The following is a 59,397-nucleotide window of genomic DNA, read 5'->3' as shown; positions in this document are numbered from 1 at the left end:
TCTCTTCTAATCTTGCCTCTAAATCTGCTGCTTGATCTAATCGGGTCAGAAACTCTTTTTCTTTCGACCTCAATCGTTCTATCTCAAGTGCAGGTTCCTCTAGCCTCTTAGTCTTGTCGTCATTTGATCTAGTAGTGTCTTTAAGAGATATCATCTTGTCCTACAAAAAGAAAAACATTAAAATTAGTATAGGTAACAAAAATATATTTAGATAATGGAATTAATAAACTTAAACTTACAAAATTATATTTATCCATTTTTCTTACTTTCTCTATGCAAACACCCATCGTAATGTCTCTAACTCGGCGCTGGTTTACAACAACTATATATACAAAAATTAAAACATATATTTTAATTAAATTATTTTATTTAAAAGATATACAGTGATAAAATACCTTATTCTGATTCTGGTGATGTTAGCCCACCATTGTTGGCAGGTAAATAACACGATGAGTTAATAAGCGGTGGGATGGCTCACATATTCTTTTGTGTTTAGAAGGCATATATGTTTGAAATTATAATAAATGTATAAAATGAAGTATTAATCTATTTAATTAGAATACTTAAATATTTTTAATTATACATTATAATTCTTTAATTAAATATTGTATAAGTATATTCCATCATGTTAACCATCTTAATTAGAATACTTAAATATTTTCAAATATTTAATTATAATATTTAATTAATTCTTTTATAATTATATTTTAACTAATTAATATATTTAATTAGAGTACATAAATATTTTCAATAATTCATTATAATCATTTAGTTAAATATTTTATAAGAGTATTTAGACTATTAATCTATTTAATTAGAGCACTTAAATATTTTAAATATATTTAATTATAATTTTTTAATTATTTATTTTATAATTATATTTTAACTAATTAATATATTTAATTAGAGTACTTAAATATTTTCAATAATTAATTATAATTACTTAATTAAATATTTTATAAGAATATTTAGAGTATTAATCTATTTAATTAGAGTAGTTAAATATTTTCACTAATACATTATAATTCTTTAATTAAATAATGTATAATTAGATTTTAAGTATTAATCTATTTAATTACAGTACTTAAATATTTACAATTATATATTATAATTGCATTTTATAATTACATTATAAATATCTATTTAATTGGTACTGTTCGAACAAACACTCAAACTGTTCGAACGGAATTCTGGTCGAGTCAGATTCCATTTGAACGGAGAAAATTCAATTCGAACGGTATTCAGAGTGTTTGAATGGGACCAAGTCAGAAACCAGTCACGAAACAGAGTAAAAAACTGAACCACAAAATACAATTTTCACATACACTGCAGCATATTTCAATACAATATATTGAAAACTATATGATTATCCCTAAATATGATTATTAAATAACTTAGAAAACTATAAAAACTTACCTCTAATTTTTGCAATCCAATAAAAATATCAATCCACAATACCTATATATGCATAAAACATATTAAACTGTTGTTCTATCCCAACAAATAAATGCAACAAATATCAAGATACTTGTAAACGAAAATCGGAATGAAAAATAACAAAAAAACCATATTACCTCTTCTCCTTGTCTTTTCTCTCTCAAGAATCTCTTATCTCTCACTTCTTTCAAGCTCTCTCTCTCCACAACACTCTCTCAAAGCCTCTGTCATGCTCTCTCTCCCTTTCTCAAACTTCAATCCGAGTGAAAATGAAGTGAAAGAATCGGCTTAATAATATGTGAATTTACGTTCGAATTGATTTTTTAGCAGTTTGAACGCGAAAATTTAAAAAATCGCTAATTTTTCCCACAATATTTTCCCATTCAAACTAATAAAATAAGCGTTCGAACAAAAAAAATGGAATATTCTCCAGCATATACCGATAATTTAGCGAGAATTTTCCCTCCAAACAAAAAAAATTCATTCGAACATACTTTATCTCTATTCGAACTATTTTATATTCGTTCAAACAGATAATTCTAGAAATATATAAATATACACATAATATTTTCAATATTATTATTAGTATATGTAAAAATTATATACACTATATAATACTAAGTGTCCCTAATAGCATAATACTAAGTTTCTTACCAATATATAATATTAAGTATTACTAATAGTCTAATATTTTACTTAGTATCACTAATAGTGTTATACTTATAATTAGTATCACTATAAGTATAATACTAAGTATCACTAATAGTGTAATACTAAGTGATATTATAGTATAGATAGCATAAATATATGAAAACTAATAGTACTATAATACTTTATAATATATTCTAAGTACTTGGTTTATTCTAATATACAAACTAAATATATTAGGTATATGTATTTTATACTTATATTTAATGCAATGTTTTACTATATACTTAGTATATTACTTTATAATGCGATGCTGTACACAATACTATTTTATACTCATCTAATGCATAATATATATAGTAGTTACTTACAATATATATAAGTAACTAATTAAATACTCTATACTATATAATATAGATATCTAATATATTATATATATACTATATTATATATACAAGTCCATAAATTTTTTATTAGTATTAATATTAGTATTATATACTAGTATTAGTAATATAAAACGTATTGTTCTACCTCTTGTACTTATATATATATATATTTTATGAATTATTATATAAATCATTCGAACTTATACTTTTTCCGTTCGAACTTATACCATTTCTGTTTGAATGAAATTATGTTATATATGTCGTGATACAATTTCTTCTCCGACCCCATGAAATTATGTTATATATGTCGTGATATATTTTGGGGCCAAATGACACAAAAGTAATCGATAGAAATGATTAAGCTTTACTCCTAAATCATTTCTACCGATTAAAATCTTGGATTATGGTGAAAAACTAGTTTGTAGATTCAGAACTGAGTCGACTCAGCCATGTCTATTTGGCTCAGTTCCGTTCGAAGGAACCTAAATTCCATTCGAATGGAATTTATTGTCATTTGAATGGAATAGAAGTACATTCGAATGACTTTAAATTCCATTAGAGTGGACTTTAACGTCATTCGAATGAAATTTTCGGCCATTCGAATTGAATTTTAATCATTCGAACTAAAGATGATATTTGACAGCCCTTATTGTTATTTATATTGAGGGACTTCATTCAAAAAATTATGGAGAAGTTTAAGGACTTGGAAGCACGCTTACATACCTTACGAGAATATTTTGATTTACTTAATAAATAGATATTGTTAGTTATTACTTTACTTTTTTTATGTTGTATAGAACGTCTAACTCTTTTTGAGATGTAATTAATATATGGTTTTTATTTTTAGTGTTTGCTAGCCTTTTTATTGTTAATTATATTTTATTCTTATTATACTTAATGTTCACGATAATTGAAAAAATGACACTATCTTTAAAGTAATATTTATTTAACTAAAATATTTTTAAATTAATTACATAAGATTAATTTATGAATTCGTAAATATTTTAATTCATTGTAAATCATAATATATAATATATAGATATTTTTATTTACTTTGAAAATGATAAAAAATTAATAAAAAAAATATGTATTATTACAATTTTAACAATATATCTTTTCAATTAAATAATATCATTCGAACAAGGTATTAAATAATATCATTCGAACAAGGTAATACCCGTTCGAACTAATTATTTTGCATTGAAATATATTAATTATATGTTCGAATTAAATTTTATTAGTTCGAACGGTTTAGATTTTTGAAGATGATCTAATTCGTCTCAGAATCTCCGGTTCGAACTAATATGTATTAGTTCGAACGGATTTATAAGGTTCTCCATGTTTTGAAATGAAATTTAAATTTCGTCTCTAAAAAGTCTTTTTAGGGACGAAAATTATTTCATCCCTAACAAATTTTGTCCCTAAAAATTATATTTCTTGTAGTGGAACGCACAGATTGTATTTTCCAATACGTTCGAATGGGTTTTTTTTGTTTAAATGGATATGTTTTTGTTCGAATGCATACATAAATAATAATTTACCATTCGAACAGGTTATTTGAAGTTCGAACAGTATTGATCAAACAAAATGAAATTTAATTAAAAAAAAACATATTAATACAAATTATAATCTATATACATCAATTGTTCAAATGTTTACAAACATCATAAATAAAGACAATTAAAAAAATTAAATGAATTATGATTGTGGTGGTAGTGGTGGCATAGGGTTTTGGGACATTATTAACTGGAATTGTTCAAACATTTTTTGGTTATTTAATTGTAGCATATCTTATAATCTTGTCTCTAAATTTGCTGTTTGATCTAATCGGGTCAGCAACTCTTTTTCCTTAGACCTCAATCGTTCTATTTTAAGTGTAGCTTCCTCTAACCTCTTAGTCTTGTCATCATTCGATCTGGCTTTAAAAAAGGATGACGATGTTGAGGATGACTTCACGCAACTTCTTAATCTCCTCAAATATTCAGAACGTGATCCAAAAATTTGAGAAAAGATTTGAGCATCGTTGACAGATGATTCATAAGATGGATCCGCAGCAGTGTCTTTAAGAGATATCATCATGTTCTACAAAAAGAAAAACATTAAAATTAGTATAGGTAACAAAAATATATTTAGACAATAGAATTAATAAACTTAAACTTAAAAAAATATATTTACGCACTTTCCTTACTTTCTCTATGCAGACACCTCTTGTAATGCCTCTAACTCGGTGCTGGTTTATAACAGCTATATATACAAAAATTAAAATATATATTTTAATTTAATTATTTTATTTAAAAGATATACATTGATAAAATACCTTATTCTAGTTCTGGTGATGTTGGCCCACCATTGTTGGCAGGTGAATCACATAGGGAGTTAGTAAGTGGTGGGGATGACTCGCGTGTTCTTTTACGTTTAGGAGGCATATATGTTTGAAATTATAATAAATGTATAAAATGGAGTATTAATCTATTTAATTAGAATACTTAAATATTTTTAATTATACATTATAATTCTTTAATTAAATATTGTATAAGTATATTCCATCATGTTAATCATCTTAATTAGAGTACTTAAATATTTTTAAATATTTAATTATAATTTTTTAATTAATTATTTTATAATTATATTTTAACTAATTAATATATTTAATTAGAGTACATAAATATTTTCAATAATTCATTATAATTATTTAATTAAATATTTTATAAGAGTATTTAGACTATTAATCTATTTAATTAGAGCACTTAAATATTTTCAAATATTTAATTATAATTTTTTAATTAATAATTTTTTAATTATATTTTAACTAATTAATATATTTAATTAGAGTACTTAAATATTTTCAATAATTCATTATAATTACTTAATTAAATATTTTATAAGAATATTTAGAGTATTAATCTATTTAATTAGAGTACTTAAATATTTTCACTAATACATTATAATTCTTTAATTAAATAATGTATAATTAGATTTTAAGTATTAATCTATTTAATTACAGTACTTAAATATTTACAATTATACATTATAATTGCATTTTATATTTACAATTATACATTATAATTACATTTTATAATTACATTATAAATATTTACGTAATTGGTACTGTTCGAAGAAACATTTAAACTGTTTGAACGGAATTCTGGTCAAGTTAGATTCCGTTCGAACGGATAAAATTCAATTCGAATGGTATTCAGAGTGTTCCAATGGGACCAAGCCAAAAACCATTCACGAAACAGAGCAAAAAACTGAACCACAAAATACAACTTTCACATACACTACAATATATTTCAATATAATACATTTAAATCTATATGATTATCCCTAAATATGATTATTAAATAATTTAGAAAACTATAAAAACTTACCTCTAATTTTTGCAATCCAATAAAAATATCAATCCACAATACCTATATATGCATAAAACACATTAAACCATTTTTCTATCTCAACAAATAAATGCAACAAATATCAAGATATTTGTAAACAAAAATCGGAATGAAAAATAACAAAAAAAAACATATTACCTCTTGTTCTTGTCTTTTCTCTCTCAAGAATCTCTTCTCTCTCACTTCTTTCAAGCTCTCTCTCTCTCTCTCTCTCTCTCTCTCTCTCTCTCTCTCTCTCTCTCTCTCTCTCTCTCTCTCTCTCTCTCTCTCTCTCTCCATAACACTCTCTCAAAAGCCTCTGTCACGCTCTCTCTCCCTCTCTCAAACTTCAATCCAAGTGAAAATGAAGTGAAATGATCGGGTTAATAATATGTGAATTTACGTTCGAACGGATTTTTTAGCAATTCGAACGCGAAAATTCAAAAAATCGCCAATTTTTCCCACAATATTTTCCCGTTCGAACTAATAATATAAGCGTTCAAACAAAAAAATAGAATATTCTCCAACATATACCGATAATTTGGTGCGAATTTTCCCTCTAAACAAAAACAATTCGTTCGAACATACTTTATCTCTATTCAAACTCTTTTATATTCGTTCGAACAGATAATTTTAGAAATATATAAATATACACATAATATTTTCAATATTATTATTAGTATATGTAAAAATTATATACACTATATAATACTAAGTGTCACTAATAACATAATACTAAGTTTCTTACCAATCTATAATATTAAGTATTACTAATAGTATAATATTTTATTTAGTATCACTAATAGTATAATACTAAGTGATATTATAGTATAGATAGCATAAATATATGAAAACTAATAGTACTATAATACTTTATAGTATATTCTGAGTACTTGGTTTATTACTAATATACAAACTAAATATATTAGATATATGTATTTTATACTTATATTTAATACAATGTTTTACTATATACATAGTATATTACTTTATAAAGCAATGCTTTACATAATACTATTTTATACTCGTCTAATGCATAATATATATACTATTATATATATACTAGTTACTTACAATATATACAAGGAACTAATTAAATACTCTATACTATATAATATAGATATCTAATATATATTATATATATACTAGTCCAGAAATATTTTATTAGTACTAATATTAGTATTATATACTAGTATTAGTAATATAAAACGTATTGTTTTACCTCTTGTACTTATATATATATATATATATATTTTTATGAATTATTATATAATTCATTCGAACTTATACCATATTCGTTCGAACTTATACCATTTTCGTTCATACGAAATTATGTTATATATGTCGCGATACAGTTTCTTCTCCGACCCCATTTTGTTGTTTTATGACCAAATGACACAAAAGTAATCGGTAGAAATGATGGGGCTTTACTCCTAAATCATTTCTACCGATTAAAATCTTGGATTATGGTGAAAAATTAGTTTGTAGATTCGGGACTGAGTTGACTCAGCCATGTCTGTTTGGCTCAGTTCCGTTTGAATGAGCCTAAATTCCATTCGAATGAAATTCAAGGCCATTTAAATGGAATTTATTGTCATTTGAATGGAATAAAAGTTTATTCGAATGACTTTAAATTCCATTCGAATGGACTTTAACGTCATTCGAATTAAATTTTCGGCCATTCGAATTAAAGATGATATTTGGTAGCCCTTATTGTTATTTATATTGAGACTTCATTCAGCCCATCATAAAAAAATTTAAGGACCTGGAAGGACGCTTACATACCTTACAGGAGGATTTTGCTTTACTTAATAAATAGATATTGTTAGTTATTATTTTACTTTTTTTTATGTTGTATAGAACATTTAACTCTTTTTAAGATGTAATTAATGTATAGTTTTTATTTTTAGTATTTGCGAGCCTCTTTATTGTTAATTATATTTTCTTCTCATTATACTTAATGTTCACGATAATTGAAAAAATGATACTATCTTTAAAGTAATATTTATTTAACTAAAATATTTTTAAATTAATTACATAAAATTAATTTATGAATTTGTAAATATTTTAATTCATTGTAAATCATAATATATAATATATAAACATTTTTATTTACTTTGAAAATGATAAAAAATTAATATAAAAAATATGTATTATTACAATTTTAATAATATATCTTTTCAATTAAATAATACCATTCGAACAAGGTAATATTCATCCGAACCAATTATTTTGCATTCGAATAGATTAATTACATATTCGAATTAAATTTTATTAGTTCGAACGATTTAGATTTTTAGAGACGATCTAATTTGTCCCAAAATTTTCGGTTCGAACTAATATGTATTAGTTTGAATGGATTTATAAGGTTCTCCATGTTTTGAGATGAAATTTAAATTTCGTCTCTAAAAAGTATTTTTAGGGACAAAATTTATTTCGTCCCTAACAAATTTCGTCTCTAAAAATTAAATTTCTTGTAGTGATTGCTAGTTATCTCGAAAACAAGACTGTGTGTTTTTCTAAAATGGGCTCCGTTAATTAGCCTTTTTTAAAAAATTAAATAAAAATACCAAAACAAAAACAAAAATAAAAAATTCTTGGAGCTCTTTCAAGTGAATCATTCTATATCAAATATTTCCTCTATATTGCATTCCTGATTGATTCATCCAATAATTAATAATTAGGAGATGTTATATTTTATAGTGGAAGAATATAACTATTAGAGAAATATAGCTGTTAAAAAAATATATCTATTGAAGAAATATAGCCGTTGGAAAGATATGACTGTTGGAAAAATATATCAATTGATATGACCATTGCAAAAAAATACCGTTAGAAAATTATATCCGTTGGAATAATATGATCATTAAAAAATTAATGCGTATTTTTTTAATAACGAATAAATATTCAAATTACAATTATAAGTAAAATAAATGAAATTGTCAAAATCAATATTTTAATAGAATAGTAATAGATTTGGAGAATTTATTATTTAACGTTGCTGAAAGGTGACTAGCTAAATTTATAAAAATAAATTTTTTAGTCAAATTTTAACCAAACTTTAGCTAGGCCACTATTAATGCTCTTAATCACCTTTGACATGAAAATTCATAATAGAAGAAGTTCATTTCTATCTTGAAAAATAATTTGTATATCTTTTGCAAACAATGTATTACCGTAAATTTTTATGAATAAGATAATATTATTATATATTAAAGAAAAATAAATAGATAAAAGGGTACGAAGATCCAACAAAAATCTCAATACATTAGATCAAAGCATAATATGAAAATAATCAGCATAAAACAATCAGTTGGGTCCCATATGAATGCGCATTTGTTGTGGGCGTGACTGGATTTGCTCATATCTAAGGGGCCTAGCGGTCCCATCCTAGGATGATGCTACAGCCAGGCTAAAATTTTTTATTTTTCATATTTTTTTAAATTATTTTTTAATACTTTTATATATTTTAAAAAAATATAAAAAATTTATAATAATATTAAACCATTTTTTCTTAATTATTAAAAAAAATAAAAAGCCAGGAGTGGCTCCAGCGATGGCAAAGCATTTCCCCATCCAAACTAAGGGTCTGTTTGGAATTGTGGTGAGATATCTAAAAAATACGATAAAACGGTCTAAAGTAGTTAAATAATAAAATTTATCCGTTTGGTAATTTTATATTAAAATACTTCTAAACCATAAAAATGCAGAAAATTACGTTTCAACAAAAATATCAAAGTGATACTTTTTGTCAAAAGTACTTCAAAAAAAATAATTCATATTTTATTGTACTATATACATTCCAAAATGACCCTCATCATTTTAATATAATGACAACTTTTTCTATCTATATTTTTCATTATTCTTGTTTAATCTATTTAAGACTTTGCCTATTAATATTTTTTATTTTTCTTCTATCATTTATCTATCGTTGAAGAGATTTTCTTTTTCATTATAATTATTGAAAAATATATTATATTATTTTTGTTATTATTTTATCATAATATTTAATTTTTATCAAGTATATGTTCTTTTATGTCATTTCTATCTCAAAAAGTGATTTTTTAATTTATTTTTAAACAAATCTAATATATTTGAAAGTACTTTAAACATACAGATCTCAAATAATAAATAACTTTTTAATAATATAGCTTAACATATTAAGTTTTAAGTTATAAAGCTTAAGTTAAAAATATTTTTTACTATAATCTCAAATATACGCTAATACCATGACGTCACGTCGCGTTTTGGGAAAAAAACCTAAGGTCCTAAACGGTGCGCTGAAGCGTGTCAATTGGTGATAAGTTGGTTCCCTGAGAGGGGGTGGATGGGCGATAGGTCTAGGGTTCGAAACACAAACCAGCTTCCATTGCCCCAAAAAACAGTTCCCGAGAAGTAGAAAGCAGAAGAAACGCAAGAAAAATAAATGGACCAACCAAACGAGGACCAAGAGGAGCCTCCAATTGCGGAGCTATTGGGCGTGAAGAAGAAGAAGACGAATAAAAAGGTGGTTTCTTCGCCGACGACAAGAACGACAACCGGAGTAAAAGCGAAGAAGAAGAAGGGTGGTCCAGCTGCTGTGGACTCCGCAGCACAGTATCCTACGGGCTCCGCGGAGGATTGCTGCAATGCCCCTAAGGTTACGGTTTTGAAGTTCGATAATTCGGTTGAGAATCACTTCAGGGCCATCGACACGATTTCTCAGCTCTGTGGAGAGCCTGAAGAGGGTGCTCTTGAAGAACGAGAAATTCAGCAACTGTCCTCCTCAATCACTTTCTTAAGGTAAAAAACTTGTAGTCATGGCTACATGATACATCTTTATCCATATACAAGTGCCTATAGATGTTCACATGTCAATTAGAATTGCATCTCTGCAGAGAATGGAAGTATTTTAGTTACGAACCAAAAATCGTCAGGTTCGCTTCTGCAGTAGGAAGCATTAGCGGAATAGAGTTACCTCAACTATCTTCTGCAGCTGTTCCTAAGGTGCAGTAAAACAAGTTCCTTTTTCTTTTCTTGTAATACAAATTTCTACTAATATTCGTGAATTTAGTCGGAATTGGAATTGTAGGAGTTGTTAATAATATTGAACATTGGCAATTCATATGATCTTTCGACTTGCATACTTTGTAGAATGAAGAACCTTCTGGGGGTGCGGCTACACATGCGGAATCATCCGGGTACTTTCATGGGACTTGGCTCGGGACAATATCGATTTTACAACTATAAGCACATGAATATCCCCCCGTTTTAATCATTTTAATACACACGTGTGACTAATTTACTACGTATTCCATAGATTTTGTATGATGGTCCTTGATATGATGTTGCTCTTGCTTGATGCTTGTTTCTTTCCTTCATCATGCATTAGTGTTTCACGCAGTTACGGGGCTTTCTCAACTGTAGTTGTAGTTGGATTGGTTCCTTTTCTTATATACATAAAACTTCGGGTTTTGATTTCCTGTAGTAAGTTGAAAGAGTTTCTTTTGTTACAATACCTCGTTTTTTCATCTGTGTTAAGAGCTAATTGCTATTGAATACGGTAATCTAAGGACATTTTAGTTCACAAAATCTAACTAAGTAGAATGATGAGACTTCTAGCTTTTCTTATGTTTTAACTGATAATATTATTGTTGGTTTTCTGGCCATACTGCTATCTACAGTGACATATAATCAAGCATTGATATGTCTATTTGCAAAATTTCTCTCGTCAGATCTGGCTGCAGCAAAGACTTTGTTATTCATGTTGGAGGGCATGTTTGGGCTTTGGATTGGTGTCCTAGAGTTCATGAAAGGCACGAGTGTCCTATCAAATGTGAGGTACTTGTATTATTTTCTTCTTTTCCTTTTGTGTTTGTGTAAATGTTTAATCTATGTTGATTTTTGGGGGTTACTTATATATATACACATGTATGTATATATGAAGAATTCTTTGGTGGTTGCACTTCTGTGCTTGTGTGTAGAAAATTTGTGACAATTTAATTGGTTATTGACATTAAATCAGTTTTATATGACTGCTTTTTCTTTTTTCTTGCTTTCCAGTTTATAGCTGTTGCTGCTCATCCTCCTGGATCTTCATATCACAAGATAGGCGCCCCTCTTACTGGTAGAGGTGTAGTTCAGATATGGGGTCTCCTAAATGTCAGCATGAATGAGGATGAGGTGCCACCTCCAGCAGAAAAGCCAAAACAGGGGCCTAAAAGTAGTAGGGACATGAAGGACAAATCGACTGTATCAAAGAGGCCCAGAGGAAGACCTAGAAAGAAGCCAGTAGAAGACAATGTGGCGATAACAACTCAAAAGAGGCCCAGAGGAAGACCTAGAAAGAATCTGATAGAAAAATCTCCTGATAATTTGGATTGCAGTGAGCAGTATGTTCAAGCCCTTGCTGTTCAATTCCCAGAAGATTCATCAGATTTGGTTGCCATAGATAGTGTTCCTGGGGACACTCAAGAACATGCTATACAAGAAGACAGCGGAAAAAAACAAAAAATTTACAAGCAAGCTGCATCTAAGTGTAACCCAGCACTTGAAACTCCTCTGCAGTGCAGAAGATTGAAAAATAAGAAAAGGACACGGAGTTGCAGTGATAATACAAGTCCACTGTTGTTGGAACTAATTGAAGACATCGGATCTTCTGTTGTGAATCAAATACAAGCAGAACCTGCAGCAAGTATTAATTTCTCACACAATGGTTCCTTGGAAATTAGCTCTGCTGGTTGCTTGATTCCAAATGATGTTGGTTTGCCAAGAGTGGTATTTTGCCTAGCTCACAATGGGAAGGTTGCATGGGATGTCAAATGGCAGCCTTCCAATGCATGCGATTCTATTAAGATGGGTTATCTTGCTGTCTTGTTGGGGAATGGATCTCTGGAAGTGTAAGACATCTACTTCAGTAGTCTTGTCTTGCTGTTCTCTTAAATATTCTTTCTCCACATGTTTTTCTTTTGGATAAGGTAGCTAAGCTTTGCTTAACAGTGAGAAATAAGGGTAAGAATCTGAGTACTGGGGAGTCGCGGGGGGGTGCCGCCGGGGGGGGGGGGGGGGGGGGGGTTGGGGATGCATTGAAGACACCTAGATAGAGAAAGAGAAGAAATCAAGAAACTCCTGATAACTAAAGCTCGAGAGACTTCTTTCTCCACTTCTCTTGTCTATATATATCAAGCCTCTTCATACAGGGTGAAGGATGCATATATTAGCATTGACCATCTTATTTACATTTTAAAAATTTGTATGCAACCATGCTCACATACATATACATACCAAGTTCTCAAGCAGAAGATGTCAACTGGTAAAAGAGACAAGTTGGGGATTAAACTACATTACATGATAAAATTGGTGTATTAGAACACTTTTAACTCATAAATTTCATATTGAGCAGTATCCATTATCTGATTCCTGTCCACACATCACGTCATTTTTCCTGCATTAATTGCGTTGGTTTTGTTTTTTCAAATGTAACTGGAATCTTGTTATGCCAACATCATATGTATTGATCCAGGTGGGAGGTCCCTCTTCCTCGTACCATGAAAGTTGTATATTCTTCGGACCATCCAGAGGGCACCGATCCTCGTTTCGTGAAATTGGAACCTGTATTCAGATGCTCAATGTTGAAAGGTGGCGGCATTCAAAGGTAATGCTGTTTCTCCTTTGTTCATAAATAATTTGGAAGTTCACTGGAACAAACAAAGTGTTCTCTTTGCAATAAAGATCAGGCTTTACTAGTGGATATATTTGTGGTTACAAAACAGTTCGTTGTATTGTGATAATAGGTCCATAGCTTGTTGCAGTTGCTGGTTATGATTTTCAAAAACATGGTAAAGGCTGTCCAAAAGAATTTAAAAATATACTTACTCCCATAGTCTCCACTGCTAGTCATGTTCTTAAGTAAAAGGTTTAAAAATTTGATTATCTATTCTAGTGAATTGAAAAGGTAGCCTTTTCTCTCTACTTATGTGTTTGTCAGAAACTTAATACCAGATTGCTTAGAACTCAGTTTCTATCAACCATGCATAAGTATGAATATGTGATTGCTTGAAGTTCAACTTTTATGTATGAGAGACACAGCTGTTTGCAGTATCTCTGCCTCTATATAAATAATGTTTCACCTTTTAGTGTTCTGCTTGGCATGGTATAACACCGGTATTGGTACAAGAAACATCTTCAGCATTGCAGCTGTAGGACATGTCCCCTACAGCTGCAGCCATTTGGGTGAAAGGAAGAAAGAAGAATAAAGGAGTTGAAGAACATGCACACACTTGTCTAATTGATAGATTTCAGATCTTCCCAAGCATAAGATCTTCTGTATAGTATTCAATGCAGACTGAGATGCTTGACTTTCAACAGGCTTTTCTCAAAAGATTTTGCTAGGGATCATCTTCTCCACCTGTAATTATGGATGGCTTAGAATTTAGCTGGAAATATTTAACTAATGTGGATTTTGATGAGTCCCTATAACTATTCGCTACAGAATGCTCTTTGCTGACCTCATTATATGGTTTATTTTGTCTTATTGAAGGCTAACATGTACTCCATCCTTATCTGTTATGTAGCATCCCTCTGACAGTGGAGTGGTCGGCTTCACCCCCTCATGATCTCATTCTTGCTGGATGCCATGATGGAACAGTAATATTTTCCTTTCTTTTTTATTTTTTTGCCTTTTATTGTTAATGTGCTGTATTTTTTTCTGCTTTGCCTCAAATTACCTCCTCCATAAAATGGGGAAATACTTATTATCATGTTCTTGCTTAGTAAGGCTTTCTATGTATGGGTGTGTGTGTGTCCACGCCTGTTAGGATTTGTACTTTAGACATTTTTAGTTTAGCATGGTTGTCATTTATCACTGTTGACTAAATTAATGCTAGGTTTTTCAGCTTCATTTCATACATTGTCTAGTTTGCAAGATCCTGCTACTTTTTGACATTGAATTCATTTGTGGTATCAGAACTAAAGAAGTTTAACATATGTTCAGGTTGCTTTATGGAAGTTTTCTGTAAGCAGTTCATCTAAAGGTAATGGGAAATGCCTAAACGCAATATACATCACTTCAGTAAACTCCATTCACCCCTTGTTGCTCTGCAGATACGAGGCCATTGCTTTGCTTCAGTGCAGACACAGTTCCTATAAGAGCACTCGCCTGGGCTCCAGTTGAAAGGTAAGTGGTACCAGAAGATTGGTATTCATAAATTGTTGTTATTTTAAAATAATCAACCTTACTATTCTCTTACTTGTAAATATAAATTTTAAATTCATAATGTTGAGTCAAACCCGCTGCAAAACCATCAACCATGTAAAAAAAAAAAAAACCTTGTTATTCTCTTTTGTGCAATGTTCAATGTTGATGGTGGTGCTATTTTGGAGCGAAAGGAATAACTATACATTCATTGATTTGATGTTAGTCTAAATGTGTCTCTTGTTTTGCTTGATGAAGAAAATGCATCTTACTGTTATGATTATCAGTGATCCAGAGAGTGCAAATGTCATACTTACTGCTGGACATGGAGGCCTAAAGTTTTGGGACTTACGGTAAGTGTGATAGCATCTTTTGTTTGCAGTATTTTTGTTTAGATTCTCATCAAGATGCTTTCACTGATTTAAAATTTGATGGTTTTCTTACGCACTCAGTTCCTTTCTTCTGAAATAAAAGATGTTTGGGATTTGATTTATGTCAACGATTGCTCATATACTTGTCTGGTCACTGTCCAGTCTGTAAAAAGCCCCATTGCAGCATACTGAGAAATGAAACTTGACTTATCTCTCTCACAGACACAGAGATGATAGTTCACTAATTCTCTAACTGACAAAAGTTGAGGTTTTACCTAAACATAACACAGGACAGTATAGTTTAGACAAACTGTATGGAATTCAAGATCTATTCAAATTTTGGTTATATTTTATTTTAGAATTGATGCTTTTGGTTCTGTACCTTGATGGTTTGCCAAATGTTACCTCAACTTTCACTTCAAGGTTCAAAGTTCTAATCAGTTACAAAGCTTGGCTCTTTGAGTTAATTTTGCTCATTCTAGCCTCCTTACTGGAGATTGTGATTATTCTAAAGATGAGTTTTTCCGATCTTTAAAATCTATTTTTTGGTATTAGCACCTCATTTCAACTTAAAAACTGGATGTTCAAATTTTTTTTCTCAACTTCCATTTAGTTCTGGCTGTGTAAATTTTCATTTATGGTATATTTTCTCATGTATTTTGTGTGAGATGACTTTAAGAAGAGAGTGCTAAGATTGTGAGTTTGTTCACTAGAAGCATCAAAGGATGGGTATCTCAACATGTTGTGCAGCATGGAGAAATGAATAATCATAATCAATATTATTGGTATAATTGCGTGCCATACTGAAATTTTCTGCAGTGATCCATTCCGGCCTTTGTGGGACCTCCATCCTGTGCCAAGGATCATATATAGTCTGGATTGGCTGCCAGATCCAAGGTAGTGTATGGTTAAGGCAATAGGAATAAGGTTACTCCCCGCCTGTTACTTTTCACATTCATTCTTCCTTTTTTAGATGTGTTATTCTATCCTTCGATGACGGAACAATGAGAACCCTCAGCTTGCTTAAGGCAGCATATGATGTTCCTGTCACTGGAAAGCCCTTTGGTGGGACGAAGCAACAAGGATTGCACAGTTATTACTGTTCATCGTTTGCTATCTGGAGTGTTCAAGTGTCAAGACTAACAGGTATCTCATACACTTTCATGTGTTTTTTATATTTGGTGACCACGTTTCAGTTCACAGGAAAGGTGCACTTCGTTGCTTTTATCACTGTCTAAAATACAGTTATGGGAATAGATTGGAAACCAAGTTTTCATGCTCAAAACAAAACTAAATCAGCCTTTCCTTTCCAATATTCCAAATGATATCTGGATCTGTTTTCATTTTCCAGGGTTGCTAATTTTTTGTGGCATCTTTAATTTATGCATGCATTCGGTATTAAAAAAAAATGTTGTCAAATATTTAAAAGTAGAGTAATGCTTGATCTAAACAGAAGTTTACAGGAGCAAGTTTACAAATTGACATAATTTGATGTGATATGTCAAATTTACTTTACTATAAAAAGTACTTTATAATCTGACAGATCACATTAAGCCATATTAGTTTGTAAATTTCTTTAAGTAAGGTATTTGTATAGACCTAGTACTTCACTTAAAGGTAATGTAGTATGATCGGAGTCTACAAACAATATAAATATTAGATTTTAGATTTTAGATCCAAGAAGTCATTTATAGTATTTCTTGGGTTCTACACCGTATTGAGTGTGTCTGTTGGGGTCCTCGGTCTAGACCCAAAACACCAAGTCCTCCACGCCAATGGTGGCCTTGTGATGACCGAACCTTGGTTCCTCTCTTGCTTGGCTCACGTGCAAAGGTGGTCAATATGACCACTTGGGGATGGTGGGGTTAAGTGTTTAGGCTAAGATGGGTGTATGGAGTGATGGAAGATGAAGAGTGATGATGTGGTTCAAGGGTGATGGGCGCACGGCACTAGTGAGTGCTATGGTGTAGGCGCCACTTGGAAGATAGGTTTAGGGTTTGGATGATGTGTTTAGGGTTTGGAAAAGGTAAGATGAGTGGCTAAGATTAAAGATGAGTGATGTGGAGGGAATGGCTAGGGTTGGCCGAAATTTGATGGAGGAGAGATTTTAGGAAGTTTTCTAAAATCTTGGAAGATGATTTCCCTCAAATCTTGGAGATGACTCTCCTAAAATCTTGGGATATGATGGATGATGTGTATGGCCGGCTATGGAGTATGGAATGGGTCAACTAGGGTTCCTAAATTATAGGAACCTTGATTGGCAATTGGGGTGGGCGGCTAAGGCATGAAAGATGGAGCAAACCAATATGGAAAGTTGACAAACACTATGATGGGTGATTTTGAGGGGTTGGACGGATTGGATGAGCAAATTATGATATGAACACCTCAAGAACAATGATGAACACGCATGAACACAATGAAGAACATGCATGAACAATGAAGATCACTCAAGAACAAAATGAAGAACACTAAAGAACAATAGCAAAATACTAATGAACTTGAATGAACAAACGGTGGTCAGGTTGGTCCATGGTCAGGTGGTGCAGTCATGGCTTGCTGGGTGGTGAGCCATGGTGGTGCGCGGCATGGCTGGCTGACGGTGAGCCAGGGTGGTGCGGCATGGCTAGCTGATGGTGAGCCATGGTGGTGCACGACATGGTGGGTATGGCTTGCTGAAGGTGAGCCATGGTGGTGCACGGCATGATGAGCATGGCTTGCTGATGGTAAGCCATGATGGTGCACGGCATGGCCCAGGCTGGTGGCCTGGGCGCTGAGTCTGCAAGGCATGGGCTGGAGCCATGCGCTGGATGGCATGCCTGGTGGGCATGCCACTGACCTGCTCCGCAAGGCATGGGCTGGAGCCATGCGCTGGATGGCACGCTGCGAGGCATGCCACTAATCTGCTCTGCAAGGCACGGGCTGGAGCCGTGCGCTGGATGGCGTGCCTGTGGGGGCACGCCACTGGCCTCGCTAGGTGGTGTGGGGGCATGCATGCATGCGCGCAGATGCACGCTCAAGGGCACGCGCAAGCCTGCACGCATGGTCTGCGCCCAGTCAGTAGCCTCCATGCTCGCCCGCTGCGTGTCATGGTTTGAGCCAAGGCATGCAAGTAGACTAGCTATGTGACTATCTTGACCCTCCATGGGTCGTGCCGAGATGTGGTCCCGGGCAAATCTCCTCGGGGTTGTGACAGTGTCCCTTTTGGCAAAGTTATTCAGGTTAGGGAATAATAATGGATCATTCGCACAAAACTGCAAACTCCTTTGATCAGTGGTAAAGTTATTCTGGTACTAATAGGGCTGCAAACCAACCAAATCGAGTCGAATTTGAACAAGAGGTCAAGAGCTCATCTAGCATATATATCATCTCGAACTCGACTCGAGCTCGAAAAATATTGAAAATTTTTGATTGAGCTCAACTCGTCTAACATAAATGATGATCGAACTCGACTTGAACTCGAGTATAAAAAATATACAAGTTGATACAAGCTCGAATAGCTCGACTCGAGCTCGGTTTAAATCTGATCCACAATTTTTTTTTTTTTTGTTGGCTGAAGCACAAATGAGATTATTTCTCTTAATCAATTTTAACTTGATATGAGCCATATACACATACTAAAATATAGGCTTGTAAAATATCAATATAACATTGATTCATTGTCACTTTCCAATACATATGACATCAAGAATGCCTAATACATTAAAGTCATTTGAAAAATTACATAATAAAGTTATTAATTTAATATTAAAGTATTCAATTATCCTTGATATAATATTAAATATGGCCAAATAATCAAAATAGGATTAGTTAAGAAAGTGTCGCAATCAATTAGAGTTGTTTATTTTTATAAACATTTTATATTTGACTCAATAATTCTTTTATGAACTTAATATATTATTATTGTAAAATAATAAAACATGTCACTTATACATAAATTTATTTCATATATTACTTATACAAAGTATCAAAAATAATATATATAGCATATAAAATATATATAATAAAAGAATATATGTAAGTATATATGTAAATATATATATAAATATTACGAGTATTGTGACGAGCTCAAAACGAGTCGAATCAAGTTTATACGAATATTGTTCATGAGCCTAAACCGAATCGAGTCGAGATTATACGAGTTTTGCTCGTTTAATATTCGAACCAATATTAGTGTTCACGAATAACTCATTCATTAAATGAACCGAATCCGAGTTGAGTTTATACGAGTCGATTTCGAATTGTTCACGAGCGGCTCTGTTCATTTGCAGCCCTAGGTACTAAGGTCTTAGCCATGCCTTAGTGTATTAATGTAAAAATTAAAATTTCTTTGATCAGTGGGATAGGATTTTACAATATAATCTAGTTATGCATACAACTTTGGACTAGTTCAATTGAAATCAAGGCTCGAAAAATCGGAATCAGGTTCGGAATTGGTTAGGACTGATTCTATAGATAGGGCGATTCAACAAATTGAATCGGATTCATAACAATTTTGAATCGGATATTTCAATGTTGATAAAAAGTATTAAAAATCATATATAATGCAATTCAAGCACTTAGTATCGTGTATAAAAGAGTATAAAGTATAAATTCATTGACTAATTTGAATAAAAATATTATATGAATCCAAATAGTTTTAATAAACATGTAATTTATGTATTTAATCTCAATTGTCAACATTTTTTGTCTCATATGCAAAGAATATAAAACCATTAAGATATAAGTAAGTGGCAAATGTAGTATTTTATGCACAACCACAAATTTAATACAAAATATAATTCATCTCTTAATTTTTTTCTGTTCAACTAAAGAAAATAAAAAACACATGTTTTATCTTTCAATTTTTCTGCGATTCTTGTTGAATACATTGATGAAGAAGTTAATATATGTTTAGTTCTACATATTTTTATACAAGAAATTTATTTTAAAAAAAAAATCTCAGCTGTTAGACAACATAAAAATAAATACAGTTTTGAATCGATTGAAATCAGCTCAAATTAGTCTAAAATCAGTTAGAATCAGCCTAAATCAGTTGATTGAAGCGGTTTAGTTAATGATTCAAAAAGTTCACTAGAATTGGTTCGGTTTCTGATTTGAGCCTTGGTTGAAATTAATTTCTGGTCTCAAGTTTCCACCAATGGTTAAATTTCTATTTTAATCTTAGGTATGGTTGCATATTGCAGTGCAGATGGTACTGTTCTCCGTTTTCAGGTGAGTTTAGTTCCATTACAGACCTCACTTGCTAATATTTTTCATCCCAGCTTTTTCTTTTTCTTTTTTATTCGTGTTCCCTTTCGTATGCTTAATTGTATTCCATTTTTTAAAGATCTTTTCACTTTTAAGTACCATCTTTTTATGAGATTTGGTTTGGACATTGTAGGATAGGTGGGCAACAAATAATTTTTCGTTCCCAGTGATTAGCATGATGTTACGTTTGTTTTATATTTTAGGCCAACTGATTTTTCTTAGTTATCATTCGTAATGAAGTGTTGAGACATCCATGGAATGTATTGGCAAAATCAAGTTAGAAGGTCCAACAATTTCTGATCAATCTGATCATTCAGATCAACATTTGTTTTTGGTTGGAGTAATGTGATATATAATAGTTGGATGCAGTTCTAAGCTGCTGATGAGCTTTCTCTAAACGTGAGTGCTATGTTTATAATCAGCTTACAACCAAAGCAGTGGACAAAGATCATTCACGAAATCGGACACCGCATTTTCTCTGTGGGTCACTGACAGAAGAGGAATCGGCTATAACAATCAATACTCCAGTACCAAATTCCCCGTTCCCATTGAAGAAGTCGCTTAACAAAAGTGGGGACACTCCAGTATCCATGCGGGAGTTTTCATTGGAGCCACGAGTGAAAACAGCAAGTGATAAGGTGGCAAATGGTCCTAGTACAGATGCTCAGACTTTAGGTAAGTTTTGGCAATTACAGTTCCACGTGCATTTTGTAATTCTCTGTCTGCTAAGATTTACCACCAAATTGTCAATCTGGTTGCAGCCCTTTGTTATGGCGATGACCCAAGTACAGAATCTGGACCCGTGGAAGCCTTGAGGCATCCCAAGAGCAAAAAGAGACCAAAGAAGAGTAGCAGTGGGAAAATTCCAGAAGATGGCCAAGCCTTGGTATGCAGAGATGAAGAGCCACCAAAAGCGCAGGGTAAAGAACATGTAAAAGTGGAAGCTCGGGCAATTGATGCTTTCCCTCCAAAAATTGTAGCAATGCATAGGGTGAGATGGAACATGAACAAGGGTAGTGAGAGATGGCTGTGCTATGGTGGAGCGGCTGGAGTCGTACGTTGTCAGGAGATTGTTTTGTCAGATGTAGATAAGAAATTGGCCATGAAGAGATGAGATTTGTCCCTTACCTGTCCGTAACCGGCTCTGTAATGTAATTCCCATACTCTATACCATGTTGGTGAATGGCATGCATGCGATTCTTTAGTTGCTTCCATGCTCTTTCTAGTGGCATGGACGCGCGATAAGTGTGCATCTAAAGGTATTAGTTACTGTAATTAGTAGGAAGTATTGTCACAAGCATGGTGGAGAAAGTTGTGTTCCTCCACCATTATTGTTGTCGTTAATGGTATTATTAAGGTAGACAAATAAAATAATAATTTAGAAAGAGCCCTTCCCTGCATCAATTGAAGATGAGGAAACAGGCTGTTCGATTTTTATGTTATTTGAATTTTTTTTCTCTTTCATAAATTACTATCATGATTCAGCTGATAGACAAGAACGGAAAAATAGGGTCAGGCCAGAAAATTTATAATGAGCGTTCGTGCTTGCCATGATCTACGGATGTTGCAGTGGAGTTGTAAGCATCTTCCAAAGTTGATTGTTTTCCCTGTAGAATTAATGCAAATTTCAAGTTTTTTTTTTTTTTTTTTTTAAATATAATGTCAAAACTATTGAAACAGTGTGGCATAAAACAAAAAGGCTCCCATGGAAAAACTCTTCTTGCTACAAAAGGATTACCAATCATTACTATGGTTACAACACGTCAGCACCATGTTATTTTCTTTGGATGCCCGTCTCTAACTTCAGGATCCCAGCAAATGGCAGCATTGCTCCAATAAATTGTACTCATTTTCTCGCACAATTTCTCTGGATAAACCACTCGGAAAATGCCTAGTCCTCGAAGAATCACTCCTCTCTTGAAGACTTGACATCTTGACCTAAATATATTATAAGGGGCTACCGGAATTTCTGCTTACATCACATTTTAGCCCAAAGAAACCTAGATGATTTGAGATAAATTCCTGACCCTCGAGCAGTCTCAGAGGACATCAGACTACATGCCGGCGACTGTTTCTTCAAAGGCCCTTTATTGTGTTCTGGATAAGCGTTCTAGGCTTGGCAAAATCTCCAAGGATTTCTTTAGGACTAGGCACAAAGCCCGTGGAAAAACTAGTAGATAAACAGCTCTTCTTCAGTGTTCTTTACCGAACTAGTGGCCTTTATACTCAGCAATGCATCCGACATTGACGGCCATGCAGATTCTTCAGCTTTGTCAGTTCCTTCCTCCTCTTCCTTGCTCCTGCCGCAGCAACCACGTCAATTAGCTTCCTATTTGGGTAAACGGTTGATTTTTGCTTCTTTTCAGGCAAAGCACTTGCAATACAACAAGCAGTTGAAGGTGTTTCGATATCTGGAGTGTATTCCAATTGGGGCCTGTTTTTGTGCTTGATGGAAGATGCACGTTGAAAACAATCTAATAGTGCAGGTGTAAAGGAAATTTCCTCAGAGTGAGCTCCAGTATTCTGATCACCTCCATCCTGGGGTAGCCCAACTGGGGTTTCATTCGAGTCATTGGCAGGTCTGGCTTCTGTTGAGCCTGAAGCTTCTGTCTTTACTTCATCGGGCAAAGAGCAATGGTGGTTTTCTACATGTGCAACAAATTTTGAGGATGAACACACACCATAATGGTTGTCATGAGAAGTTTCATCTTGTTCATCTTTCATGCCAGTAGAGGGCTCAGGTTGGCGTTCGTTCCCATGACCAGGAAGGGGAAAGAACCAAGGACATGGCAATACATAAAACGAAGTTCTTGGCCCATTAACATCTTTGCGGTTTTCTTGTTCTTGAGAAGTATCAAGGCTACAAGTTGCTGGCATGGGAATGTTTGATTGAATGACGATGTCACTTCGTCGTCCATGGAGCGACTGAACATGATTTGAAGATTGAATGATAGAAGGCCAGAAAGGAGGCATAAATGGATGATGATCATACAAGAGCCGTGGGCAATTTGTAGATGAAGAGATAGAGGCTCCCACGTCAGCTGAACCACGTTCACCTGGAGTTTCCTCAACCTCGGCCTTTACTACCTTTGCCATCTGCAAAATCATACAGCATGTCGGAAATTTGGAAATTCATTTAATATTAAACATTTCCAAAATTTCAACTGTAGCTTACCTGTGCCTTTAGGTGTTTATTAGTGGTCTCCAAGGACTGATACACTTTCAAAGCCAACTCCTTTTCCTTTCATTAGAGATGTCATGAAATGTGAAGAAATGAATTGGATGATGTTTAGACAAGTTCAAGGGGTAAAATCATAAGAGAACTACTATAAATACTACAAGTTATACAACTTCCATGCCATGCACCATTGTCCATGGGAGGCAGGGAGGGAGAGAGAGGAGGGAGAGGGGTAAAACGAAGCTATATACAAAGATATTAGGGGTACTATTCCCTACCCTCTTCAAATTTTCATTCTCCCATGATAGATCAGCAGCTTTTCTGGTTAACTCCTCACACAAAGCCTGGCCACCAGGGGAGGGGAAAAAGTCAGAAGAAGAAGATTCTCACATTATGGTGATGACACATGTTGTACATTACGCCTGCCATATTTGACTTGACTAGCACAGATAACCATTTTTTATTCACCTACTTTCAGGAATCAAGAACACATCAAAATTATGTACTTAGCTCTATAGCCATTAAAATCAAAGAGGTCATAGGTTTTTATGAGGGCGTCAATTTGTATAAACAACTTTTGATATCACATCAGCGGAAATTCCAAATTATGAAATTCAAGTCGCTACAAACCAAAGGTTAAGAAAGCCCATTTCATGCTAGCTTAGGTGAGCCACCCAGGTACAGGTGCATATCAAGGTATCAGATTTGTCCAATTCCAAGAATTCAGGATGCAGAGGGGCTAAACCATTAAAGCTTTAGTTATCTGTCAGACCTCATTGACTTTAGATCTTCATTAAACAACAGAATCTATCCAAACTGAGGACCACTTTAGGAAGAGCTTTCAAGGATCGTTAACATCAGAAGTGATGTTTTATAATTAGTATGAAATCCATCACTCATGTTATCTAATGTTCAACAAAGTCATGCAATTTTAATAGCCCATGAAAAATAATTGAAACGTAGACTTGCACAAAGATCAATCTCTATGTTACTAACAAAGTATATTGAGAACCTTTAAAATAACAACAGCAATTCAGTACTAATGATGGATTTGTTTAATAACGTGTGGTAAATGCCCTGTAAGAGGTGCAGCTTGGTGTATAAAAATATCGCTTTTGAGTTAATTTGTTAGTTGCGCACCTGCCTACGACGAATTGTCTGCCTAGCTGACTCTCTGTTTGCCAATACCCTGCATATTCTCCGTTCTTCCTTTTCAGCCTAAACAGGGAATGCTCATTTAGACAAGCAATAATGGAACAGCACTGTAGAGAAAAACGTCAAAAAAATTTAGCACCTCAGTCAAATTTCGTCTTGATTTACGAATACCAAGTGGAGTGTAACTTCTGGCGCTTGTAGTTGGTTTAGCCAATTCAGAATCCTGCTCAGCCTTCACTTTCATCTTTCCGGGATCCTGATTAGCATTTGCTGGTTCTAGCAATTCAATTGTGTTTATCTTTTCGCATTGCTGCTGACTTAGAACTGCTCGATCCTGCTATAAACAAAAATATTCTCAAGTCCTGCACAAAATAGTGCGACTTGGTGACAGTGCCACAGATATTTCAATCCAAATGTCACTTAGTTGGCTAACCAAATATGGACATATGAGTCTAAGAACCTAAATGATAAACAAAAGTAACGTGTCCTGGTTGATGCAAACAAAAAGGGGACTGTATCCAAATTTTATATCCGACGTGTCAAGGTCAATATTCTAAAACTTTTACACGAAATTGTCAACTACCAAGTCTGAATGCCTTTTCAGCCCCAGTTTGATTTCAATGTTTTATAGCTATTGGCCCAAATGTAATGCTCCTCAATACGTTAAAACGACGTGTGGGGCTCGTTCAAGGTATGATGTATCTCCACCTGCATTGTTATGAAATCCGAACACATACAAAATGGGCACATTTCCAGTGTTTTATTTTTTTTTATTTTATTTTTACTGATAAAAAAAAAGTTGCATTACATAAAGCGTTCGTTCCAACTAAAGAAGACGGTAAGAGTATGTATCATGGTCCACTAAATTGGGGTACTATCTATAGAATCCTCGAATTAGCAGACCCATATAAGAAACCAAATAAATTATAGTTACAGTATAGCCAATATTAAGCTATCGCAATCCTCGAATCATGAACTTGTTGGCTTTTTATTATTGAATATTTTTAAATTTCCCCATTTAGTAAATTGCTTGAATTTAGTTACAAAGGACAAAACAAATAAAGAACGAAGAGAAGGTAGAGTTCGTAGTAACTCATACAAACAAACCTCAGCGAGATCCGAACAGCTAGGGACCAAGTCCACCGGGCTCAACTGGAACACCGAGTCAGCCGGCGGCGACTCGCTCTTGACTCGCTTCCTGGCCCGTTTCCCTTTGCTCCCCCATTTCCCGCCCGAGCCACCGCCACCACTCTCTCGAACTGCCAAATGAGCCAAATCCGCCAGAGCCTCCGCCGCCTCCAGCTCTATCTTAACCATCAGATCCGCCGCCGACATCGAAGACGACGTGGTAGAAGCAGATGAAGATGACACCGAGCTCCAAACATAACATCTCTCCGAACCCATGGCTCAGGAGCAGAGCGAGTGGGAGACACAGGACTGCAGTTCCTTCAAAGAACAGAAAGGTATTAGAGAGAGGGAGAGAGAGAGCCTGTGTGTCCGTGTGTTCCAAGAGTAGTTAGCTTAGCCCACAGATTGTGTTGCGTGCCACGTGTCATGCCAGCTCAAGGCCAAACAACTTAGCAGACTACCCCCAGTATTGCCGATCGCCACGTTTCGGTCCTCGCTCACGTAGGCGATCTTGCACGTGTGACCTCGTACGTGTCTTACACGTACGGAAACGACATGTTTGTGTGGTTTTACAGTGGAAAGTGAATCGGTTTGAGACTTGAGTCTAAGTTTGGGTACTGTATCTTTGATTTTCTTAAAATATTTTATAACTATTTTTTATTTTATTATTAATTTTTAATTATTTTTTTATTATTCATTATTTTTCATTACTATTTAATATTTTATTTTATTAATATTCATATCACTTCTCATTACTCAAATCCAACTATTAATATTCATATCATTTCTCACTGCTCAAATCCAACTTAAGAGGACGTGGTTGGTTTCGGTGATGCCCACGTGTGTTTTGTTGATTCACTGGTTCAGTTCATTGCCGGGTTCTTTCTGATAGCTGGGAGGACCATAAAGAACAGTTTACAGTTTTTTCCTTTTTTCAAAGTAAGAACAGTTTTTAGTCATATACATATATAAACAAGTTTCTCCATTTTAAAGCAGTCAACACTTGAGGCTTGATCACAGCTTCCCGCCTATTTCCGTAAGAAATTCACCCAAACCTCCGCATGCTTTTACATACCGACTCTCAAGTAACAAAATTCTTTAATGAAATGATGACTGGAGTTGGTGTCTAATGCTCCGTTTCCCGTCTGTGACGGGGACCTGTCAACTTACGCAGCAGCAAGAATGGTGAACCATTACATTTACCCCTATATTCCTACCCTATTCTCCATCCTTCGGGCCCATACACAAGAAAAAGTGATCATAACAATCTCCCAAGGCATATTTTATAACCCACAGTTGAAAACCTTTACTTCATTTGGAGGTTAGTGGTACTTATAACGTATGGTTTTTTCCTGAATTATTGGAGGCACACACTTTTCTCAGCTGAATCCGATAACCATTGACACCAACAGTTGAGAGATTCGAATGGTAGCCGTAGCAAGGCGGCCACGAGGCGCATTTGCATGATGCTTTTTGGAAGTAAATAAGATTTAGTACATTGAAAAGACTAACTTAAAAATTCATGAAACAGCGAGAGATTTCACCATAAGATTAAAACAAGAGTGTGCGATCATCTATACAATTGCTATCTATACACTATACAGGAATTTACAATGTAGGAGCTATCAACAAGCCCATTTCAACAAACATACACGAGCTTGCAACAGATAGCAAAAAGACCTCATAAGGGCCCTCCGCAACCCTAAACTATATGGAAGTTATTTACACCAAAAACAAAGGAGTGATTTTACAATGACTACACCATTTTTTAGAAGCTCCACAAAAATTAAGAGTTAAAACTCCATCTTTCTAATAATTGGACGATTATCCCACGAACCTAGTGCCACATATTCGGTACTCCCCAGAATTCAGACTTATGCAACATTGTATCCATGGAGGATTCCTTACAGAACAACTATCTTCCCCGTCGAGCATCCCGAGTAATTTATTCACCTTAGATTTTAGAACTTCAATGGAGAAGGAATCCCCAAAAAACTTTACCTGCATTGGGTTACGAGCACATTAACTGAAGAGCTTAATCAAAAGGGTAAATTTTGCAATCACCTATTATGTGACTTCGCTGAAAGAGTATCAATCTATTTCACCATTACCCAATTATCCCCACTTAGTGTGGCATGTATTCTTGCAGTTGGGTCCTCCAATGTCAATCTCATTCTGTATTGACCTGACTCACTAGGCATGCAGAAGTCCTTTGCCTGTGGGGGGGAAACTGCCAGCACACGAACAATACATTTGACCGTCACATCAACCTGTATTACAATGAAAAAAAATGTTTGACTGAATATTTCAAGACATCTCCATAGAATACGTCAAAAAGTTAGGAACTCTCGCTCTTTATTTTTTCCATTTGTTCATATCCTGAAAGCTTATGAAGTTGATAATATATATGCATAATATTTTTACTAACTCATTATTGATCAATTGCAACCAAGCAACATAAAAGTTCTGACAGCAAGAAATGCACAAGAGACCTCTGGTTTAGTGAGAACATCCATCAATGTTGCAAATGGAACATTTTCGTAATCTACCACTGAGAAGAAACAGGGGCAAACTAAGTTAAGGAAAAATAAAATATTACTTTGACATCCATCTCACTAATGTTTACATGCTTGAGATTGAAGAAAAATAACAGCAGAACATGTCCAAAACAAAAACATTAAACATCTAAAATAACTATAAATAGATTACCAGTTAAATAAGGAGGACTACTCCATAAGGGAAGACGACCCTCTTCCTCAGCTACTCGGAAATTAAACTTTCTGGTTATTTAACACAAGTAATTAATACAGAACATATAAAAATCGATCAATTCGTGTGATTTCCATAATAAAATCATTCTTACCTAATACAGTCCAAGACAGTGTTATCATTGTCGGGAAGAAACCGAAATCTAGAAGAAGAAAGTAGAAGACCCTTCCACAATCCAAAGTGCACTTCACAAGTCATGTTTCGTATCCTCACCCATTGGCCAATACCTTTAAAGTTTAAGCCAAACTTTTCATGAGCTTCATTAGTCATCACTCGTAGGACAGTCCCAACACAAGGAAATGAGCAGGTGATATCCATCGGTAGAGGAAACTGTTCAACATGTAATGGAAGCCGGTTCTGTTCATCATCCTGGAGACTATGGCATGCAAATTGAAGTTGTTTGCAATTGCCATTAGGAAAAATAACTAGAAGTAGGATACATTGAATCTGAGAAAACCAGTTTTGCAAGGGGATGATATCCAAGTCATGGTAGTAAAGTTATCATCTTTCTAGGAGCATAACATTAGCAGATATCTTTAATACAGCAATAGTGCAAGAACATAATACATCTCCAATATCACCAGCAATCTCTATGAGTAATGATACTCACACAACACATTTCACAACATATTTCACAATACATGTTTTAAAATGAGGGTGTTTTTGTAAAGTGATGTTACTTTTATAAGGTATTTTATAAAAATATCCCTCATTTTAAAACATAGTTACTTATCAAAAAAAATTTAAAACATAGTTGTGTAAAGTGTTGTAAAAAGTGACGTGTGTTTATCATTTTCAAACTGACTTTTTACACTCTGACAGCAAGCAAAACTTTCCCCAAGAAAAGAAGGGATGTCTTACTATAAAGTTAGACTTTTTTCAGGTAGCTAATTATAAGTAGCAAAAGTTATATTTGAAATGAACAACTAGAATGGAAAGAAAAGAGATAACTGAGTTTTTCATCCCACCAATTACAGTCCAAATAGTCACCAACCCAACAATCATCGCCATCTGTTAAATTCAATAGAAGGTAACTGAGAAATAACATAGTTTTATCTAGCTTGTCCACCCAATCTATGAACCCTAAACTGGAGCTAGTAAGACTAGGCTTACAGCTGAAAGATAAAAATCAATGTATACTTACTGCATATCGAAGCTTAATAGATTCAATAGAAGGTAACTGAGAAATAACATAGTTTTATCTAGCTTGTCCACCCAATCTATGAACCCTAAACTGGAGCTAGTAAGACTAGGCTTACAGCTGAAAGATAATAAATCAATGTATACTTACTGCATATTGAAGCTTAATGGGGGAGTATCAGTCCCATCCCACACAAAAAGCATCCATGCATTGTTGGCAGTTTTTTCGACATGCAGAACCTTAAAGCAGACAAGTGAAAGAGAACTACATCAGTTGTTTAGTACCTTGAAAGAATAAGTTAGACCTACACATCAAGGTCATCTACCACACTAACGAGAATTACCTTGCATACCACATCAAAATACTCCTTAGTTTTTAGGTGTTTCAATGACAACCGGTATTCATCCATTCCTAGAAAACATAAGGTTGAAGCCTCAAATCAGTATTTCCAGTAGCAGCAGTTCAACTTCCGAGCAACAAATTCAAAACTGTGCTGGAACAAATACATTGATCATTGATTCATTCAGTTGTATAAAAAAGAAGAGTGCGCATTACAAGGATAACTATTAGAAGAGCGGCGGGGGGTGGGGAGAGAGAGAGAGAGAGAGAGAGAGAGAGAGAGAGAGAGAGAGAGAGAGAGAGGTGAGTCCATCTGAAAGATTCTTGAAGAATATTCACTTTAAAAAGTCCACAACTTCTATAGAATCGCAGAATAATCTAAAGAAAAATACTAGGCCAAATAGCTTAATGAATACGAGGCCAAATTGTATGAGACAACCTATCCAGAGAGAGAAAAAAGAAAAAAACCAATTGGACGAGACTATACCTCCCCTAAACGGAAAGGTAGCACATAAATTCCCCATTCGTCTGATAAAGCCAATGCCAGGTCTTAAAAGGCGAAATCCTGGAGAGGCTTGATACGGATTACAGTCAATGCAACTCTGTTCATCAAATAAAGCATATGAAGAGAACTTCTTCTTAAAAACGGCATCTATCCGTCCATTAAACTCTTCAATCTGCCAAAAAATAAAAATCCTGCTGCCATATTAGATAAATGTCATAACCAAGATTAAGGACTACAATGAGAATCATAATACAAGGACAAGATATCAGCCCTTGACGGTGTGAGGAGATTTATAAATGCATTCCAGACTTGATCTGTGATTCTAAAAGACCAGTATAGCAAATATACATTTATATGCACCAAAATTTTACACATATGGGGACTGGGATGGAATATGAAACGGGAATTGATGTTTCAAACGTTAAAATGTAACCATGAAATCCCAAAAACACAAAAATGATCCAAAAATTAACAACTTTGCGTCATAAGAGTGAAATTCAAGAAGCACCTTGACTTGGTAAAGAATGATGATGTCTTTGTATGACCTAATGACCGGAAGATGCTCCAGCTTCTCGGTGAATATATGTACTGAGAACTCTTCGTCCTTATAGGACTCATCCACAATCTTCAGTATCGAAACATAATCTGAATTACAGAAAAAAATTCCAATTTTAAAAAAAATTGCAACCTTCTGGTTCATGATCAGACCCCCACCCAAAAAAATAAAAGGAGAAATAAATAGAACCGTAAAAAAACAATAATTAAATACCAGTTCCCAGACTCTTTCTCGGAAAGCTGGATTCCCTAACAAAACCTATCAGATTAACTTTCTGGTTTACGCGTGATAAGGCATCCCTTATTGGGATTATAGAGTGTCTGTTGTTCATCGCGGTAAACTGAGAAAACCGTACAATCCGAAGTCCCTCCCCTCTCGCTCGCTCTCTCTCAAGCACACGACACGCGAGTAAAGCTGATGGTCATATACGGGGAGTGGTTGTGCAATCAAAACGACACACAAGTGCCGATATGACTCCTACAACATGAATCGGAACTCGCACAAGCGGTTGTCCGGATACGGCTGTCATTTAAGGTTTTAATTTTTAATTGATTTAGGTGTGGTTTTTATAATCAGAATAAATGAAATGATTTTGGATGAAATTTAAAAATTAAATAAAATATTTTATTATATTTTATATAAAAATTTAATAAAATTATAATAATAGAATGAGATGATATGAAACACTTTCATTATCAAATCTTGTTGTTTAAAGTTTCTAATAAATATTTTCATATTTTTCAATGTAAATGAAAATTTGAGTTGAGTAATGATACTCAGAAAATATATTTTTACAACACATTTCATAATGATGAGGGTATATTTGTAAAATAATGATATTTTTATAAGATATTTTATAAAAATATCCCTCGTAGTTGTTGTAAAATATATTGTAAAAAATATTGTGTAAATCATTTTCCATTTGAGTTACTAAAACTTTTTTGAATGCCGGAAGGTCTCGTCATGTTTGAAAATAAATATAGCAAGTCAGATTAGTGCAAATTTTTTTTAAGCAAATTTTAAAAATGTTGTGCGAGACTTATACGAATTATATCAAACATTACTTAAATAAATAATCACACTTAGTTCTTTCTCTCAGTTTCATATAAATGGACATATCTTCTTGAGGTGAAGGTTTGAATTCAGATTTTATTCGAGTTGGATTAGCCAAATGTAGAACACATTTTCATAACAAAATGTAAGAGGAGTAACTGTTATAATTATAAAAGTGAATTCATAAATTAATATATTTTTATATGATATATTATATATTTTTTAAAATAAAAATAATTTTATAATATGATGTATCATGTTAAATCATATCAATTTATTAATTTATTTTTATAAAAATATTTTTGTAACTAAATAACTTTCTCGCGTATCAAACGTATGGATCAACTGTTCATGAACCCAGAGTCAAGTCTTTTTTCTTGAACTGACAAATAACTACAGGACTAGTCAAATTTTTGTTAAAATTAACTTTTTCAAAGGAAAAGCATGCGCAGCTAATCGATAATACACCATATGCTTGTGTGCTCAAATTCAAGCTTTGCAAGATGCAAGCAACCCATTTTCTGTCCGGAAAGTGATCACGAAATACCGAAGCTGAAAGGTTCATAATGGAATATGTGAACAGTGATTTTCCATCTTCGACCAGAGATACCATTATCTATGCATGGTATCGCCATTTATATCTATTAATAACTGATCCATTTTGTGTAAGTTGTATATTTTGATTATGATCTGTAATTGTAGTTGTAGCTCGATCGAGGTAACATGCTCATTTATTTACTATCACAAATAAACAGCCTCTAATTACGATCGAGTCTGCTTATGTATATATACAAAAAGCAAGATAATTAATGTTGGAGATAAACATTTAGAAAGCCTTCCAATGATTTGCATTTGATGTTAAATTGAGTGATATTAGATTCCATTATGCTTGAAACTCCAGTAATATTTCTTCTCATCATATTGAACATCAACCGAAACGAAGAACCATGCTTCCCGGCCCCTCAAGTCGTGCCAACAACACTAACAGGCAATTACAGGAGTAACCCTGTCTACCTGACAACATTAAGCAATGCAAACAACATGATCATCAGACAAACTGACTAAAATACAAGAGAGACCAGACCACAAGCAGGGTAATCATGTGATTAGGAAAGAAAAACTCGTAAAAGTTCATGCATGAGCAGCCGCATATGAAATAACCAGCTTAGAGGTCAAAGAAATGACAACTGGTGGGGATTTTAATCGATTTACTTTTGACCCAAATTCTAATCAAACTTTCGAAATCCTAGTCCGCCAATTAATGGTCGATCGACCTTTATGGGACAAAACATGAGTTGCAAGACAACGTGGTGAGAGAGAACAGTTACCTGAACTCCTTTAAGGTTCACTCCATTGTCTCCTAGAAAATATAAAAAGCGTTCAATGCTCTCATCTGTAGGCCTGTAATGTCCACTATATCCAGATATGGACTGAAATGTCAAAGATATCAAGATTAGAAGCCGGAGAAAAACAAAACAAATTATGCACCAGCTCCTTTACTTAATTAATCAATTGCATAGCCAATATCATATGTCGCCCCTGCCAACAACTTTCCCACGTACGTACGTATGAATCCCTACGATCGAACTATACCTTGAGAATTCCGTGCTCTGCCACTAGGCTTCCGGCAGCTATTGTGGCTCCTCCAGCCAAGAAGCTAGAATGATGGAACCTTCCTTTCTCTTTCTGTTAGATTTTAACAATATTTTTCCGTTATTAAAGACATATTATGGCTTAGATTATGAAAATATTAATATATAGATCGACTCGATTAAGTTGTCAAAAAAGATCGAAATAATGCTCTCTTTTTTTTTTTACTTGTGTAGTCTTCTTATATATGTTACCTTTCCGACGTAGAGCCTGCCTGAGGTGCTCACAACGAATATCCATTTGGACCCTTGTGATCCTCTAATTGTATGAAGGTAATGCCCACTCTGTTTATGAATAACTTTCCCCTCAGAAACGGTGTATTCGTATTTGTTCCTCTCTAGCTAATTTCCACCAGATAAACAATTCACACTAAAAGAAGACCTTCGCAATTTCATTTATGCAAAAATATCCAAAAGACTCAATTTCAATGAATAAATGTAATAATTTAATATGAAATATGGATGCTGCACATACAGGTCCAAGATACTTGACGCATTGTTCGTGAAGCATTGATCTCGAGCATTCTGGGAGATCGATCTCTTTGCCAGCTCCTAGATCCATCCTGCACATTAAAAGAACATATAAACTTTTCAATCAAAAACAAATTTACTAGAACTAAAGACTTCATTTAAGAGCCATTCATGTGTCTATATCTCTCATATTTTAGACTCTCAAACTCAAGATAGATACTCCTATCTATATATATATATATGGCCTTCAAGCTGTAAATTATGACTAAAGCTTAACAACTGCCTTGCACCTATTAAATATTTGTAAGGATCATGAATTCGTTCAAGCCATGTTTAGCTAAAGTAATGAAGCAGCAATTGCACCAGATGACCAACAAGACACGTTTATTTGGATTCATCTGACATGAAATTCAATTCATAGAGATTGAGCAATCTTCTCAATTAAAGAACTCGATCCCCGCCCATGCATTAATATTGTCATAAACACGAATCCTTGAAGCAGAATTTGGGTTACCAGTAAAAAAAAGGCTGACCAGCATTCGATGCACACCACCGGTTGTAGTACAAACGTAAGTAATGCCCATAGCGATGCCTTGGATCAATCTAACAGTCCGATTAAAAAATCATACGTACGTACGTGATCATGAGTACATAATATAGTAATTGAAGTCATAGATTATCAAGATTTAATGTAAGAAAAGAGCGAGCTCGGGGTTAGAGGAGATCAAACTATTTATTACAGCTTCAATCCAATGCTGAAAAGCCAATATTTGCGCCTCGTCGCTTTCAGACACTCCTCTGCCCACCTATCCACAAAGTTCAATTTTCACAATGATCGACTAAACTTATAAAATCCGGTAATTTCTTGCGACAAGCTGGCTAGCAAGTGTGTTTGAAAAATAACGAAGGCTAAAACAAAAATCACGTACTACATAAATCGTGAATCAAATTTAATTACATACGATAGAAGCATTGAAGCCAATCCGAGTCCACCGAGTATTAGAACTTCTCTCGTTGATGCACTGGAAGAAGAAAGTCGTGCTGATATTCAGTCTGGCAAAGTCTATCGCGTACTCCCTTCACAATCATATATATACCCTCATTTTTCAGTTATCAGTCGATAATTAAACAAATAGAAAGAGATCGCTATAATCGAATTAATTAAGAGGTTTCAAGCACATATATGTATGTGTGTGTGTGTGTCATGTGTATATACCAGAGCTCCATTATGATAGTGTCCGCTAACATGCGCCGGTGGCGAAAACTCCGGTACATGTTCTGCAACTTCATTGCAGCGAAAGCCTGATCCATTGTGTAAGGTTGTCTCGTCGTTGAGAGAAGTTAAGAGGGCCCCCTGAGACTGATCAGAGAGGGAGTATTATGCGGTTTTTAGTAGTTTCAGTCGGTAGTAATGTGTGGCTTTAGCGGGAAAGCTGCGTACGCATCAAATTTATACCCGTGCTCTTATTGTTTTAAAATAATCATATATTCATCTGATCTTGATTTTCACGTGGTCCACTTTGAACCTCATTTGCAGGAAGTTCTGCACAAAATGAGAAAGTGGGATGGTACGTGAGACACAATGAGTTCACAAAAGAAAAGGAGCGTAAAAGAAATTGTTTAGATGGTTGGATAAATGCCTAATTAAGAGAAAAAAGAAGGAAGAAAATGGCTATATTAATTATCAAAGAGGCAAGTGGATTGTTTTAATAAAATAGAGGTAAGTGGATGTTTTCCACATAATTATAAAAGGAAGAATGTCAGTGACGACAGCCAATACTTTTTACGTAGGTGTGTGACGTGTAAATTTGATTGGAAGAAAATGGTCATACTATAAGTGGTTGGATGCTTATCAGATTTGATTGGAAGATGAGGAATTTTTTTTGAAAATGCAGTTGGACTTCCTCCTCGAAAGTCGTCTTTCTATTTAGGTCAGAGAACCACATGATGAAAGAGACCAATACCTGTTATTAAAAAATAAAAAAAGAGACCAATACCTAGTACTCCTTGTGGGAGTGACCAACTGTTGCTTTTGGTCATTGTCTTTGTCTCTTCGTCCACACACACACACACACACATATATATGTGAGAGAGAGAGAGAGAGAGAGAGAGAGAGAGAAGGGTCACAGGCAATGCTAACATGTATAGAACGGGGATAAACAAGACATCTTTAACTTTGTGAACGAATATTCAACTTGTTAGTTAAGTTCATGATTCGTCGAAGAAAACATATATATATATATATATTGAAAAAAGTCATTTTGAACCTTTAGGTTCAGACTCCTTATACTGGTTTCAGGAACTTTCTGCAATGTCCTTTGAACACCTTATTGGGCCGTTAGGATGCAGAGAGTAATTCGCGTGACGGGGGAAGCTTTACAGCCGAGAGGGAAAACCTTGAATATATTGATCCAATATATCGTACAATTTTATTTCCATTCCATGGAAAGCAAACTCAGCCCGGTATGGTTAGACAAAATCAAAAATCTCCTCTCATCTTATTTCATCTTAACTTATCATTATAATTTTTTCAAATCCTCAATAAAATATAATAAATAATTTAACTTTTTTAAATCTCAATATAAAATTAATATTAAAAATTTATATTATAACAATATTTTATTTATTAATATTATAACAATATTATAACCAAACGGGACCTTCAAATATAATTGATGGATAACAGGACGCAAACAGGTTCTACTGTGAAAATAGTTACCTCACTTTGTTGACATTTTGAAATTTTCAATATGGTGGGCAAAACAGCGAGTGTGTTGAAACTATGGAACCTTGATTATGTAAACAAGATAATGCTTTGACCATTCCAAGAGGGTTTGAGGTGACATGCAGAACAGATGAGATACGAAATATGTACACTAAAGCATCCATTAGGCAGGAATAAAAAACGTGGTGATATTTTTTGGATTCAATCGCCAGAGGTCCCATCGCCATTACTGAGATCCGAGGCGGGTTGTGTTGAAGGTGATGCATTTGGTGATGTAAGACCAGCCATTCGCCTGTAGGATGAAGGTGTGGGTGGAAATCTTGGAGATAGATTGACAAACTCCAAGGCCTGTACTCTCAGTTCTACAGGGTAGTCAGCAACACAACCAATTCTTGGTCCAGCTCCAGTTGACCACTTGAGTGAGAGCTGATTCCCTAATTGGTATGATTTTGCAACCTTTTTGGAATTGATTCGTTGCAACATTGCAGTCTTAGGCACCTCAGCTCTCGGGCTCTGAAGACCGCCAGATAAAGTCCTTTTGTAATTAGTTTCAGTGTGAGGAATTTCAATTGATTCTAAGGACGGGATTTCCTTCTCTTTCTCTGGAACTTCCAAGTCGTTGATTTTTGAGTTTGTCAAGACTTCAAGTGCAGCCCCACCTCCCACTTTGATGTCATCATAACTATCAGAGTCTTCGTTTGCCTTATATATCTAAAGAAATGGATGCAAAACATATTGTTAGGCAATTGCATGAGATGTCATTTTAAGATTGAATTAAAACAGACTAAAGACAAATGAGGTTAGGAGGACAGACAAAATCCATTTTTCTGCCCAAGGAACAAGAATTTCAAGGACATAAATGGCCAGAATATTTGACAAGAAACAACTCATGGCTAGATCAAAATCTAGTGCTTTCTGTGAGAGCTTTAACCAATCACCTTTCCATATTTTAGCCTAAATTTTTTTTCCACTATCTGAATTCTGTATTTCCAGGTTACCATCAAGTTTTCAATATTGCAAAATTATGAGACAATGAGGTCAGACAGAAATTACCTGAACTTCATTAAGGTTCACACCATTTTCCTTGAGTAAAGATAAAAAGCTGTCAAGCTTGTCATCTGTTGGCCGGTAATGTCCACTATATGCAGAGATGGACTGAAAAATTATAATAAAAAATGATTAGATGGGAGATAAGCATGATATAACAGAATTTCAATTTGACATCATCAGAGGTATTTGCCGGAAAATAGAAACTAACAAAAAAATACAAAGTGTAGGGTGAAAAAAAGTGGCATCTACTATGTAGTATTCATGAATTACTTGGCCTTTCAGGAATAAAAAATGCATAAGAGTACTTGATTAATGATTTATCAATTTCACGAAATGGTTAAAATTAATAAAAAAATGAAAAAGAGAAGAAAGTAAAAGATGCTATCGATGAAGACAGAACCATCGATACGATCTAAAAGTGGGTACTTGGAAGAGGTTTTGCACAGGTATCCAATAGAAAACATAACCAATTTAAACAATAAACGTTTGTTCAGATAAATCAGTCCCCATGCCACTGCCTACAGCTTTTCCATGTATAAATCTTTCCCAATGATACCTTCAGAATTCCATGCTCTGCCACTAGCCTTCCAGCAGCTAACGTAGCTCCTCCAGCCAGGAAGCTAGAATGGTGGAACTCTCCCTTCTTTTTCTGTGAGGAATTAAAAATATATTAGTTGTTCCGGAAACAATAGAAACTCTTCAGAAAGAAATTGATCTTCAGCTTTTCTTAATCTCTTACCCGACCAGCATAGAGTTTCTTGGAGGTGCTCATAACAAATATCCACTTAGTCCTGTCTGACCCGTCCATTGTATGAAGGAAATCTCCAGTTTGTTTGTGAATTACTTTCCCTTCAACTACTACATATTCATAATGCCTCCTCTCTCGCTAATTCCAGGAAATACAAAAGAGAAGGGATGCAAAGAAAATTAGAATGTCAGGTTGGCAAAAAGTCCAAGATCCTTAAAAAATTGTATTTCATTATGCAACAAATTGCATTGCAATCGATACTCAATTTCAGTTGATAACAGGTTTCAGTTTGATTTTTGCAAGAGCATACAGGTCCAAGATACTTGATGCACTGTTGTCGCAGCTTTGATCTTGGGCATTGTTTAAGATCTAAATCTTTTCCGTCTCCAACATCCAACCTGCAGAAAGTAGTTGTAACAAAACTTAGCACAACACATTGCAAGAGCCATACTTCTTGCCATATGAAAACTGTATCAACATCAGCAAGAAGCAAAAAATAACTCCAATTCATATATCTTGTTCTTTTTTTCCCTCAACATTGTTTTCTCAATTTATTGTGTAACGAAAGAAAAAATCTGAGGGAATGTGCGTCTTCCAGATCATTTGCAGCGTACATAACATGGAAATCCTTTATTACCATAATATTCTGATTGAATGAAACTCCACCTAAGAAACAGATCAGTACCCGGCATCAAAAGAATGGGTGTGGAAGGTGATGTTAATGTTAAGCCATCGTTCAGGGAAATCAGCCCTAAATATATGGCAATTGATGCACATGTCACAAAAGTACCATTAAAAAAAAAAAAAAACCACATGGTAAGGCTAACCGATAACCAGGGTTTTTTCCAGATTAATGTAATAGTACAAAGAACTCCTTGTGAAACATATTTGATTGATTCTGGCCAAATGGACCTTGTATTACAATAAACCCAGAACAAGCATAAGGAGATATTGATGATGTTCATCAAAAGTTGGTCACAGATGAATTATATTAGTTTGGGATAATAATCCATTTAAATTTTGAAGTATTAACTATTAAATTCCCAACAGGACCAATACCATAAACTTGGACAAATAACTTCTTCATGTATACTATATTTTGGGAGAGGAACTTTTCTTACCAGTAGAAAAATGGCTGACCAGCATCCGCCTTGCACCACTCGTCGTAGTACAAATGCAAGCTATGCCCGTAACGATGCCGCGGATCAATCTAAAAATTTTAGTAATATTGAGAAAAGTAAGATACACAGATATATCAGAATTACAAGTCTACAACACAACGGAAAATCAATCTATCAGATAAATGGTTCGTTTTGATCAAAATAATAAGTAAGAAGGGCTAAAGAAGGTGGTAATTACAGCTTCAATCCAATGCTGAAAGGCCAATTTTTGTGCCTTGGCATCTTCGGACAAACCTTTTCCTACCTGCCCAAAAAAGATCCAAAGTTGCATGATCATAACTCACTCACCCAAATCGTCTATTTTCCAAATCACGACAAGCATCCATACGGTAACTATTACAGCTTGTTCTTTTCTGATCCCAGAAGAAAACATAAGAACCAAACTAAATATTAAAAAAGGAAGAAAAGGAAAAAAGTATGGAATTACCTTAGAAGCATTCAAGGTAATACGACTCCACTTGGAAACCAAGCTCTCGGGCTTCAAGAAATTGAAGAAAGAAATCGTACTGTGATTCAGTCTAGCATAGTCTAACGCTTGCCACCTAAAAAAGCATCCTCATTTTCTTTTCTTTTAATTTCAACAAATTACTAAGTGAATCGAAACAAAGAAGAATTAGCTCGCAGATAACTTCCACACACCAGAGCTCTTCGGCTACAACCGCGGAGTCCGCTAACCTACGCCGCGTGCGATAGCTCCGGTAGACCTTCTGCATCTTCACCGCCGCGCTTCCCAGTGAGCCCGGCTCATTCCTGGTGGAGCCCACCAGCAGCGTGGATTCCACGTCAGTCTCCAGCGACCAGTCGCTATCTTCGGAAGTGAAAGCAGTTGCTCCATGGCCTTCGCCTAGTTGACCACCATTTACCGACGGCGGTTCATTAACGGCCTCGTGAGAGTCCAAACAGTCGGTATTCGGAGTGCCCGTGGGGAATGATTCGGGCGCTCTGGAGGTCGGGAAGTCTTCGTGGGAAGCGAACTCTGGGGAGGACGGGTTCATTTCGTCAACAGTGTAAGAAGAGAATGGAGTCTTTGACTGGAGCTCAAAGTTTGAAACAGCTTGTGTTTGAACCTCCATTTCAAGACTCAAAAACAGTCGGTCAATGGAGGAGAGAGAGAGAGAGAGCGAGCGAGCGAGCGAGTTCCGAAGGTCCACGGAGAGTTATATACGGACGTGCTTTACCGGGAAACCGACCTGTCCTTTGATTTTTCCCTGCTCGAATATCTCCCACGCCACATAAGTGATGTTGGGTGACTATTGTGCTTTTGATAATGCAAGTAACCTTATTTTTTATAAATTTAGTATTGAAGTATTTATGAAAAGTATAGAGCACTTTTAACTCATTCAGATTTCTCATTAACATATAATAATTTGATAATCATATATATATACACACTTATATTTATTCGATTGAAAATATATATGTATATATATAATTTAATTTTTTATATTTCTTGAAATATACTTTTAGCTAAATTTAGTTATATTTTTCTTGAAAAATATAAAACTTAATTATCTTGAAATTTTTGTTTTATTTAAGGAGGAAATTAGGGAAGACTTTAAGATGGAGCTGTAAATCGTGATGCTAATAATAATCGGGAAGGGAAGACCTTGAAGTCTGTGTGAATGTCACGTGGTCCGCATTTTGAGCGAGTCCATCTATTGAAATCATAAATAATGTTATCACTATTTTATTTATATTCTATTATATATAATATGATGTATTTATTAATATTTAATAATAATTAATTATTTAATAATAATAAATATATTATATCTTATTTATTTAATAAGATGTAAATAAGATAATAATATGTTATATAAAATTTTACCCAAAATCATATTACAGCTCACCGTTAATTCCAGCTTGTCTTTCCAGCAACTCACATGTGGCACGGTCAGAGACATGAGGCCCCACGAAGACGTACGTACGGTGATAACACTTTACAAGTGGTGATCTTGGGGTATGTGCTCTTTGGTCGTGGTTGAAGTTGAAGTGAGCGGGCCGTACAGACTCTGTGCCCACCAAAGTTTGAGCGTATTTCTAAGTGATCGCTGGATAAATATACATTCAAGGATGTTTTTTATTTGCTTAATTTTTTTCGTAGGTACGTACGTAGGCCAGGTTATTTTTTATATTTGTTTTGACTGGTTTGAAAATAAGATTATGCATGTGGATCATCATGTAGGCCTTTTTTTCCTTTCAACCCATCAATAATTATTACTAATAGAAAAGGAGGATCCAATACAGAGTTCTTATAGAGCATAAAGGAAAATTATGGGGGATCAAATCTAGTGTGTGATCAATACAGAGAGTCATGCGTAATAGGATTCTGAATAATGCGTAGTAAGTTAGCAACTCTTTGAGCAAGCTCATGTGCCATATGGTTGGCACTTCTGGGGGCATGCAAAGATCTACAGTCTGTGAACTAACTAAAGTAATGTCAACAATCTTCGATGGTTCTTTGGATAGACTGATGTATATGTTCAAGGCAATCACTGATAACTTTGTGGACGAGTTGTGAGTCGCCTCCTAGTAGATAAATTGAGCTTTGAAAGCTGCTTATGCTTCACTATAGAGAGGGGTAGATGCTTGGAAGATTTTTGTCCACGACTTAAGGATTTCTCCTAGTTGCTGCACATGCTTGTAATAATGGTGAAGTTTTCCTGGATGGCTGCATCGTAATTGACCTTCCTGAAACCAAAAAAGAGGGGCTGACCAGTTGGCAAGATGGTCGGCATGCATGTTTGTTTGTTTATATAGCATTACTCTTTTTTTGGGGGGTTCAAAATAATGATCGGCATGCGCATGTACGGACATTAATGCAATACGATCTAACCACTAATTGCACAACTTGGTATTGTATGTTTGTTTATATACACACTCAAATTAACTGAAGGTTAACTTTATATATTTTCAAATCCTGGACGTTGCAGTAAATCGTGGACTAGGACAAAATCATTTATTTTTTAAAAAATATATAAATAAGGGGATAAAAGTTAAAAGTGTCACGCAAGTCGTTTTCTAAATAACAATTAATTATGACTAGTGTAGTTTATATAGTCGTTGAGGTAAAGTGACCACATATATATATATATATATATATATAGCAGAGGGACTATTTCGTGGTCATGTCGTGGTGATCATCTAATGGAAAGTGTGTGACACGAATTCTGACCTATACTCAGCCAAGTGATCGGTGCAAAATTTTGCATAATCTTTTCCAATTTATTAGTGGCAAGATTTAATCGTCTCGTCGCTTTATAGTGGGGTCTATATTACATATATATATATATATATATGTATATCATATTGTACATAGTGCCAGTCTTCGTCTTTCCATTCATTTTTTTTTTTTTTTTTAATTTGTTGAGCTACTTTTCGTAGTGTTTTCTCTTTATAGAAATTATGACACAGCTTTGGACGACAAGATTGGGATAACGTGACTAGGGTTTGCTGCATGCTCTCGACCAGTAGATCGACTATAAGAAATTAGGATTTTTTCAGCTATTTTTATTCTATTGTAAATAAAAATGCTGCAAAAAGTAAGTATTAGCAGCGATTTTTATTTCTATTTGCAACGTTTTTTATTCTATTTTCAGCGTCACAATTACGTTGTAAAAAATAATTTGCAACAATTTTTTAATTTTTATTGGAAATGCTTTAGATCAATTGCAATGATTTATAGAATATTTGCAATGATTTAAAATGCTGCAATTAAAATTTCTCAACTATTTATCTTTATGGGCATGAGGACAGTTATAACGATGTTGAGAATATTAGTAAGGAAAAAAATCACTGTTAAAACAACTATCACTGTTAAAAATTGTTTTAATAATGAATTTTTGCGGTAAACATGCAAGGAAGTTAAAATCACTGGAGATAAACATATGCAATGATTTAAATACTTTTTAACAATGATTATAAGCGTTAAAAAATACTGATTTCTTGTAGTGACAGCATGGATCTCGTCACATAAGTTGCACAGGCCAAGGAGGAGTTTTTTAAAAAAAAAAGAAGATCAGGTTATATCCTGTTATTTCAAATAAATAATGCATTTATGGGTTGCTAATCAAATAAAATGTAAAGTTGATGGATATACTACTAGTGGAATATGCCACTTATTATATATATGAACTGAGTAATGGCCTTGAGAGCCGGGGTTGTTATGTTTAATATGGGAAAAATTAATAAAATGCATATCATTCGTGTGTATATGAAACTCTCATTGTAATCGGGATATATAATATCGTTCGATTCGCATATATATAATATGACAGACATATGACGTCATGTCCACCCGACCATGATTAGAAGGATATATGCATGCATGCATATATGAGGAGTACTGCTCTTCATCACGTACGCTATAGCCTATAATTTTTAATGTCTCAAAGGTTGGCCTTTCCTGTCGCAAGAACGTACGTACGTACCTAATATATATAAAAATTATATATTGTATTAATTAAACAAAAATCTGATTGATTTTCTAAACGAATGTGACAGTACTGATCATGTATATATACCCTCCAACTGCCGAACAAATGGATGGAATCTAGTATTTACTATCTATTTTTCATTAGTTGCAGATTTTGTTCACGGTTATTTTTGTTAATTAGCGACGTACGTAGAGTCAATAATATTATTGCGTACATTCTACGATCGAGTTTGACTCTTCTTCAGAGACTCTAAAGAACCATATATACATGCATGCAATTTCCATATATATATATATATATATATATTTTGTCCTACATATTTGTTTGATACAATCATTAATATTCGCACTCCATCCATCCAAATATGCTTTAACAATAATTTCAGCGTGAACGAGACAAAACATACACGTATTGATTTCATGATTTCGTCAAGTACTGTTACTTTTATGACTTTAGAACTGGAATTTGGACTCCAATCAATCTTGCAGCTTATAACATATTACTTTCAAACCTTTTTCAAAAAAATATATATAAAGGATTAGGAATATAAACACACTTGATCATTGAACATATATAATTTCATCAAAGACAAATAGTGATTAATATATATCATGCCTAGCTTATTGCTCAAATTTTATTTTTTATTTTTTATTTTTCATTAACAAGTATATATATATATAATATAGGGATGACGAGTAGAATAACTCAACTAGATTAGTAATAATAAAAAAAGAGAAATGCTACAGACATAAAAAGATTACACAAAATAAACCCACAAATTATGTGACTTCATGAAATCTATTAGATCTGCTTTATAATAAAAGTAAGTTTACAATCTGATATATCATATCAAGCCACATTAATTTATACGGAAAATACATACTGCACAGTTGTTGTGACCCCATGTATTCTACGGAAACTTATTCTTTAACTGCTTAAATAAATACTTCACATTTGTTATGGCCCCATGTATTCTATGTGTCACAATTGTTGTGTCTCACGTAGTGTATGCGTTACAATTGCTGTGACCCCATACATAAGTAATCAAGATGAAACGTGACTGGAATACGAAATGACTGAAGCCCTGACGTAACATAACGTGACTTGAATATAACTTGAAATACATGACCAACTTGAGATAGAAATATTTCGTAACATTGCATAATATATAATAGACAACATATTTAACATGACATACTTGCAACAGTGAATATTATATGACTTGACATACATGTAATAGATGGCATACTTAGCATGACGTACTTGTAAGGTACAATAATACATGACAGAATATATTATGTAACAGATAAAAATTGACGACAGAATAAATTCTGTATAATAGACAATTACGTGATAACTTAGCATGGCATGACATATATGATAACATACATACATACACTGTAGTTCCTTTACTTAGCACACATACACAGTAAACTGCTAGTAAGTTAAAAGCTAACTTACCTCAATCTCCGCGTTTCTTATAAAACTTCAAGTGCGACCACGAGAAACTGTAATTAGTGATTCTAAAAGTTAGAACTAAATCACTAAATATTTAAAATATGGAAAATATTTTACTCTCTACATGTGAGAAAATGACCGTTTTACCCATAACTTAAGGATTTTGCATACTAACTCCAAAAGTTTCTAAAATTTACATTCCTCATGTAAATTTTGTCCTAAACTAAAATATCAACTCAAAAAAATTTAAAACAAAACACAACTATGAAGAACACACTATGGCCGAAACATCCATATGCCATTTCCCTTGATTTTTGTTGCAATTCCTTCCAACTTCAAAACTCATGCTTAAACCAAAATTTTGCAACAAACATCTTCCAATCTTAAGTTCAAAACCATACTTAAAACATCCATTTATAAAAAGCTAATAATCAACACCAAGCTTTTTTTGTAAAAAGATCCAAGCACTTGAATCACAAGTTTTGACCTTAAATCAAAACATCTCCAAGAATTTCAAAAATCAAATCTTACTTCTAACATATTCATAATATCATCCTAACATCAACCATGCTTTAAATCATCAAACTAAAGTCACCAAAATCACAAAATAACATTTGGAGTTTTTAGTTTTACACTTAGTCCAAAAACAGAAACTTTTTCCTCAACTAGTTTTGATAAATCTCTTGATCTATTACTTATAAATATATGATCTTCAAACCAAACCATTACATGGTTTAAAAAGATGTCCTAAAACATATATAAGCTTCTAATTCAAGATCACATGGTTAGAAATTAACCAAAACATAAATTTAGCAAAGAATATCCACACTTTGGCTTATCTGAATATCTCTTTGCATAAAATTTCATATCTTTGAAACTAACACCAAATATCTTCAAACTAATAATATAACATGTATATAAGATGTTTAGGATCCTTCAATAAAATTATCAAAGTCATTGGAATAGGTTTAGACCATCAAAGAGTTAAACTTTCTCAAAACAGAAATTGTTTTTCCTCTTCTAGTTTCTAAGTTTCCATGTAAACTAGACTCAAAAAGGAACAACTTATATGAAGGAGACTTTATGATAAAACACTTACAACAGCTTCAAAATGGGCATGCAAAAGAACTCCTAAAAGCTGTCCGAGAGAGAGTGTTTGATATTCTTTAAATGGAAAGTGTAAATGAAGATAATTTCGTGGGGAGAGGTGGCTGGAGATACTTATGGATGAGATATAGAAGAGATGAGGCTGGAGTTGAGAGTTGAGTGTAGTTTTCTCCTACCCAAAATATCTATAAAAGATTATCTCATAATATTCTATCCAATAGTATCTATAAAAAATCAACTTAAGATATTTTTATCTAATAATATCTATAAAAATCAACTCAAAATATTTTTACCCAATAATATTCATGAAAATTATCTCAAGATATTTCTTTTTATCCAATAATATCTACAGTTTTGAACAGACGTTTTGACCGAAAATATGAAAAAAATGTTATTGCGCCATAAGACTTTAAATAACCCTCCGAGTCTAATGGCACAAACCATAATACATTTTGACACTTCTAACTATCTCCAATAATCAAAAACACACTTCTGATACCATAGTAAATAATAACACTAACTATGTAGTTAGACAAAAACCTATATGATTAATGGATTCGTGAAAACTTATGGGGTTTTCACGAAATTCTTAAAGTTAATAGAAATTTCACAATTGAATTTCTAACGAGCTGTTACAACGTCTCTCAGCCCTTAGCCCTTCCCCATCCCCCCCCCACGAGCTCACAGCCCTCAATGCCCTCTCGAAATCGACTCCTTCCCCCTTTGTCTTCTTCGACATCCATCAAAGCCAGGCACCACCAAGCATCCTTCATCTTCTTCAACAGCCAAACCAAGCACCCCGAGCACCACGACCTCTGAGCATGGCGGTGAAAATACTTCTAACGTTGGAGCCAGTAGCGACATCGAAATAATCGGCGATTCTTGCTTTTGAATTACCGAATTTCACTTTGGGCATTTTTTCCAAATACGCCAAAACTTTACCGGAGAGAATGTCTGGCATGTCAGCACCGTCAATGCTAAGAATGCAGATTTTACCCCTTTGGTTCTTAATCGCTAAGACACTATTATCAACAGTGGCTGATTGAACTTTGACTTGAGCTTGAGGCTGAGCTTCAGTGGTCGGGGGAGTGATCGGCTTGGGAACTCAGAGCTTTGATCGTCGTAGCCGAAGAGGAACTTGCTCTCCAGGTTGGAGAAGATTTCGTAGCTGAGCTTGTCGCTGTCTTCAGTTCTTGCATTTTTGACTAATTCGTACCCATTTGCTCCAAGACTCTGTGGAAGTTTCTTATAGAAAGAAGCACCTCGTAATTTGCCCTTCGAAGAACCCAATTAATCTTCATTTTAGGTATTAGATTCCTTCTATTGTATGTCCATCAATACACACACATTTTAGTAGAACTTAAAGAACGAAACATGTAAAAAGTAACCAAACCTCCTCTCTCTCTCTCTCTCTCTCTCTCTCTCTCTCTCTCTCTCTCTCTCTCTCTCTCTCTCTCTCAAACATGGCTAAGCAGCTAAAGGTTTTTCTTTCTTTCTGCAATTTTCCTTTTGTTGTTATAAAATAATAAGAAAATGGAGTTCAGGAATTTAGGTCTCAAATCTCAGTTTTAAATGTATTTTCCTCCCCCAATTAGAACATTCTATAACACAACGCTTAATATTGATAACGATGCTCAACCCAATTTATCCAACTCGTCCCCTTCAAATAGAATGTATCCAAACAAGAATCTCCAAACGAAGTTTTTTTTCTCCGAATTTCCTCCTAACCAAACACCATCACTATAGTTTTGCTCTAAAACCAATTATATCTCTCTCCCAAAAGTTAAAGAAGAAAAATAAAGCAGAGAAAGAACCACGTGTTGGACGTTAAAAATAAAATGGAAAAGATATAAGCAGCCACGTAGTTAGTGCGCTGCTACAGTGACTGCTCTGTAGAAGCCCTCATGTTCAATTTCCAAAGAATAGGATATACCACCTACTATGATCATGACCAAGTAGAAAAATTATCATCAATCACCCCTTCTATTAATTTTTTTCATATAAATAAATAATATTGTAATCTTACATTCAATTTTGGTGTTAACTTTTTAGGTATCAAAAGTTGACCCAAGATGTGCATGTATCAGATGGTTCATTAATCTCATGAATAACATGAAAACCTGCTGGCAATAATTGTCATTTTTCTAACCCAAATTATAACTTCCCATAAAAACCATTGCAAATTGATTATATTAATATATATATTCTACCCGGCATATACTTATAATCCATTTGAGGTACTGCGTGCTTTAATTTTGTGCATTTAATATACACACCTACTTTATCCCTCGGAAGTGATACACCTACCCCCAACAACAGTCCTTTTATTTTATTTTTTATTTTTCCGAAAGCTCAATAAAATATCTAGGAGATAGTCATTAATTTTCCCTATAAATAATGTCCGAGCCATGATAGTGGCAGGTGGAAAGAAGCTCAACTTTATCAGCTGTCTAGAGTAGATGTCAGAGAAAGACATTTATCACTAGCACCGCAACATTAAGATTGGTACTCAGGTGACAAATATTTTATAAATAATAATAAAATAATATTAAATAATAGTATAAATTAATAAATAATAATAAAATATATTAAGAATATTCCACCATCTAAACTGGCCCCTAAGTTTGTTCTCGACATACAATAAAAGATAATCTATTTAAGAGGTTGTTTGGGTAAACCATTGGATAAATATTCTTAATGTTCACTTAAGCGCACACAAATTTTTGTTGAAGAAAATGTTAAAATATGATGGGACATCGGCAATATTCTTCATTTCGAAAATATATGTTTTTGAGGATGGATACGATAATGTTATGTCGATCACTAATCAAATATATCAAACTAGACAGAAGGGGCCAAAACCATAAACATTATACAGCCCAAAGCTGGCTGTATCTTGTCTTTTGCTTTTTTTAAATGAAGGGATATTGGAGGACACGTCATTCAAGTAACGGGCACTACGAGAGACTAAGGGCATATACTTACGGACGGAAGTTTTTGGGTGTGAATAACCTACTTTGACTCAGTTGGAAACTTGGAATTGTTGTGATGAGTTTGTTGGAGCTCACATTTTTCACGACTCTTTTTATCCAGTCATCTACACCGCATATAAGATATTTTTTTATTTATTTTTATTTCTATTAAATTAAAAAAAAAAAATTATTCTCCTCATCATCTTTATATCATATATTTATTATAAAAAAATAAAATAATAAAAATAAAAATAGATAATTATATAAGAATGAAGCATAGAATTTTTAGATTTTTATCCCACCTTCTTTCCAAAACATTAAGGAAAATGATTTACATACAACATTTTACACAACTATGTTTGAAATGAAGGGTATTTTTGTAAAATATTTTATAAAAATAATATCATTTTATAAAAATACCCTCATCTTACAATATTATTGTGAAATACGTTGTGAAAATGTACCGTGTGTATCTCATTATCCAAATTATTATGCTTAGTTAATTTACTTGTAAGATCAACTATTTATAATTTTATACTTTCCAAATTATGGCTATATTTTCTAATCTTAAAGTGTATCGGATTAATGCGGATTGATACAACATATTTAAAAATCAAATAAAAGCTATATATAAAAAGAAAAAACCATGGTTTTTCTTTCACTTTTCAAAATCGAAGCTGATATATACTATTTGAAATATTGTTTTGTTTTGTCTATTATTTACATGCAAATAGATCACATGTTTATGACTGTTAACATCATATTTTGCACGTATTTAGACAAGACTCTTAGCAACACAGGTCTTTGGTATGGGACCTACGAATACAGAGAAAATACTATGAGACGAGGGGTCTGTAGTAGCTAGAGAGTCTCTAATGCCTAAGTTAGTATCGTTTTAGAGTTTAATGTAAGTGAATAAAGAGTTCAGAGAGAGTTCCGACTACATAGGGATTTGACCTTTATGCCTTGTCCGATTCCTGGGGTCAGCTACCCATGCTCAGTGTTAGGAGGATATGTCCTCTTAACAGTCTCTTTAGTCAAGTTCCTTTAATGCGGCGTGGCTCCCTAGGGTGGCATAATGAATGCAATGTGACTCTCTATCCCGCCTACCCCTCGGGTTCACACTGTCAAGTCTCCCCCTTTCCTATTCATCAGAGTATTAGGGGTCTTTTTTTGATTTTTGCTTGCATGTCTGCTCAGGATTACGTGAGATTAGACTCCGCAATAAGGTGTCGAGGTAGCATGTTCCTTCTTTGTGTTATGGGAGTTTCTCAAGCTTTTGAATTCATGGGCCGCTCATTGTTCCAAAGTCGGGAGCCTCTTAATTGGGCAAATAGGTTGTTTTGTTGGCCTGGGTCTCTCGTGTTCTTGGACCTATATTCTAGACCTTTGGTACTTGGAAAAAATTCTCTTGCAATGACAATAACTTAATTACAAAATTCAATGTACCTAGAAGGAGTAGTACTTGTCTTCAATCTTCAACTCTAAGAATATTCGACAGATTATAAAAAAAATAAAAAACCAAATCCGCATAGCACATGTAATTGACATATTTATTTTGAGTCTACGACACAGATGAAAACTTATTAAAACCCTCATTTAACTACAATCACGTAATTGAAAAAATAAATAATATATATGTTTTTAATTTAATATAAAAATAGAAACTAGGGTGATCATAGGAATATTGCTGGCCATGCATATACTATCAATTGGGAACTAATTTTGTTTTCAAATTTTTACGTAAAAAATGCATCATCCCTATTAATCGAAAGACACGCAGCGCGCATGATAGTCAGAGCCCTCGCCCGCTCAGTAAGTCATTCAGTTCTTTCCAACTTGGGATTTGTCAATCCTACCCAAAAATGACTTCTTTCCAGCTTGGGATTTTTAGCGTTCTACTCCTCCCAGTCGAACTCCGAAACGTCTCCAGTACTGTGACTATAAATATATATATATATATATATATATATGAGGAATGCTATACATCATCTCACACCACACATTTTATATATTAAAATATTATTTTTTATTTTTTATTTTATTTTATTCTTATTAAACTAATTAAATTATTCTATTTATCATCTACACACTAAATATTTATTATAAAAAAAATATATGGTGTATGAAGTGTGAGGATGACAAAAAGATTTTTCCTATATATATATATAGGAAAAAAAAATTTTATGTGCAGTCATTTTTACGGACTCCTTTATGCACTCCAGTGATATGATTGGTTGTGTATTAAAAAAAAATTAATCCAGCCAATCATATCAGTGGAGTGTGCAAAAATGATTGTATGTAGCATTACTCTATAGGAAAACGGACGAGACTCCTGTATAAAGCTACAAGGCCTGCCTATCTTTTCACCTATAGTACTATTCACTGATCTCGCTCTATTGCTTTTGTTTGCTCTCTCAGTCCCTCACTCTTTTCCCCGTTTTCTCTAGAAAACATGAAGGTAATTGCTGCGTATTTGCTGGCTCTTTTGGGAGGGAACACAAACCCTTCCGCAGAAGATATCAAGAACATCCTTGGCTCCGGTACGTACCCTTTTTTCTTTTGAGGCTCACTTCACAGGTTCTTTTATGTTTGTATATATGTGTATTATTTTATCTTTTTAGCACAGATGCAGGCCGGAGTACTGTTTTTATTAATGTATATACGTGCGTATAGCTATTAGTCAGTTCGAATCTTTTTAATTGGGGTTGTTAATTAATCCGAATAAGTTACTCTTAATTTGGTGAGGTTGATCACATTCTTTGTTGGATTTTGGATGTTATGGATCCGATCGGTATACAACTTTGCATGTGAAGTACTGTATATTGTTATTGCATCAGTGTTGTTGTGACTGTTTTAGATTATAAGGATGAATTGCGTGATCATGAAGTCAATTAATCGAGAGATTAATTACCTATCATGCCTGTTGAAGATAATATCAATCTTGATTGGATTTTCATAATTATCAAATCAGTTTGATTTGATATGATCTTGATTTGATTTGCATAATGTTTAAAATATTTACCTTATCTTATTTCAATGTAATTTTACTATAAATAAGAATATATAGCTTGTATTCAATAACAATTTTAAACATTATGATATCAAATCAAAGTGATTTGATAATTATAAAAATCAAAATATTAATTTGATATTATCTTTAACAAGGCTAAATCAATATCGAACAAGCTGTAAATTGTGTCATCTATTATTCGAGAATATAAGATTGATAATTAGTTGTAGAACATGATTTTTTGAATCCAAAATTTTGTGGCCTATATATGAATAAAATTATTTTTTTTTAAAGAATAAAATTATTTATTTGAAACATTGAATTTCTGATGCAAGTTGTCTGCTTTATGATTATAAACCATATTTTTAATTTTGTATGGTTAATTAACTGGGTTTGTAGTTGGAGCCGAGGCTGACGATGATAAGATAGAACTTCTTCTGTCACTAGTCAAGGGCAAAGACATTACAAAACTTATTGCTACTGGGCGGGAGAAGTTGGCCTTTATGTCTTCTGCTCATGGTTTTGTAGTTGCAACCACCGCTACAAATGGTGGTGCTGTTGCTGCTGCCGCTGCGGAGCCAAAGCAGGATCAGCTGGAAAAGGTGGAGGAGAAAGAGGAATCTGATGAAGTAAGTTCTTGATCTTGATCACATTGTTGGAAAACCCCCAAATGTGAAATATCTTTTGAACTTGTAGTCACCCACCCATCTACCGAAAGTCTCTGGCAGCAAATATTGACCAAAGCTGCTGCACCGAAAGAAGGTTCCCTCTTGGTCAATAAGTGTGGGAGTTTTGTCCCACATGGCTTCTCCTATAAAAAGAGATCATTTGCTGAAAATTAAATTCATCCTCGCTACGGTGAGCGATCAAGCATAGGGTTGAGGACGAAATTTGGGTTCTGGAGAAATTCAGAAAAGAGGCCATTTGAGATATAGAGAAATTGTTTATGAGTGTTTGTAATTTTATACAAACATATTGAAAATACTGAGTTTCCGCTTCAGTGGACGTAGGCAAGTTACCGAACCACTTAAATATTGTCTCTCTATCGTCAAGTGTGATTTTTGGACAGGCCAGAAACGCAACACACATACATAATGATCATTTTCCTCTAATTTTGCACCGCTCGTGTTCAAATATTAATTGTTGTGGTTTCCAGTGGCATACTAAACTTAATTAATTTACTTATTTGAATTTAATTACATTGTCGAACCCTCTTAAATATTTCCTGCATGCCCATGTTAATGTAAGAACAGTTTTACTTGTTCAATTGAGTACTAGTGCTGCTGCTGCACGCATTATAGGGAGTTCAGAAGGATCGATTATATCATATATAGCATGCATCTCTTTACCACCTAAGCAGTCAGCTTAACTATATATTTATTTAGGTTAGAGGGGCTAATAAGTGTAATGTGCCACCTATATATTTTCATGTACTCCAACAAGAGAAAAACAAATGTTGACATATATATTATGATCTGTTTCTTGATATTATCTTATTTATTTTGTCTTGAACTTGTTGCAGGATATGTGCTTCAGTATCTTTGATTAAGGAGTACTAGGTTCATTTGTCAGTCTATGAAACCTTGGATATTGGAGCTTGTCATTGGATCTAGAAGATACGGCGTGAGAATGAATTAGTAGTTTTTAAGTTTATAGCTTATAATTTTGTAGCTTATATAGCTTAATTAGTTTAGGCAGAAAAATGGCTGGATCTTACATCAGTATTTACCGATTTATCTTACTAATGTCCTGTTTGAATTTGGTCTTTTATTTTATCCAAGGATTTGATTTGATTTATTATATATCTTACTGATATCTTGCCCCTCTTGGCATATAGTTCTGGATTTATTGCGATCAACAAGCAAAATTGAATTAGGGATTTTCGCATCCGGATGATTCGGAAATCTAATTTTCAAATGTTTATTGTCACTTATGCCACTAAATGAAGGAACTTCTCTCTTGATTAAGTTACCATGCGTGAAATGAAGGAAAATCTCTCTTAATTAACTTACCATGCGCAAGAATTTTTATTTGTCACATGCATAAAAGTGAATGAACATAAAAAAAAAATTTATTTGTTTATATCAGTTCTCCGTACTATGTTCGATGCAAACCATGTATCTTTCCATAACTCACGAAGTAAACCAAAAGTAATTAACATAAATCAATGAAAACCAAAGCCAGCTTATGAGACCATAAGTAATTAAATCTTGGTGGCGAAGGAGAGACCCTCTTTTGCGAGCAGATCTAGACTCTCAACAGTAGGTTGGACCCTTGCAACTTTAGCAAGAGCCTTGTTTTCTTCAGGACTCCCACCCTCCAGGAAAGCTCCAAAAATCTTCCCATTTTTTATCCAGTATGTTCCAAACTTGGGCTTTGGTGATGCTGGATTGTTGTCTCCAAATAGCACCGTGTCACCAACGTTGTCGCCATAGAATTGCCAGGACAGATCAAACTCGCGAGAATAGAAGAATGGGAGGTAGTCATACTCCTCAATTGTCTTCCCCTCCTCACTTGCCTTGATTGCCTGCAAAAACAAAACGTCATGACAACGTGTTTTTTAATATAATTATGCACATAGTTGCATACCGCTATGCAGAGCAGAATTACCAAGAGGGGGAAGAGAGCGAGAAGATATAGCACAAGGCCATACAAAACAGAGTTGGAAGTTATCCCTATTGGTTGGTTATTTTGAAAATCTAAGCGGCATGTGTTCTTCATGCCTAAATAAAAGGGACTGTATGGGTAAATAGTGTGCCGATCCAATTTCACGATTTATTGGGCTAACAATTTGGTACTTTCAAGGTACACACCTTCACAGCCTGCTCCGCAGATTTGCGTGCATGGTCAACGTGTTCAACTCTTCTCAGCTCATTGTACATTTTCAAAGGGAAAGTAGACAGATCCCCAACAGCATATACATCAGGTACGCTTGTTTTAAAGAACCCATCGGTCTGAAATCAAACAACTTGTGTCATTACTTCAGCTAAAAATTCAAAACAGCCATCAGGCACATACCTTGTAGCAATAATCATCATGCGTTGAGACAGAAATCCTAGTAAGGAATTCCAGTCTACGATCAGAAAAACAAGGGCACTTAGAAGTCCCACACTAACCTTGATCCCACCTTTCTCCTCTGCAACCTGACCTTTGAACAATGCTGTAAGGGGCTTTGCCCCAACGCCAACAACAACAATATCAGCTTCTAGCACCCTGCCATCCTTAAGTCTCACTTCTTTTACCTGAATGGTATGCAAAATATTGTCAATTAAGCTTTCAGTCTCGTAGATAGATAATGTCATCAAGACAACTTCTATCTGACTGAAGGCTCACCTCTCCATTTGAATCAGCAGTAAACCCAACAGCAACTGTTCCCTTAATAATTTTGACTCCTTTATGCTCATAATAACTCTCATAGAAAGCAGCGATATCACGAGTGAAAAGCCGAAACACTGCAAAAAGCACAGCCCAGATTAGGAGAAACAGGATATCCTAATGAATTCCAACAAGGAGTAGGCCATCTAATTTCATCAATACAATAGATATCTCCACTTACTGAGCCAATCTTCAGGGCAAAGCATGCTGACATCACAATTGTTCATTTTCATGACTGCACCAATCTCAATACCGATGTATCCTCCTCCAACAATCACAACCTTCCCATTCTTTTTTGCTTTGATAGCTTCTACAAGTGTATCAGCATCATCAACTTCTCTCAAGTAGAAGATGTTTTTGGCATCAGCTCCTTGCACACCAAAATCAGTCAACCTGATAACCTGCAAGTAGCAAAAAGCATTACTCTGAGCAGGTAGAAAAGGCAAGAAAAAGTGGTTTCTGGAAGCATCAGGAACATTTACAGTTGAGCCAGTTGCAATAATCAGAATGTGAAACTTGAAAGTTTCTCCAGAAGTGGTTGACAGGGTTTTGGCAGCAAGATCGGCTTTAACTATTTCTGTGCTTAGGATCAATTCAATTCCTGCAACCATAAGTTGAGGTTCCATGAGACAGTGTTATGTAAGCCATTCTCTGTTTGAGTTATATAAATTGCAAGCCACAAAAACACTGAATTGAGTAATGACTGCTAGTTAAATCTCCTTAGGATACTAGTGCACTTGAATTCCAGGAAACCCTCCCATGCGTTAATATATTAACGTTTGTGTGCAATGGGTGAGGCAAAACCTTTCTCCTTGTACCACTCAGGAAGTAATCTCTCGCCTCCACTTCCAACACAGACATGGAACCCGGGGAGTCTAGCAGGAGCTGCAAAATGGAACATGGAACGAAACCAATTTGATTTTCATATGGCATGCTGAATATAATTAAAAGGGCAGAAGAACAACAATCAAGCTTCAAACTAGCTTAAACAAATTCAGCACTTGTATGCTGCTCCTTACACTCGGGGAAGAGATAAGCCTTGCTAAGTGCTGGACGCTCATAAGGAGCCACCTGCAAGACTAAGCAAGCAGAAATGAGGGAACATCCAATAAATGTTCATTGCACGAGGTAATAAGACCATAATCTAACAACTACTATAACAGCCACCAGTAGCAAAACAAATTCAAACATTATGCAATGAATATAAAGTTGAGTTGTTTTTCTTATCCCTTTTGATTCCGTGTATGTTTAAATGACCAAATTTGAAGTAATCTACTAAGTGACCACATTATTGCTATGATTTTCTCATATGCACAGTCTTTGAAGCTACATTCATCTACCCTATCTGTATAAATGCGCTCCACTTCACTTGGAGTCTCATGTACCATCGAGATTTTAGCTTAGGCTCCAAGGCAATCTGCCTTGAACCTAAAATAATACTTGTCATGCCGAAAATCCTCACAACATGACTACAGCATATATAATACTGTTTTGCCTACAATTGCATAAAATATACAAATGCAGTAATAACACAAGCTACATGAACTTTCTCAATAGCAAGTAAAGTATATCGGCATAGCGTAATGCATCTATATCAAAATTCTGGATATTTACTGCATCCATGGCCTAAAACAGATAAGAAACATTAAGTTTTCTACACACAGAAACGTTCGCAGATAAAGTTATAACGTCAACCAGATAATTGAGTATAAAAGGAAATATATGAATGCCTACCGCCTCTTTGGAAATGATCGCCAGCTCGCCTGGCTTAACCCCCTGTTTGGCAAACTCCCTAGCTGCATATCCCTATTATTTCAAAAATGCATAATTCAGAAGAAACAAACAAAAACTAATTGAGGCAAAAATTATTACCTCGAAAACCACTTTTTGAAATTTTTGAGTATAATATGTATATTCGTAGATAAAGAAAAGACAACGAAGATCCATGGTTTCAGTCGTCCTTTACTTCATTTTCAACAATACCAAAGTAATTAATTAAATCCCTCGTTTTAAAAGTATTTCTCTGCTACAAACCACTGAAACGCATATTGTTGATCATAATTGGGAGAAAAGTGTGCGATACTAACATCTGCGAAGAGCATAAACCGAACATAGTTCAGCTTAATTATTCAGAATCCAAAACCACGGGCTCATAAACACTAACGGAAAATAATCAGCGATGCAAAATAAAAATAAAACCGTGGAGTTTGCACCGAGGAAAACGTTTAAAGATGAAAAGAAAGAGTATACGGAAACGAAACTGAGGGGTAAAAAGAAAGAAAGAAAAAACAGGGGTACGAGAGTCGATGATAGAGAAACTCACGGCTGCGACTCCGCCACCGAGGATCACGTACTTGAAGCTCTTCTCCGCCATTGATGAAAATTGGGAAAGATTTTGCCCTGGGTCGTGCGTTGTGCTAGATAGATGTGATGAGGACCATGCGGCGTTAGGTGTGCAATTGGTTAGATAATTATAGGACGACTGGATATTGCTCATTGCTAGTATAAAGGAGGCCGGGGTTTTGGCTTAGAATTAAGCCACGTGGCGAGCCGTTTACAGTACAAGTTACCCCGATATTCCGTGTCATCTTGTGTATTAGGAGGGCTGAAAGTTTCCGCTAATATAAAAATAATGTCTGTTTTATTTTCTATACTATAATACGGCTTTAATAGGAATCGGGCGACACCCAACAAATCTTGCATTACGTGTCCAGATAATAGTCTTTGAATTTCAATGGAGAACTTCTGACGTCATG

The 59,397-nt window shown here is 34.3% G+C and overlaps 7 protein-coding genes across 14 annotated transcripts; 2 read left to right on the top strand and 5 right to left on the bottom strand.

Annotated features, from left to right (window-relative positions):
* The first annotated feature begins 10,165 nt into the window (after positions 1 to 10,165).
* Positions 10,166 to 22,074, top strand: LOC122275027. 4 transcript variants are annotated; one of them, XM_043083936.1, is made up of 15 exons: positions 10,169 to 10,624; positions 10,759 to 10,828; positions 10,976 to 11,022; positions 11,557 to 11,662; positions 11,885 to 12,720; positions 13,344 to 13,475; positions 14,395 to 14,467; positions 14,814 to 14,853; positions 14,924 to 14,996; positions 15,302 to 15,367; positions 16,205 to 16,282; positions 16,359 to 16,531; positions 20,550 to 20,596; positions 21,055 to 21,307; positions 21,394 to 22,074. In XM_043083936.1, exons 1-15 carry the CDS (start codon positions 10,269 to 10,271, stop codon positions 21,744 to 21,746), a joined length of 2,703 nt encoding a protein of 900 aa, XP_042939870.1. In that variant the 5' UTR covers positions 10,169 to 10,268; the 3' UTR covers positions 21,747 to 22,074. The 4 variants fall into 4 exon arrangements, 3 of the variants coding, with proteins under 3 accessions (XP_042939870.1, XP_042939869.1, XP_042939871.1); XM_043083935.1 differs by having other exon boundaries at positions 10,720 to 10,828; XM_043083937.1 differs by having other exon boundaries at positions 10,590 to 10,624; positions 10,720 to 10,828; positions 11,557 to 11,657.
* A 240-nt stretch (positions 22,075 to 22,314) lies between these two features.
* On the bottom strand, positions 22,315 to 26,464 carry LOC122275029. Of its 3 annotated transcripts, none has more exons than XM_043083938.1 (6): positions 26,073 to 26,463; positions 25,105 to 25,302; positions 24,951 to 25,028; positions 24,089 to 24,154; positions 23,808 to 23,873; positions 22,315 to 23,728 (listed from the first exon to the last, which is right to left on the bottom strand). In XM_043083938.1, exons 1-6 carry the CDS (start codon positions 26,367 to 26,369, stop codon positions 22,859 to 22,861), a joined length of 1,575 nt encoding a protein of 524 aa, XP_042939872.1. In that variant the 5' UTR covers positions 26,370 to 26,463; the 3' UTR covers positions 22,315 to 22,858. The 3 variants fall into 3 exon arrangements, with proteins under 3 accessions (XP_042939872.1, XP_042939873.1, XP_042939874.1); XM_043083939.1 differs by having other exon boundaries at positions 25,105 to 25,299; positions 26,073 to 26,462; XM_043083940.1 differs by lacking the exon at positions 24,089 to 24,154 and having other exon boundaries at positions 26,073 to 26,464.
* Positions 26,465 to 27,612: 1,148 nt separating this feature from the next.
* On the bottom strand, positions 27,613 to 31,886 carry LOC122277510 (protection of telomeres protein 1a-like). Of its 2 annotated transcripts, none has more exons than XM_043087507.1 (10): positions 31,617 to 31,886; positions 31,356 to 31,492; positions 30,830 to 31,019; positions 30,347 to 30,414; positions 30,154 to 30,242; positions 28,957 to 29,238; positions 28,803 to 28,873; positions 28,586 to 28,644; positions 28,205 to 28,363; positions 27,613 to 28,094 (listed from the first exon to the last, which is right to left on the bottom strand). In XM_043087507.1, the coding sequence occupies exons 1-10, from the start codon at positions 31,732 to 31,734 to the stop codon at positions 27,918 to 27,920; spliced, it is 1,350 nt and encodes a 449-aa protein (XP_042943441.1). In that variant the 5' UTR covers positions 31,735 to 31,886; the 3' UTR covers positions 27,613 to 27,917. The 2 variants fall into 2 exon arrangements, with proteins under 2 accessions (XP_042943441.1, XP_042943442.1); XM_043087508.1 differs by having other exon boundaries at positions 30,830 to 31,038; positions 31,617 to 31,779.
* Positions 31,887 to 33,171: 1,285 nt separating this feature from the next.
* Positions 33,172 to 36,046, bottom strand: LOC122277687 (IQ domain-containing protein IQM3-like). 2 transcript variants are annotated; one of them, XM_043087777.1, is made up of 9 exons: positions 35,793 to 36,046; positions 35,539 to 35,653; positions 35,317 to 35,382; positions 35,091 to 35,179; positions 34,581 to 34,668; positions 34,301 to 34,447; positions 34,050 to 34,142; positions 33,785 to 33,886; positions 33,172 to 33,470 (listed from the first exon to the last, which is right to left on the bottom strand). In XM_043087777.1, exons 1-9 carry the CDS (start codon positions 35,885 to 35,887, stop codon positions 33,438 to 33,440), a joined length of 828 nt encoding a protein of 275 aa, XP_042943711.1. In that variant the 5' UTR covers positions 35,888 to 36,046; the 3' UTR covers positions 33,172 to 33,437. The 2 variants fall into 2 exon arrangements, with proteins under 2 accessions (XP_042943711.1, XP_042943712.1); XM_043087778.1 differs by having other exon boundaries at positions 34,301 to 34,390.
* Positions 36,047 to 37,370: 1,324 nt separating this feature from the next.
* LOC122277664 (IQ domain-containing protein IQM3-like) lies at positions 37,371 to 41,513 on the bottom strand. Its single transcript, XM_043087751.1, has 9 exons — positions 40,920 to 41,513; positions 40,708 to 40,822; positions 40,459 to 40,524; positions 40,221 to 40,309; positions 39,410 to 39,497; positions 39,091 to 39,237; positions 38,908 to 39,000; positions 38,355 to 38,456; positions 37,371 to 38,012 (listed from the first exon to the last, which is right to left on the bottom strand). The coding sequence occupies exons 1-9, from the start codon at positions 41,351 to 41,353 to the stop codon at positions 37,503 to 37,505; spliced, it is 1,644 nt and encodes a 547-aa protein (XP_042943685.1). The 5' UTR covers positions 41,354 to 41,513; the 3' UTR covers positions 37,371 to 37,502.
* An 11,121-nt stretch (positions 41,514 to 52,634) lies between these two features.
* Positions 52,635 to 55,066, top strand: LOC122276625 (60S acidic ribosomal protein P2-like). Its single transcript, XM_043086496.1, has 3 exons — positions 52,635 to 52,796; positions 53,666 to 53,895; positions 54,789 to 55,066. The coding sequence occupies exons 1-3, from the start codon at positions 52,709 to 52,711 to the stop codon at positions 54,813 to 54,815; spliced, it is 345 nt and encodes a 114-aa protein (XP_042942430.1). The 5' UTR covers positions 52,635 to 52,708; the 3' UTR covers positions 54,816 to 55,066.
* Positions 55,067 to 55,319: 253 nt separating this feature from the next.
* LOC122276624 (monodehydroascorbate reductase, seedling isozyme-like) lies at positions 55,320 to 59,125 on the bottom strand. The gene is made up of 10 exons (XM_043086494.1): positions 58,965 to 59,125; positions 58,376 to 58,447; positions 57,661 to 57,712; positions 57,446 to 57,526; positions 57,124 to 57,242; positions 56,823 to 57,042; positions 56,600 to 56,718; positions 56,383 to 56,508; positions 56,080 to 56,220; positions 55,320 to 55,793 (listed from the first exon to the last, which is right to left on the bottom strand). The coding sequence occupies exons 1-10, from the start codon at positions 59,013 to 59,015 to the stop codon at positions 55,470 to 55,472; spliced, it is 1,305 nt and encodes a 434-aa protein (XP_042942428.1). The 5' UTR covers positions 59,016 to 59,125; the 3' UTR covers positions 55,320 to 55,469.
* Between the last annotated feature and the right edge of the window lie 272 nt (positions 59,126 to 59,397).

The sequence above is a fragment of the Carya illinoinensis genome, chromosome 9, assembly GCF_018687715.1.
Source record: "Carya illinoinensis cultivar Pawnee chromosome 9, C.illinoinensisPawnee_v1, whole genome shotgun sequence".
Classification (NCBI taxonomy): Eukaryota; Viridiplantae; Streptophyta; class Magnoliopsida; order Fagales; family Juglandaceae; genus Carya; species Carya illinoinensis.
The sequence above is the reverse complement of the archived record's forward strand: the minus strand, read 5'-3'. Positions and strand labels throughout refer to the sequence as shown.

What these genes read in the sequence shown, in the direction of transcription:
- LOC122276625 (XM_043086496.1), top strand. Translation starts at nt 52,709, where the DNA reads ATGAAGGTAATTGCTGCGTATTTGCTGGCTCTTTTGGGAGGGAACACA. An exon ending in CAAGAACATCCTTGGCTCCG is followed by an intron (nt 52,797 to 53,665) that starts GTACGTACCCTT and finishes CTGGGTTTGTAG; the next exon opens with TTGGAGCCGAGGCTGACGAT. An exon ending in AGAAAGAGGAATCTGATGAA is followed by an intron (nt 53,896 to 54,788) that starts GTAAGTTCTTGA and finishes AACTTGTTGCAG; the next exon opens with GATATGTGCTTCAGTATCTT.
- LOC122275027 (XM_043083935.1), top strand. Translation starts at nt 10,269, where the DNA reads ATGGACCAACCAAACGAGGACCAAGAGGAGCCTCCAATTGCGGAGCTA. An exon ending in TCAAGTGTCAAGACTAACAG is followed by an intron (nt 16,532 to 20,549) that starts GTATCTCATACA and finishes TTTTAATCTTAG; the next exon opens with GTATGGTTGCATATTGCAGT. An exon ending in TACAGATGCTCAGACTTTAG is followed by an intron (nt 21,308 to 21,393) that starts GTAAGTTTTGGC and finishes ATCTGGTTGCAG; the next exon opens with CCCTTTGTTATGGCGATGAC.
- LOC122277687 (XM_043087777.1), bottom strand. Translation starts at nt 35,887, where the DNA reads ATGGATCAGGCTTTCGCTGCAATGAAGTTGCAGAACATGTACCGGAGT. An exon ending in TTCAGCATTGGATTGAAGCT is followed by an intron (nt 35,180 to 35,316) that starts GTAATAAATAGT and finishes TCGGACTGTTAG; the next exon opens with ATTGATCCAAGGCATCGCTA. An exon ending in CAGAGCACGGAATTCTCAAG is followed by an intron (nt 33,887 to 34,049) that starts GTATAGTTCGAT and finishes TTGACATTTCAG; the next exon opens with TCCATATCTGGATATAGTGG.
- LOC122277510 (XM_043087507.1), bottom strand. Translation starts at nt 31,734, where the DNA reads ATGAACAACAGACACTCTATAATCCCAATAAGGGATGCCTTATCACGC. An exon ending in TACCTTTCCGTTTAGGGGAG is followed by an intron (nt 30,415 to 30,829) that starts GTATAGTCTCGT and finishes TATGTTTTCTAG; the next exon opens with GAATGGATGAATACCGGTTG. An exon ending in TAGTCCTCCTTATTTAACTG is followed by an intron (nt 28,645 to 28,802) that starts GTAATCTATTTA and finishes GTTTCTTCTCAG; the next exon opens with TGGTAGATTACGAAAATGTT.
- LOC122275029 (XM_043083938.1), bottom strand. Translation starts at nt 26,369, where the DNA reads ATGGGTTCGGAGAGATGTTATGTTTGGAGCTCGGTGTCATCTTCATCT. An exon ending in AGAATGAAAATTTGAAGAGG is followed by an intron (nt 23,874 to 24,088) that starts GTAGGGAATAGT and finishes CTCTAATGAAAG; the next exon opens with GAAAAGGAGTTGGCTTTGAA. An exon ending in ATAAACACCTAAAGGCACAG is followed by an intron (nt 23,729 to 23,807) that starts GTAAGCTACAGT and finishes ATGATTTTGCAG; the next exon opens with ATGGCAAAGGTAGTAAAGGC.
- LOC122276624 (XM_043086494.1), bottom strand. Translation starts at nt 59,015, where the DNA reads ATGGCGGAGAAGAGCTTCAAGTACGTGATCCTCGGTGGCGGAGTCGCA. An exon ending in TCGGTGGCGGAGTCGCAGCC is followed by an intron (nt 58,448 to 58,964) that starts GTGAGTTTCTCT and finishes TTGAAATAATAG; the next exon opens with GGATATGCAGCTAGGGAGTT. An exon ending in TTGCCCTGAAGATTGGCTCA is followed by an intron (nt 56,719 to 56,822) that starts GTAAGTGGAGAT and finishes TGCTTTTTGCAG; the next exon opens with TGTTTCGGCTTTTCACTCGT.
- LOC122277664 (XM_043087751.1), bottom strand. Translation starts at nt 41,353, where the DNA reads ATGGAGGTTCAAACACAAGCTGTTTCAAACTTTGAGCTCCAGTCAAAG. An exon ending in TTCAGCATTGGATTGAAGCT is followed by an intron (nt 40,310 to 40,458) that starts GTAATTACCACC and finishes TAAAATTTTTAG; the next exon opens with ATTGATCCGCGGCATCGTTA. An exon ending in AGAAACTCTATGCTGGTCGG is followed by an intron (nt 39,001 to 39,090) that starts GTAAGAGATTAA and finishes AATTCCTCACAG; the next exon opens with AAAAAGAAGGGAGAGTTCCA.